The 72089-nt window shown below is 32.0% G+C and overlaps 4 protein-coding genes across 4 annotated transcripts; 2 read left to right on the top strand and 2 right to left on the bottom strand.

Annotated features, from left to right (window-relative positions):
* Window positions 1–5783: 5783 nt before the first annotated feature.
* On the top strand, window positions 5784–13148 carry LOC122579338 (histone-lysine N-methyltransferase ASHR1). The gene is made up of 15 exons (XM_043751496.1): window positions 5784–5895; window positions 6703–6848; window positions 6932–7066; window positions 7215–7269; window positions 7506–7624; window positions 7883–7971; window positions 8051–8132; window positions 8407–8511; window positions 8638–8728; window positions 8814–8933; window positions 9381–9487; window positions 10064–10133; window positions 10290–10353; window positions 10720–10950; window positions 12960–13148. The coding sequence occupies exons 1-14, from the start codon at window positions 5793–5795 to the stop codon at window positions 10880–10882; spliced, it is 1449 nt and encodes a 482-aa protein (XP_043607431.1). The 5' UTR covers window positions 5784–5792; the 3' UTR covers window positions 10883–10950; window positions 12960–13148.
* A 14263-nt stretch (window positions 13149–27411) lies between these two features.
* Window positions 27412–32086, bottom strand: LOC122611187 (amino acid permease 3-like). The gene is made up of 7 exons (XM_043784167.1): window positions 32004–32086; window positions 30175–30283; window positions 29197–29430; window positions 28978–29071; window positions 28636–28850; window positions 28356–28495; window positions 27412–28258 (listed from the first exon to the last, which is right to left on the bottom strand). Exons 1-7 carry the CDS (start codon window positions 32007–32009, stop codon window positions 27599–27601), a joined length of 1458 nt encoding a protein of 485 aa, XP_043640102.1. The 5' UTR covers window positions 32010–32086; the 3' UTR covers window positions 27412–27598.
* Window positions 32087–57913: 25827 nt separating this feature from the next.
* On the top strand, window positions 57914–58783 carry LOC122610569 (pollen-specific leucine-rich repeat extensin-like protein 2). Its single transcript, XM_043783547.1, has 2 exons — window positions 57914–58367; window positions 58443–58783. Exons 1-2 carry the CDS (start codon window positions 57914–57916, stop codon window positions 58781–58783), a joined length of 795 nt encoding a protein of 264 aa, XP_043639482.1.
* A 6716-nt stretch (window positions 58784–65499) lies between these two features.
* LOC122579394 (cyclin-A1-4) lies at window positions 65500–69881 on the bottom strand. Its single transcript, XM_043751563.1, has 10 exons — window positions 69523–69881; window positions 68305–68677; window positions 68086–68216; window positions 67888–67980; window positions 67649–67782; window positions 67489–67564; window positions 67282–67392; window positions 66052–66201; window positions 65830–65964; window positions 65500–65728 (listed from the first exon to the last, which is right to left on the bottom strand). The coding sequence occupies exons 1-10, from the start codon at window positions 69679–69681 to the stop codon at window positions 65654–65656; spliced, it is 1437 nt and encodes a 478-aa protein (XP_043607498.1). The 5' UTR covers window positions 69682–69881; the 3' UTR covers window positions 65500–65653.
* Window positions 69882–72089: the final 2208 nt, after the last annotated feature.

Here is a 72089-nt window from a genome sequence, read left to right as displayed (position 1 = left end):
TTAATTTAGGATTATTTACATAAAACGGAAACGAATTTTGAATGAATTCTCAAACAAACTTTGAATAATAATTAATTTCCTAAATAGAAAGCAACTTTCAATTTTATGAATTATGGAAATCATATACACATGACACATCTACACATCTGAGTGACTTTCAGGGCCACGGTAACAACTTTTCGAGGAAACATATCTTCACGAGGTGTATTTTTCAGGGCCTTTTTAATTTTTTTAGAGGTACTATGTGTATTGTTACAAGAAGGTAATTGGCTTTTGAGTTAAGTGTTGGATGTGACTTGACTAGCAAGAATAATTTTGTAATAACTAAATCATGATGTTATTTTAAGTGATTCAAGGCATTAGTCTAAACGAAGAAACACGGTTGAAGTATTAAAACTGCTTTAGTAAGAACCAACACAGTTTAGATGTCATACAACCATGATTTCTCCGTTTAAACAAATGATATGAACCAAATATCAATCTCTTGTAAAACTTTATATAATAGTAATAGTTTTTTTTGTATAAGCTAATACTAAAGCTAAATCACGGCAACCAGCATGAGCTATGTGAGTGATTCAATCAATCAGTTTAAACAAAGAAACGTTCTCGAAAAGCTTTAAGAAAAAAGTAGTTAAACTCGTTCAGGAACGATTTCTCTATTTAAACAAATGGTATGAATCATATATTTCAACATATATTGTAACTCTAGAAAAAGACATATAGTATAATTCTATAAATTAATAATGTCAGGACCAGAGTTTTTTATAAATTTATCGAAATATTATTATATCGATAAATTAATAAATTATTAATTTAAAGATATTCATATATGACCTTCAAAATTTTCATTTTTAATTTCAATTTTCAATTAATGTTCACACATTAAATCAAATAAACTAGTTAAGTGCATTGTTTTGAATTGAAGGTAGTTCAATATACGAGAAGATAATGTCTCAACTCTTAAATGTGATGAGAAAATTTAAATATGAACTCAATATAGATTCCAAGTTCCAAAAAAAACAAGTGACTATAAATTCATTTTTTACTAAACAATGTTAGAATTTTGAGATATTTAAAAAATTATTAATTTATAATTTTATTGGGACTAGTATATTTACATTATGGTTTTTAAAAAAGTTATTATCTTATTATTTTATTGATTGAGGTCTAATTATGTACTGGTCCTAAGTTGGGACTGGTCAAATTATTAATTTTATCGAGGTTATTAATTTATCGAGTATTAAATTATAGAGGTTATACTGTATGTGGTTGGGAGAAAGGGAGGCATAAGGAATATGAATGGATGTTTGTAGGGTTTGTGATTCATGAAGTTAATTTATATAGGGAAGTTGATGGAGGGCCACCATGTATGTTAGATCGATGTGTTTGGAATCTTGGACATTATTTTCATCCTCAAATTGCTAGCTTTATGTATTTATGAGATATGGAGATGTCTTACAGAAAACGTGATACATAACCTGCAAAAAAGATTTTCCATTAAATAAGTCATCAAGAGAGTTCACATGTTAACTAGATATAGAAAAAGGTTTAATATTCAATAGCTAGGATAGAACAGAAAAAGACATGCCTTTTCTATGACATGTAAAGATGTATAGTACTAAAGAGTAAATGAATACAATGCATACACTCCAATTTTATTGCAGTATCACTCATTTAAGTTGCCAAATAACATTTAAAGAAAGAAAAGAGCTGAGTAATGAACCATAAAAGAAAGAAGAAGAGTTGCCATTTAAGTGATATGTCATTATATTTGAAAATGTGATACATAACCGGCAAAAAGGATTTTCCATTAAATACCTCTTCAAGAGAGTTCAAATGTTAACTAGATATATAAAACGGTTTAATATTTCATCAGAACAGAAGGACATGCCTTTTTTATGATATGTAATAAACATGATGATAGATGTGTACGTACATAAAAGATAAGTAAATGAATACAATGTTTAACGGTTAAGACTCCACGTCTCCACTATTTATTTTTAAAAAATGTTAAATAAATCCCGCTTTACTAAACATACATAAAAAATTTTTATACATTTTCATACTAAAAGTCTACCCCTAAATTTTATACTAGATGTACAATTATTTAATACATCCTAACAAAAACCCTTAAGTCTCTGTTTAACAAAACCCTTTATTTTATACAGACATTTTTGCCATGAGATTTTAATTAAATCATCTCTATCAAAATAGTCATAATAATATTTTTATTTCATACAACTAATAAACTAAAACCTGATTTATTTTCAAAAGATTTACATCAACTTTATAGACATTTAATTAATTTTCTAAAGGTGTTGGCATCCCACTTTCTATCTCTCACTCACCTCCAACCAATCCCTTGTGTCACCTCAACTCTACTACTCGTCGAAATTTTTTGGCAGCTCACCGCTCACCCACCACTCACACCACACTATCCCTAAGAAAAGACAAAAACAAAAAGACAAAAAAACGAAAGAAAAAGACAAAAGTAAAGAAAGGAGAAGACGTACCACTCTTGGTTGGAGTGAGTGGTAGAACCATTCAAACTCACAACCCAATGCGTGAAAAAAGTGATGACGGCGGTGTTCCACGAGTGGTCACCACTCAACACTCACCCACCATCCATACAATGCTAACCTCTTAAATTTTCTCTATATATAGATTCGATAAAAAAGAATACTCTCGCCTTATTTTTAAGATATATTATCGGTTAAGTATGGTCAAACTAAAAGATATTATTCATCTAGTAGTGAGATATAGCAAGGAAATTGGTATCGTCGCAAAAATGTACATATTTCATTTTCAAATTACTTATTTGCCTCGAAATGCAATATATTACTTTTACATAACTGATGAAAATTTATCGCTACTATAATAAGTCTATAAGTGACATTTTGTTAAATTCGAGTTATGCCATGCGAATATGAGGAGTTCGAATGTGTAAACACCGAGGAGATTGAACTTCAAACCTTTTGAAATCGGTTTCTTTTTCATGTCAAGGAAACTTGAAAGATCAATGTGTTATTCCTAGCATGTTTCTAGTAACTTAGCGTTTATTCATTTATTATTGATATCAACTATTAACAATGTTATAACTTGTTACGATATATTCAAAAATAAATAAAAATTACACCATCTAAACATTAAATTTTCAATTTGCAATATATTTTCTCAGGACTAAGTCAATTATTCTATACTTACGAAAATGGTAAATGTACGTTGCGGCGGCCGTGGAGTTAGCGACGGTGAGTTGGTAGGGGTGATAGATCATAGAGTGTGATAGGTCATAGGAGGCGATAGGTCATAGAGTGTGATAGCCAAATGCCTTAGCCCTCGAATTCAAAAATTCTTCGAAAGTATATCGAATGACATCTCTAATGAAAAAGCATGAAATTTTAAGAACACTTATATAATTTTTCTTATTTATCGATATACGGTTTTTGAGATAAAAGATTTTGAATGAATTATAGGAATAAAATGATTGATGGAGGCGAGAGAAAAAAATGAGTGGTTGAGATTTGAGGAGAAAGAGATGAAAATGAAAGTTGAAAGTTGTGGGGCATTAATGTATGGTACATAATGCATTATCATGTGTACATTGTTGAAATTGAAAGTTGAAAGTTGAAATTTTATTTCCTTTATAATATAGTATGAGAGAAAAAATACACACGCGTTGCGGCGGTGAGATGGTGGGGGTTATAGCTCATAGAGTGTAATAGTCAAATGCCTTAGCCGTATGAGTTGTCCTTGGATTTAAAAATTCATCGAAAGTGTATCGAATGACCTATATAATGAAAGAGCATGAAATTTTAAAAATACCCATAATATTTTTTATAATTTATCGATGTACGATTTTTGAGATAAAAGATTTTGAATGAATTAAGGAATAAAATGATTTATTGAGAAAAGAGAAAAAAAATGAGTGGTTGAAATTTGAGGAGAGAGAAGAAAAATGTTGAAAAGTTGAAAAAACTTGACGGAAACAAATGTTTTATAAATTATAATGTAGTAGAGATACATATAGATATAGATTAGGTTGCATTTTTTCACGTTACATAACTTTAACTTTCAAATTCAAATGCAAAAATATAGTTAGGAAAAACTTTAAAAATAAGAAGATGTGGGGATTCAGCCATTCAGGTATGGTTAGGATGGGCCTATGGGCCCAAAAGATAGAAAACGATTGAAGAAATGAAATAGTATTTGGCTTACTTAACTACACCATTACACCCGCAGTTTCTTCTCTCTTTCTCTCTGTTAAATTTTATTTAGAGTTAATTACAATTTTCGTCCCTGTGGTTCACACCAACTTTCATAGACCATCCCTGAGATTACGAAATTACGTGTTTCATCCCTAAGTTTGGAAATCCGTCAACGCTTTTAGTCCACACCACTAACAGACGTTAAATAAGTGGTCATGTGACTTGCACACCGAGGACATAATGGTCATTTCGTTATCATAGGACCAAAAAAATGTAATTAACTCTTATAAAATTATTTTCTTCTAATGAATAATAATAATCATCATCATCAATCCCTATCATCATCTTCGCCAAATATTAGTTTTTTTTCTTCAACCATTATCAAGCTATTACATCTAAAACTAACAAAACTAAACATTTGTTTTACCAATCTTCTAAAGAAATTCAAAAGTGGGACTCTTGTTTTGATGTTGCACTTCACGAAGGCCAAAAACAAAAGCCTTACACATGCACCACCTCTTTAATTCTCCTCCAATTAATTTTTTTTTCTTTCATTTTAAAATCTCGATCAATAGATATCCCATTTATAAATTATCAATACTATTCAAAATCACAAATATATAAAGTCTAAACATATATTTGGAACTGCCACCAAATCTGTACTACCTCATCCAAATTGTACAAACACTTTCTAAAAAAAATGAGGCCTCTGTTCAAAGAAGTATCCTCCCACTGCAAATTCAAAGTCAGCCATCACTATTGCACTCTCACAAAAGAATATAGATATTGATATAGATTTAGATATAGATCTGAATATAAATATAGATATAAATGGTGTGAGGGGGGTGATAGAGATAGGAGCGTTGATTGGGCGACGGGTTCATAGTGGTGATTAGGCGGAGGCGACAGTGGTGTTTTGCTTGCCGGCAGTCAACCATTGCGGAACTTTGTTGGTGTGTCTTTCATTCTTCATGCTATCCGCTCAAATCATCTCACCCATCCCATCGGGGTTCGGATCCTTTTCGGGGCTGTAATTTTTGAATATTGAATAACGAAATTGGTTTATTGTATATTGGGTTATGGGTCATGAACGGGACTTGGATTTGGTTTATTGATGATTATGGAATGTATATAATCTATGGAAATCGATGAATTTTTGATTTTTTATGTATATATATATATTAAGGTTCGAATGAATATATAACAGTTTCAGTTCAAATGTATATGTTTAAAAAGAGATTGGGGTTGGGATGTTTGAAGATCCGGTGTTTATAAGGGTTGATGATGATCATGGATTGATGAATACATAAACCCATGACAAGAATTAATTACATTTTTGGTCCTATGATAAAATGACCATCATACCCTCGGTGTGTAGGTCACATGACCACCTATTTAACGTCTGTTAGAGGCGTGGACTAAAAATGTTGACGAAGTTCCAAACCCAGGGATGAAACACGTAATTTCGTGTTCTCAGGGATGGTTTGTGAAAATTGGTACAAACCACAAGGACGAAAAGTGTAATTAGCTCTTTTATTTATTTTGGCTATTTTCTTTCTAAAGTCTATTTGGGTCAAAAATTAATTAATGGAAGATTTGCAGAGAGTGTTGCAACATGAACATCAAGTATCAGTTTCAACACTTGCAGATAAAGGCCGCTGCCTCTTCACTTCTAGACACTTTTCTCCAGGTATATCTATATAAAAAGTAGGAAAAAAAATAGGTTGTTTTTAAAACTTTGAAAAGTTTTGAAATAGTTTAAAAAAGTGTTAAAATTTCTGGAAAAAAAAAATATAAGCTCCAAAACTCTATAAAACACTGTCATTTTAACTACAACAATCTTTAAAACTTTACCTATATATCCATTTTACAAATCCTTTCAATTATACAAAATTTCATTCATTCAATTATTTTGTTTTTGAGCTATATAGTTTGACCCATTGATTATCTATCTGATATATAATTTGATATAACCCATGTTGATTGTTACATAAAAAAAAAAAGTTGATTTCTAGTCTCTATCCTCATTTTTTTTTACCTATATGGTTGTTATTTGAGTTGTTATAAACTAGAACTTATGTTAATGTGAGTTTGAATTCTGGCTTTAAATGGGTTAACCTGAATGCCCTTTTATAAAATGGGTGTTTCCAGGTTGTGTTAGTGATAAACGGGCTAACCTCGTTGACTCGTTTAACTATGATAGGCTTTTTACCAAAGGGTTAACAATGTAGTATAGTGTATGGTTAACCCGTTTAAATGTCACAAGTTAGAATGTACAACCCATTTGACACGTTTGAACCGTTTTGATAAATGGGTTACACGGATCATTTTCGGGTTGACAGTGTTTAAGGGGGTTTAGGTTTGGGTTGATGGCTCGACGTGACTATTAGGTAGGTCTTGTTTGGGTTTTGTGCGACCACCAATCCGAACAACACACCATTGCCAACCCATGTAGATTAATGTTTGAAAATTCCCCTCCCTGATTTTATCGTTACAGGTGAGGTAATTTTAAGTGAAGAACCGTATGTTTCTGTACCAAACAAAACATCAGTGGAATCACGATGCGAGATGTGTTTTATATCAAGTAATGTGAAGAGGTGTTCGTCTTGTCGTGTTGTATGGTACTGTGGGAGCAAATGCCAGGTATATATTTGGCTTCTTGATTACAAACTTTCACTACCACCCACTAGTCTATTCTGCTGTATAATCATCATATCTCTTCTTAGAAATCCGATTGGAAGCTGCATCGTGTTGAATGTCAACTGCTTTCCCAGTTAGATAAAAATAGAATTAGATCTCTTACACCTTCTATACGTTTGATGGCCAAACTTTATCTCCGGAGGAAGTTGCAGGATGAGAAGGTGATAACCTTGACTCTGCATATTCATTTTTCATAATGGTTTTCTGGTAATGATGCGTTTTCACTACTATAAATCGAATGTGAAGTTGTGAACTATAGTATTACATTGTCGCTCTTTTGTATCTTCATGTGCTTCTTATAATTTCCAGGTTATCCCAACTACTGTGATGGACAACTACAATCTTGTTAAGGATTTAGTATCTCGTATCCTTGCGTATGTGGAGTATCGATGTGTTTTTCTGTCCTTTTCTGTACATCTTATGCTAACATTTAGGGATGGTTTCCAGTATGGAACCCTACCAGAACCGAATTCCAAAACCAATTGAAAACCGTTAGTAACATGTATGATGAACCGTGATTATCTTATAGAATAGGTACTAGTGACTCTATCCCTTAGTTCAATGATTGTGAGTGTTCTACTTGACTATTTTTTCATCAAGATATTTCAGAAGTTGGAGAGACGCAATTGGTGTTGTATGCACAAATGGCAAGCCTTGTTAGCATAATACTCCAGCGGCCTGATCTCAATATTAAAGAAATTGCAGAAAATTTCTCCAAGGTAAAATGTTACGAAACTGGTGTTTGAGTACCTAAACTTCCAATTTGAGTAGTATTTTCCAAGTTTTGTGTCCTTGATCAACTGGCTTAAACCATTATTACCTTGGTGTGTAATGTAACTAGCAACTACGTATTGTTTGCATTAATGCATCACCAAGTGTGAACATGTTAATCTATTACATTGGATTAATTTAATGGATATTTTTGTTTTTAATACATGTGTAAGTTTGTTTAACTTTCCTTTATTTTTAACATGCAGTTTGCATGTAATGCACACACAATTTGTGATAGTGAGCTGAGACCATTGGGCACCGGACTATATTCTGTCATTTCCATCATAAATCACAGGTAGCCCCTTCGATAGAGTGGTATGTAATGCTTTGACTCTCTACTTACATTGACCTATAAATGGGCTTTGATCTTATAGCTGCTCTCCGAATTCAGTTTTGGTATTTGAGGGACGAATGGCAACGATACGTGCTACACAACAAATACCGAAAGGTAGTGAGGTATGCTTCCTTAATGTATTCTAAATAAGATGTGTAATATATCTTATAAGAGTATCATTGTAGATAAATGTTTCCAAAAAGAGGGTAACGTCTATCCTAGTGGTGTACAAATATTTTTTTTAAGAATGTTATGCATGTTACATTTGCGGAAACCGTTGTTCCAGAAGATGTTTAGTTTAATCTTTTAAACAGAGCTTGTTTAATTGCATATTCCAAATTAGAAGCCTTGTATTTTACTCATTATCTCGAGTCAAGTGTTCATCTTGTCCTGTAGGTATTAATAAGCTACATCGAGACAGCAGGAAACACAATGACTCGGCAAAAAGCTCTAAAAGAGCAGTACTTCTTCACTTGCAGCTGTCCCCGTTGCATAAGACTGGTAATTTTAAATACTACTCTTTTAGATATATTTCATGCTTGTCACCAATGTTCTCTATTACAAGTGCTTTAACATTCTTGCTGGTACTAATTTTATTTTCTAAAAATTCCTTGCTGATACTTGAAGGGTCAGCCTGAAGATATTGAAGAGAGTGCGGTTCTTGAAGGTTACAGATGTAAAAATCAGACATGTGATGGTTTCTTGCTTCGCGATCCTGGTAACAGTTGTCTGTTTAGAATGAAATTTAGTGACATTTGATTTAATCAGTTTTTATATATGTATTTTTTGATTTACTTTTGCAGAGAGTGAAGGATTTAGATGCCAACTATGTGGGCTTCTAAGGGACAAAGAAGAAATACTAAAGATTGCTGGTGAAGAAAAAGCAATGTCAGAGAAGGCATGTGTGGCTCTTTCCTCTGGGCGTATCCTTTTTATATACATTATTAATATTATTTGTGTATATTCACTTGTGATATAACTTCGACCATAGATACCAAAGGTGGCAAACTGGGCTTATTGGACGGGTTTTGTAACAAGTTTAATCTGGTTGGATCAGAACAGGTTCGTTTAGGTGCTGGTTGGGTTTACTAAAATTTGGTCTGAAATCTGTACAGAATTAGTGTCAGTTATTAAATTATAAGAACTATCTTGATATTTTGATTTATATTAATTTAAGAGATTTAAATTACTTTAGGTGCTTTAAACCTGTTACCTTATAGTCAAGTTTTTTTGTTCAACCCTTTAGAGATAAAAACATAACTCAAATCAACTCTTACATAGGTACAAGTTTCCAAGTTGCTACGTTTAACAAATGAAAATGTAAGGTGTGATTAGTATATTCCATAAAGACTTCCTTAGTTGGATTTCAGATATCAAGGAAGCCCTCGAAATATACATGATGGTTGAGAAACTTCAAGTGAAGCTTTTTCATCCCTTTTCTATCAATCTGATGCGAACTAGAGAAACTCTCCTAACAGTAAGATTTCAGATAGCACCGAAGCCCTTGACTTAGGGTTTGTACTTTTATGGAAGCGTCGGGTAATGGGTAAAAATGAGCACTCCTGTTTGATAGGTTAAAGTGGTACGAGTTCGGTTGGTGCAATACTTTTTTTTTTTTGTAACTAATCATGTTTTCAAGTTATATGCGTTAAATTAATCCACTTATTATAATCTATTTATGAATGAAATGATTCAGGAAGCTGTATGCATTCAAAATATTTGGGATACTTTCAAGCTGATCTGCTCGTTCTCATAAACTAGGCTTTTCAAAATTACCCATTTGACCCCTTGATAAAACAAGACATAACCCGAATCGACCCATCAATAAGTAAATGAGTAGAAGTTGTCTTCTCTACTTTGGCCACATGACAATGATAGAAAGTGTACATGGAATAGCTCATGTACATTGTACAGCACTTGTGTATATGCCTGTCATGCATTAAGTATCGCTTCCATGTAGTCTGCCCATTAAATTTTAATGCACATTATTACTTCTCTACTCATGAAACACATGCAAGTTCCAGATATGGTAATTAGATCTCATACTTTTCAGAAATTGATGGAGCTGCAAGATTGGAAGCAAGCACTTAAATATTGTAGACTAACCATCCCAGTTTATGAAAGTAATTGATCTTATCAACTACAGTTATTCTTCCGTTGTCATAATTGCAACACTGGATGCATATCCACCTGTTAAAATCATATTGGATTTTGTGCTTTGATACAAGTCCTTTTGCACCGTGTAATACCTGTAACGTAAATATTCTGTTTGGTTACAGGAGTATACCCTAAAGTTCATCCTCTTCGGGGACTGCAATACTATACTTGTGGGAAGCTTGAATGGTTTGTTTATGCCCTATCTTTTGAAGTGAAATTATTCAATGACTCTTGATTTTAAATAAAAGGTCTTTCTGCATGTATAGTTAGTATGTCTCTTTAAATTGAAAACAAACTGCAGAACTGAGGTTTCTCATAGATATTTCATGGGTGTCTTGGAACATTAGTATCAAATACCGCAAGCACATGATCATGGTTCTGTCCAAATGCATAACACCTTTTTCTTTATTGCTGCTTAGAATTCCTATGAAGCAAAAAGGTCTTGATAGTAATAATACCGATTGCATGTTTTACAAGTGCAGATTGACATCAAATCTAGTATTTATCACCAACTTCTTTGGTTATATATCAGATATTATTTTATTGTTCCAGGTTACTTGGGTACACAAAAGAAGCTATTAAATCACTTACACAAGCCGTTGATGTATTGCGAATAACTCATGGGACGACTGCTCCTTTCATGAAGGATCTTATTGCTAAGTTGGAAGAAGCACGAGCAGAAGCTTCTTACAAGCTCCTGTCCATGGATGATTAGAGTTGCTTTGCTGGAGGATCAACATCATTTTGGTGTATATGTGGCCTTCTCTTGCCTCTCCTTGTAAGGTAAAACCTACAGTCGGCTAATTTGGGAGGTTAAGGTTCTGTCAGGTTGTTAGGCGGTCAAAATAAGCGATATCTTTTACAATTTGCGTTGGCTGGACCCGACACTTTTGGCCCAAAAATTCTAAATTTTAAATAATATTTCCTTTTTCCTTCTACCACAACACCATGACACTTTTTACTAATTATTCTCTCTCCTTGTCAAATCTCTTGATTTTGCCATACATATTGATCTTGTTGCTAGTAGGATAAGTAGGCGGATGTTTAAGGAGGATGTATCATTAGTCATGGTTTTTACTCGAAATGCTCTATCGAGTCTTGGATTCTTATTGGGTATTTTGATTTCAATTTTGTTGATAATATACATAACTTATGCTCATAGACAAGTCTCAAGTAGATAACCAGCTTCTTTCGCCTAAAGGGTAAACATGCAATTTCTTTGTTACCAGGAAAAATTAGTTTGAAATAAGTCTCAAACTGCTTATTTAAGAAAAAAAAATTATATCGCCCTAAACTAAGCATATATGCAAGCATATGCACATTTTTTTTTTCTCTAACACACTCAAAAGATAGATGGACATACTTTTGTTTGTTTAGGGCAATTCTTTAGCCTGCGTAGGAATGACCAAAACCAGGTAACAAGGTCTAATGATACATTCCCCTTAATTTCATTTGCTATAAATTTCAGAGTTTTGTTCATAACTACCAGTAGTATAATCTTAAGTTCAAGAGAAATTATCACAAATCGTCCATGTGGTTTGTTCGATTCGCATTTTCATCCCTCTGCTTTTTATTTATCATTAGGTGTCCTTGTACTTTTCATTTTCATTGCCAACCGTCCCTAACACTAACAACCGTTAGTTTTACTCCGTTAAACCCCTCATGTGCAATGCACATGAGGGTATAATCATCACGTTCATAACCACAGGGACTATTTGTAATAAAAACATTGGATAAAAAAAAATCTTTGTATTCCTTCTCCCACACAACTCCGACCACCATTTCTGACCGGCCAGCCACCTTCCACCGTCGGAAAAGTTCACCGGAAACCGAGAACCACCATCCCACTATGGTTATCAAAACATTGGCAAAAGTCGACCATTTCAGTCCCGAAAACATCGACAAAACAGTGATGGTTCACGGTGGTGGTGAAAAGTGGTGGTCTATAACGGTTTGAACCAAAACCGAAGAGAAAAAACATAATAATCGAGCATGCTCAGATCTATAACAACCAGTATTGAAGCTGGAAGGTCTCTTCTTCTTTCTAGACTGTCATTAAGGTGGTGGTAGTTCGGTGGTGCGTAGCTGTGTGAAAGAGAAATAGAAGAAAAAAAAAAGAAGAAAAGATTAGGGTTTTTTAGAGAGAGGGGCGAAATGAGTTTGTTTAGAAGATCGTTACTTACGTTTCATACTTTCCTGTGATGTTATGGTGTCGTGTAGTGGTGGCTGAAAAACGAAACAGCAGCAACAACGACAGTAGAGTGGCAGAGCAGCAGCGACGACGGTTCTGTGGTTGTGATTAAGTAATTATGGCTTAGGGTTAAAGATGAAACCGTAATTGTTGTTGGGGATGATGGTCGGGGTTTTTTATGGTGAAAAAGAGCGGCCACAGGAGGTTGTGAGGGTGACCGGAAGTTTCGCTGGTGGTTGGAGTGAGAGAGGGAGGAAGATGATGAGTTTTTGTCTTTTATTACAAATAGTCCCTCAAAGATGTTTTATCACAAATAGTCCCTATGGTTACAAGCGGGACGAAATGCCCTCATGTGCATTGCACATGAGGGGTTTAACGGATGAAAACTAACGGTTGTTAGTGGCACAGAGATCAAAATGAAAAGTACAGAGACATCTGATGATAAAAAAAGCACAGGGATCAAAATGCGAATCGAACAAACCACAGGGACGATTTGTGACAATTTCCTTAAGTTCAAATTATACTTGTAAAGTCCTGTTTGTTCATTTGCAATTATATTGTAAAAATGCCAAAATCGTTGATCTATAACACTACAATGCAGCTGCAAAGAAGATGAAGAAACATCTACTGAGTGGCATGGCAGAAACCTGATGAGCCACTACTGTTGCAAAACTTTCTATCCATCGAATACTTGAAGTAACAATGTGCATGTTGTGCACGTAGCTTTTGAGTTCAAAATTCCGTAGTTCCTCATGTTACAGGTTTTTGATATGGTTACATATTAATATCCTATCGAAATTGCATCAAACATGCATTTAACTTATTTGTTTTCCAGCATGCCATAGTGTAGGGGTGTTCACGGTTTGGTTTTTACCCGGTTAAACTGTAAACCGAACCGTTTAAAAAACTGAAAAAAACTAAACCGTTTTTGAATTTGGTTTTGGGTTTGGTTTGTAACCGAAACCGAATTATATATTCGGATTTTGGTTTGGTTATGGGTAAAGGATAATGAATTTGGTTAAACTGAAATAACCGAAAAACTTATATTACTATGTATTATTAAAAATATTTAATTCGTATCTCTTTTTATGGACAATTATTAATGCATTTTTACTTTATATGTCTATTTGTTTATCATATTAACTTTTTTATGAAACTAGATTAATTTAATTTTGATGAATAATTTTTAATAAGGATGACAAACAAGAGTTTAGTTGTTTCACTTATATTATTTGTTTATCCACATGGTTTAAATTTACTACTTTGGTGAAAATTGAAATCATGAACCTATTTTGGTTAACCACAACTTAGACAAAAACGAAATGGTAAATTTGTTTTTTTTCATATTTGGTTTTTTCGGTTTTAAACCGAAACCGAACCGAATTCTAATTTGGTTTTCGGTTTGGTTTTTCTATTTCGAATTAGGTTTTGGTTTTGAAAAATAAAAATAAAAAACCGAAAAACCCAAACCATATAGACCAAATAACTGAAAACCAAACCGATGAACACCCCTACCATAGTGTATGGTGTAATAGATATGTTATGGTTAATATGATGTCGCAGGGCTATTATCGAATTATTTTAACATGAGTGACAATAGCAAGGCATGTTCCTCATTATTAAGTTCTGTATTAAACTATTAATATATGCATATCTCCAAGGCTGATAAAGAGCTTGGCTGAGCATGTAGTAGTCGGCTCGGTTAGCTTGAGGTAGTTAGTTTCATGTCTCATATAGAGCTTGAGCTTGGTTTGTGCGTAGTTTCAGAGGCTTCAGGTTGACTTGGAGCTCTCCTCATATATTTTTTAATATTTTTAATATGTATGTTTTTTAAATAATACATATTAAAAAAGTTTTAATATGTATTATAAGTTTTTTAAAAATAATACATATGGGTAAAGAAAAATATTTTTGTAGATAATCGTTAAAACTTTTTTAATATGTATTATTTTTAAAATTTTCAAATATAAATTTTAGAGAAATTAGCACAAATCGTCCCTGTAGTTTGCTTGATTCACATTTTCATCCTTGTGCTTTTTTTTTAATCATTATGTGTATATGTACTTTTCATTTTCATTGTCTGTTGTCCCTGGCACTAACAACCGTTAGTTTTCATTCGTTAAACCCCTCATGTGCACATGAGAGCATTTTCATCCGGTTTGTAACCACAAGGACTATTTGTGATAAAACTAACATCTTTGAGGTTTACACACTGCATCATCTTCCCCCACAATTTCGGCCACCATCCTTGACCGACCGGTCACCGCCTGCCACCGCTGGAAAACTCGTTGAAAGCCAAGAACCACCACTTCACTTCATCCCCCCCCCTCTCTCTCTCCCTCCCTTTCTTTCTCCCTTCTCTCTCCCGTCTCTGATTTCCGGCCACCCTTCTCTTTGACCATTGCTGCCGGAAAGACATCAACGGAAAACTCATTTTCGAGATTTTTCCCGCGATTCTTTGACTTAGAACTCAAGGCTGGTACCAAAACACTCAGACGCAAATTCCCAACAAACCCAACTCAAAAGAAACCTCCTATTGGGAAGTGGTGGGTTGGTGGTGTTCACAGCGATTCAGCCCAGGGCGAAAGAACCCGTTTTAGGGTTTTTAGAGAGAGATCGTGTGAGGTGGAGACGAAAATGGGGATTGTCAGCGTGGGGTGGTGGTTCTCGGCTTTCGGCGATTTTTCCGGCGTTGGTAGGCGGTGACCGGTCGGTTAGAGATAGTGGCGTAAATTGTGGGGGAAGATTATGAAGTGTGTAAACCTGAAAGATGTTAGTTTTATCACAAATAGTCCCTATGGTTACAAACTGGACGAAAATGCCCTACATGAGGGGTTTAACGGATGAAAACTAACGACTGTTAGTGTTAGGGACGATTTCTAATGAAAATGAAAAGTACAAGGACACATAATGATAAAAAAAAAACACAGGGATGAAAATGCGAATCGAACAAACCACAGGGATAATTTGTGATAAAATCTCTAAATTTTATATCGATTTTGTATCTATCAATTTTGTATGTGACAAAGTCGAACTCATGAGAAACTTTGACATATATATGTCCCTAACCATCGCTTAATGGTGAGACATCCTTCTTGATATCCCTACAATGCTACCAAGAGGTCTTTAATTCGAATTTTCTATATGCAGACCACTTTTCGGTGGAAAGGGTTCAAAAACTTTGGCAATTACCTCAAGTTTAAATTAATTTGAAAGGTTGGTGGCTCATTGATAAAGTTATTCATTTTGAAGTAGTTTATGTGAGTTCAAGTTCCATTTTTTATATTTGTGAAAGTGAATTATTGAGGGATTTTGAGAAATACTAGGTTAGACGTCCGTTTAGTTTAAGAATGAGAGTAACATAAAAACCCGTTAAAATAAAAATTATTGTGTATTTATTATTACGAGTACTTTTTAAATTTACACAAATATATATTATAAATGTTACATAAAAAAAGAAGACAATGGCTCACTTTCTAAAACCTAAAGCAATATTGTCTTTTTCCTCTTGCCAAGAAATGAGGAAGCTTTTCAATCCCACCCCCCTAGACCCTTGGAGATTCATCTTTAGTGCTCTAACCATTATTTCTCATCATTAAAGTGAATCCATTGTGCGAAAATAATGCTTAGTGATAATCACCTCGTTACTAATAAAGATGAAGACAAAGCAACTAATAAAGATGAAGACAAAACCAGGAGAAAAAAAAAAAGAAGAAAGTATTTTGATTATTTTGTGTGTGAATATAGTAGCCCTAGTGATCTGGGATGACATATCATTATTGTTTTGCACTATAAAAATTCTTAATCTTCACATATTCAATGCCCTCAATGCGAATTCATTTGAAAAAGCTTCCAATTAGAATTGTTTTTGACTAATTTAAAACAAGTTATAAAATTCATAAAAAGTTCGTATGCTTTCCATATAATACTTTAAGAAATAGACTATTTAAGTCCAAGTTAGACAATCATAGGTCAACAACATATACGAGCATACAACTACATAATCATCAAAATTTTATCGTCTTATGAATGTCACCAAAACAAATCTTACTTATTAATGTGATTATTATGATAAGGAAAATGATAAATTCTTCAAAAGATTAGCTTAAAAATTCTTCTTAAACATTAAAAAGGTGACATGTGGTATCCACTTATTATTTTTCTTAATCTTTTCCCCTCATTTTTTCACATGTTATCATTTCGAAAGATAATTAGGCTATTTAGTTAGGAGGATTGATCATTTCTTTAGAAGTACATTCACCACCGCATATTGCACAATTAAAGAGGATCATAACATCTAACAAACTACTTTCCACAAGATTTGCCATTGACTCGCATGATGGTATCAACCAATTTATAACAAATAACACCTTTTGTTCTACTCCATGTTGATTAGATTTGTCTTTCTTAAAAGCTAACTTAGGACTTTAATTTTTTTCAAAAGTGAATTTCGCTTGAAACTTCGTTTGGTGATTCGATAGCAACAAGTCTAGCATACGTTGTCTTAAACGGGTCCGCGTTAGAGAGCCCCTATTAATCCGGCCAAAGACACGACGATTAATAGGGGTAAACTTGTTTCCTCAGACCTAAACCTAGGTAAAACCCAGGTCAAGCCTTAATAGAATACCTATATCTCTAAGTTAGGTGAAAATGGAGATTCAAATATAAGAACTATAGTGTTTTAATTAACTACTATTAGCAAAAAGATACAAATAGATATATATTAAAGAAAGAAAGAAATTGAAAAAAAAAAAAAAAATCTCATTCTGACCATCTTTTTTTCATATAAAAAGAAGCACAGCATCTTTAATCCTATTATACAATTTATCATTACTTTCAAAGGCACCATATAAGAAATTTCTTAAAGAAAAAGAATAGACTCATTAGCTTCTAACAATTGTCCTATTAACTTTCTAGTTTCTAGTGTACTCAAAAATAATCCAAACAGATTTCCTGGAAACCTCACCACCTACCCACTTCAATTTCTAATTTGGAATTTGGTCATTAATAATCCCCACCACCATAACCACCAACAACGGCCATCCATCCACTGATTGCTTTTCTCACCGCCACCATTAACAAAATCAACCTTTTTTGACCACCAAATCAAAGTTTTGTATTTTTTTTGTCCTATAATAATACCAATTACATGTTCATTGATCATTATATTATATATTAAAGAGTTAATTGCAAAATTGGTTCATATGGTTTACACACTTAGTAATGAAAGTCCTTTTTCAAGTATCGTTGAAATAGGGATTCCTGTTTTGAGAATTTTTTTTGCAAGATTGGTCCCTCTTTGACATAACCGTTGCGAGTGTCGTCAAGTCTTCACGTGACCATCACGTTCAGAGGCAATATCGTCATTTCTTATAACATAGAAGGAACCATCATTGCTAGTAAACTTGAAAGGGGACCCTATTGTTAATATGGGAAAACCATAGGACCAAGGTTTCTTTTTTTTTTCTTCCGTGATTGATTTCAATTATTTCTTGACCACCTCCAAACTATTTGCATGAAACATTCGAACCTACAATATAATTATATAAAGTAACACTAAATATATATTGAGCATTTAGTTTCCAAATTAATCTGACGTATTAGAATGTAAAAAAAGAGATTATATTCCTTGACTCAGCTCGTTTCAATCTCCTTTTTTTTTATAAAAAAAGTAAGTAACTGCTCAGTGTCGCCTTCCGTGGGTTTTGAGCCCCAATACCTCGACAGTGTATGGGGATGTTAAGATGTAGGTAGACCTTACCTCTACCTAAGTAGAGAGACTGCTTCCAGTTTCTACCTAAATGGTAGAAAAAGTCCTTTTTTTTTTTTCTTTTTTTTTTTGTGTAAAAAATTATGTGTAGCGCTAGGCTTGTGCCCGGCCAGTTTCACTTTAGTAATACTAATAGGTATTCTCGATTAAGGCATTTCACTGTGATTGTTCTTTGACTCGTATTATTTGTATCATACTTTGGCCATTTAGAATGTGTAATATATCCAATATTACTTTTATTCAATACTTTTAGATAAATTATCCACGAGTTTTTTATGAAAAAATTCATTTCTTAGAATATTTATATTGCAATAGAAAATTTCAAATGAATAGATGATGAACAATTCATGTGGGTGCCCAATTTGGAACAATCAACAATGATGAAAAAAAGTTCTTAATTATTATCCTTATTTCATGGGTAATTGTCAAAAATGAGTAATTAGTTTATCATTTTCTCATTAAAAGGTAAAATAGATACCATGACTACTTAAAAAAAATATATGTCATCTTAACTCATTAAATCTTTCTAACAATAGGATGATGCTATTTGGAAAGATAGGATAAAGTTATAAAAAAAAAAAAAGTTTTGTTAAGGGCTGTCAGTATTAGTTAATTTAATGCATTAAAATTTGTACTTTGTCTTGCGAAAATTCAGGAGGTGATTATTGATATATAAAGTACTACTTTTTATGCATGTAATAAGCTGTTAATGACAAGTCATTATCATTTTCCTTAAAAAAAAATGAATGGAATTGACATGTCATAATTATAATGTCATAACTATAAGGTTTTAAGAGAACTTTTAGACTAATGTTTAAGTTGATTAATTATTAATTATTTTCCTAAAGAATTACGGAGTATATGTTTCAATTTTGAGTAGTCAGCTAACTTTCGCTATAATGTGACAATTTATGTAAGGCTCGTGCAACGACAACAGCTTCTTTTTCAATAAAGTTTCCGGCAAGAATTAAAGCCAACCTGTGTACCTCCGGGTGAAAATTCCGGCCAAGCGAATCTACATGATAGAATATGAATATAATTTGAGAACTCAAAAGATCTAGTTGGCATTGAACGCATTGGCGTAAATTTTTTCTAAACGTTTGTTGAAAAAGAAGGTAAAATTTTGGAAGTATATATCACATGGACTACCACATAAAAAGTATTGAGTAATCAAGTCACTTTCAATTTCATTGTCATGATGTTTATATTTTTACTCCATTATCAATAAAAGAAATTTTAATTATCTATTTGTCGACGATTATATTTACCCTTTATTGAGAAGAATGTCATGTGATTGAGCACATGATGAGTCAGGGTACTAAAAATTGTTTTCATCATGTTTATGGACAATTATCCTAAAAAAAATTTAGTACTTCGATTCGTCAAGTTTATAATAAATAGAAATAGGTAGCTATCTAGCTACTTGATAGTTTAGCAAAATATTTGGACGTACACATTTTCATAGGGCCGTTATCTACCACTATGATATGATCAATATATATCGGGCGGTAGGTTTCTTTTGTTCGCACCCACCTACAGTTTTTGTGTCCACTAAAGTTTTTTGATCTTTTTTTGATCCGTTTATGTCAATTGCCGTCAAGTGCTATCCCAGACTTCAATAAATGTAGGCTCTCCATCTTTTAATCCCGACCTTCAATTCTCTTTAAAGTTTGGCCAAATATATACATGCATTTAATACGAGTATTAAGAGTTAATTACATAAATAATCCATGTTTTAGATTTCCACTTGCAGCTTTTGTACTCAAGTTTAATAAATTACAGTATTAATCCAAAAATTTTATGTTATATGAATACGAAACATGAGAAATGAGATACGAAAAAAGGTCACGATTTAGCTAATTTTATACCAAACTCACATAAAACATCGATAAAAATCTCCTGACGCACCCCCAAGGACTAGCGGAAGGTGACCCCCGGGTTTGACGAGCATCCATGAACACAATTTCATGGATGCGTGCCAGGCTCGTCAAATAATACAAAACAATTTGATCCACGTTAAGAATTCATAATATGTATGTAACCTCACATTCCATTTATTCCTAGAAAATATCCACGAAATGATCGAGTGTCAAAGTTGAACACCGGGAATAAGGTGAAATTATATAACAGCAGAGCTGCAATATAAGATACAAAACTTAATTCTGAAACAAGGTTTGAAAATTTTTGGATACTACCCAAAAGAAATATATATTTGTTCAGGAAGGGAAAAAATGTCATTTGCTAACATCACAAGACTATCTCCAATGGGGTGTTTTTAGTTGCTTTTAAATGCCCTTAGTTGTTTATGGATACTCTTTCCTATTGAAGCTTGTCTAAAACTAAATTTTTTTTGATGTATGTCCTTACCTAAGGGCGTGTTTTTAGGCTATCTCCAATATCATTTTTTTGTTTGTATATAAATCTAAAGATATGTAAGAATTTTTATATAGTTAAAGGTAAATCTAAAGAATTGTAAGGATGTGTAAAAACTTTAAGGATTTGTAAATATATGATGTGACAGCTTAAAGACGCGTAACTACGTCTTTAGCATTGAAGATAGCCTAAAAACACTTTCAATATCTTTTTCAATACACTTCAATACATATCCAACTCAACATTACATAAGCAAAATCACTTTCCAATGCAAATCAATACAATAGTACCCCTCCAGTAGTCCAACATGCCCAATGTCCAATACATACTAATACATAACTAGTACCTACCATTTGTACATTAAAGGCTGTGAGGGGAGAAAAATATTAAACCAAATCTGCTGTATTCCCTACAACAATTTTTCCAATACAAAGCCCAATACAAAACTCACTCAATGGTGTTCAATTGAATACGAATACTCTCCCAGTACTAGAGCATTGGGAGTGCTCTAAGAAAGAAATACTTCAAAAGGTTCTTATAAAGACAATACAAATATCTATTGTATTACTATATTACATAGTGGTTGTTGGTACTTCATATCATGTCCTTTGTAGTAGTTCCCCTTCAAATCGTAGTACCAACTGAAGTGATCATTTTATTCAAAAGGTTTCAACTTTTTGTGGTCATATATATATATATATATATATATATATATAGGGTGGGTTATTTGTAGTACATATACTTTTTATAGTACATGTGTAACTTAACTTACACACTTCTTCTTCCTTCTTCCTTCCATCTCCGACCACCACCATGATACTCCGGCGACGGCGACTATCTCCGGTGAAACTTACACATGTGTAAATTAACTTTTCGGCGAGAATCAGGTTCGTTTTCAGGTATTTACGGTACGGGCTAGAGGCCCTTATCCGTTCTAAACTTAACCGTCAAGGGACGCATATGGGAATCGTATGGATTTGATGGGCGGTGATCCAAGAGATGGTGTCGGTGTGCTACGGTACGGGCTCCGCCCTTGCTGCCGGCCCAGGCGCCTTCGCTAGGTGGTCGGAGATGATGGTGGCCAGTGGTGGTTGTCTCGCGAAGGAAAAAACCTAGAAATTTTAAACGTTAAAATGCTAAAAAAAAGTTGTACTTACACATGTGTAAGTTAGTTACACATGTGTAAGTCTCGCCGGAGATGGTCGCCGTCACCGGAGGATCATGGTGGTGGTCGAAGATGATCATGGTGGTGGTAGTGGTGGTCGGAGATAGAAGGAAGAAGAAAGAAGAAGTGTGTAAATTAAGTTACACATGTACTATAAAAAGTACATGTACTACAAATAACTTTCCTATATATATATATATATAAGATGGACCATTTTTTTTTCAACTGTCCATAAAGTATACGCTACCACTTAGTAAGTTTTCAAGGTGATCCCATCGATCCATAATCCACCACAAGAAAATTTGACTTAACTTTATAAACGGCTAATGTCAGCGATTGAAACCTAGACTACTACTCAACTAATGTTGGAATGGCAAAATTTTGAATTTATAATAGTAAAAGTTAGTGAAAAAGCCGGGTTTCGGTATTAATTATATATATATATATGGTAAAGTTATTTTGAAAACCCTTTTTTGGCGAGAACCTTTGAGAATTTTGCAAAATCAAGCCCAACCGATAATTGTTCTTTACATGAAAATTGTTTTTTGACTATTTTCTGAATAACTTATGTGTAATTTTGAAGTTTATAATTGTGTGAAGGCATGGATTATCATCCGTTATACAATTATGTGGAGATTTAGATTCTTGATCACATGTGCACAAATATTGCTATGATTACATATGATCGACTTGCATACATGTGATCATAGCAATATTCGTGCACATATGATCAATAATCCAAATCTCCACATAATTGTACAACGGATGATAATCTATGCCTCCACACAATTATAAACTTTAAAATTACACATAAGTTATTCAGAAAATAGTCAAAAAACAATTTTCATGTAAAGAACAATTATCGGTTGGGCTTGATTTTGCAAAATTCTCAAAGGTTCTCGCCAAAAAAGGGTTTTCAAAATAACTTTACCCTATATATATATATATATATATATATATATCGAATGAACATATCTCTTGACAATATGCTATACGTTGTGTGACGATAACACGATATAGTCGAATCTAATCATGTACATTATCAGTAAAATGAATAATCAACATGATTTTAACAATTTTAAGTCTGACTTTAGAGTTATAGTCTTATAGAATAACGAGAATATAATCAAAGACAATAAATGTAAGATGATAATGAATCCTCTTAGGGTTTTTCCTTCTTATTGATATCAATTTATAAAATTACAAATTACATTTGACTATTTTGAATTTATTTCATTTGTCTACCTCGAACTTATGACATATTCTAAACTAATACATATATAATATACATAACAGTCTAAGGCGGAGGATTCCGAAGACTGAGACTGGATCGAAAATCAACGAATAAAACACGCGGTAGCCCTTTGGTAAAATTGTTTGAGAAGTTACGTCGGGACAGAACATGGAGAACACGAACTTGACCACGTTGAACTTTCTCTCGAACAAAGTGAATATCAATCTCGATAAGCTTAGTGTGTTGATACTGGACCGGATTCACAGAAAGATAAATGGCACTAACATTATCAATATACACTAAAGAGGCTCGGCAAAGAGGATAGCCAAGCTCGAGCAATAAATTGCGAATCCAACATAACTCAGAAACAACATTTACAATGCCCCTATATTCCAGCCTCAACACTAGATTGAAAAACAACTAATTGGCGTTTAGAGGACCAAGAAAGAAGATTGTCCCCCAGAAAGACACAATACCCGGATATAGAACGCCTAGTATCAGGGCAACCAGCCCAATCAGCAACAATTGTAGACAAAGAAGATGACCGCATCCATATGCCCATATCAATAGTCCCTTTGACATAACGCAAGATGCGTTTTAATGCAAGAAAGTGATCAGTATGAGGAGCATGCATGTGCATGCACACCTGCTAAAAGGCATACGAAATATCTGGGCAAGTAAATGTCAGATACTGAAGAGCACCGGCCAAACTACGATACAATGTTGGATCATCAAAGGGAGCACCTGCGTGAGCACCAAGTTTGCCCGCAGTGTCAACTGGAGTAGAAACAGGGTTACAATCATGCATCATAGCCCGTTGGAGAATATCAGAGGCATAACGGCTTTGAGACAAGAATAACCCATTAGAAGAGAGGGTGACGGAGATACCCAAAAAATAATTGAGATGACCCATATCCTTCATGGCAAACTCAGTGGATAAATGAGACATAAAATGTTGCATTAGCTGACCTAACGAAGTAACCATAATAATGTCATCAACATAGAACAGAATGTAAGCAATATCGGTACCACGCCTGTAAATAAACAGTGAATGATCACTTGAACTGCGATGAAAACCCAATCGTGTGACATAGTCGGTAAAGCGCTGGTACCAATCCCGTGGGGCCTGTTTAAGGTCGTACAACGATTTATGTAGCCGACAAACATGATCCGGAAATCGAGCATCCTGAAAACCTGGGGGTTAATGCATAAAAACAGTTTCTGACAAGTGCCCATGGAGAAATTAATACGTTCTTAACATCAAGTTGAGTAATATTCCAGCCGCGATTAAGTGCTAACGAAAGAACTGTCCGGATAGTAACCAGTTTGACAACCAGACTAAACGTGTCTGAACAGTCAATGATTGTCAAAAATATGACAATGATTAGATTAGATATTTATACAGTTAAAAATATGATAAGAAGAGAATTGGTGTGGTCACGTGGATATGAGCCCACAATAACATCTAATTGATAAAGAATCCATGGTCCAAGGGCTATCTTAAGCGTTTGGTGGTTGTCAAATTTATGTGCACTTTCGATGGTATTGCATGAATGTCCTACTTCCTTCCATACAACCAAAAATTGAATCTTGATTGAAATATAAAGTTCGAAAAGACATTTCAAATTTAGAAAATCTTAACTTTTTTCTAACTCTAATACTTATAATTTATGTAAAATGTTCATTTGAAACTAAATTTTCTGTGAAAACTAGAAAACTACTAAAATACATTGTGATTTGAATTTAACACAATGTGTTTTAATTGTGTTTTTATAAAACACAATGTGTTTTTATTGTGAATCTAAAATACGTTGTGTTAAGTTTTAAATCACGGTGTATTTTTGATAGCATTGTAAATCATAAAATTGTTCAAACACACTGTGATATGAACTTAACACAATGTGTTTTCGAAAAACATATTAAAAACACATTGTGTTAAATTCAGAACACAATGTGTTTTGACAGTCTTCTAGTTTTCACGAAAAATTTAGTTTTCAAATGATCAAAACCCTATAATTTATTTCATTCATATATCCATACAAGTTGGTACTTTTATTCATTTTGTCCACTTTGAAAACCTAAACAGGCAGCCATTAATTTAGAAAATCACGAGACATGAAATCTAATTAACTAGGAAACCTTGTAGAGTTACGAATTTGAAAAGTATGTTGACCTCTACCTCTATCGTGATCTTACGTTACGTCTCATCTTCTTTGAACCTATTCGGTTAAACGAATATCTATTCACCTCAAACTCTATAGCCCCTCTTTCCACTCAACCAATGATATGTTAAACGTCATTGTCTTTTTTTTTTTTTTTTTTTTTGAACGGCTAAAAAAATCCAAGATGTTGAAATTTGGAACTCCATTTTTTTTTTCACAGAAGGTTTGAACCCCCGACCTCATGGAAAAAACCCAAATGCCTCGCCACTCATTTTTTAGATTATTTGTTGGTCATTAGCTATTTGTTTGAACACACGACCTCATTAGTAAAATTTGGATATCTCTATTTATGGGTTTGAACTGTTATTGGATATAATACAATTGAGTGTCGATCTATGAATCGACCTAACTTTTGGAATGGGAATGTATACAGCCTATAAGGAACTAGTACTACGTACTAGTCTAGTAGCGCCAGGATCGATATGAAAACTTAATGAAGTATTAATTAGGAGGGTTCCCACGAAACCGTGACATATAATTCTTGCTCTTAAGAAGTCTGTGAGTTACTTGGTAGGAAATCGACACCGAAAGGAGACTTGTTCGTTGGCCCTTCTTACAATTTGGTGTTGTTCCATCGTGTACAGTTCATCCTTTATCCATCAAGCACCATAGTAAGAAGAACCAGACCACCTCTAGTCTGGCATGATCGAAATAGATCCTTTAATTAATTAATTTGCTTCATCATATACTTTTACCACGTACTTTTATCTTTTTAGCACTTTTAATGAATTTGTTTCGGTGTTTATGAATCTCTCATTGTCTCTTCATTTTAAATGCACAAGGCAAAATACGTGATTCTTATAAACTTAAATACTGCATATTTTTGTTGCAATTTCGACTTAGCTATCCATCCACATCAGTCAAGTACCTGTTCATATGCTATGTCGTCTCTTATTTATTTCGGCCTAACCTGACCTTCTTTATATTCTAACGTGTTTTTTCTGAACCTCTATTTTTGCGTTCTATTATTCGTTGAGGACTGACAAAATTATGAGCCAAATGCGATGAACTCAAGACCAAAATATATGCTTTAATTTGTTAGTAAAATCAACGTCTTTTTTTTACAATGTTTATCCATAATTGGTTGTAAAAGAATAATAAATCTACGAGACTACGACAATGGACATAGATGGATTTACTGCCATTAATATAAGAAAGGGATACATGTCATCGGTACAAATTTAACCAATCTAGAATTCTTGAAACTTTTTTCATTTCCTAAAACCAATTTTGATATTTTTGATGTACCAAGAATGAAGTAACAATTGACAGAAGAACATGATGATGATTACTACTAAACATCACACTGCGAAGAGAAGATAATTTTTTTACTAATGTAATTTCTGAATATTCACTTAAAAAGCATTTAGCTGTAACTAGTAAAGTAGTAAGATATAAATCTATATTGAAATGGGTTTAAATAACTAGAATAACACCTGATAATTTTATGAGGGATCAATTCTATGAAAAGACTAACAAGGTTACACGATGATAATTTTATGAGGGGTTGTTACCCTTTCTTGTTCACATACAACATGTATATTTACAGACATTAATTGTTTTTGACATTTTAGACTTCTACACTATTTCCATAGACATCATTGATACTACTCGAGATATTTTGATTGGAAAAAATTTGATAAGAATGGATTTGATAAGAAAAGGGAAAAAAAATTATATCAAAAAAAACATTCTTGAGTTTAAAGAAAAATCAATGAAAAGAAAAGAAAGTTGAGAGTTAGATGTATTCTTGAGTTAGAAGTGAAGGAAAAGAAAGGACAAAAAAAATACAATTTTTACATTTATAGCCTTATAGTAATTAAAACCTTTATATAAGTTTGAGGGGTATAATAATAATTTCATCACTTTTCTTTCCAATTCTTGTCAAAAGTGGCTGGAAACTTTTGAGATCAAAACACCATCTTTTTCTCTTTTTTTCCCTTCCTTTTCTTTTAAAACAAAAACTCAAGAATACAAAAACCAAAACTTTCTTACCCTTTCTTTTCTTATCTCTTCGAAATAAAACTCAAGAATAGAGCCTAAGCATAATTTCACAAAAATACATAATTGACCTATTTACTTTCTATTCAAACTTGGTTATTAATTAGTTTAAGGGGAGTGGTTTGCATATGATGATGTCATCTGACATATGGAGTTACCGTGGAAAAATGGTCGGAGTTATGTGGATCGCCTAAAAGCCTAACGCACCCGGGGGTGTTCTCAGCTGCTGGCCGGTAATTAAGCTGTTAGAGGCTGGGCTAATCGCCCCCCTTCCCTTTAGCCTTAGAGTAAGATCAAAAGTTGGATTGTTGAGATTGATTTGATTGAAATACATAAAATACATACATACAATGACCAAAAAAAAAAGTACAAAGGTAGAATGACAACCCCTCTATTTAGGATTGTTTTTATCAAGAACATGAAAAAGTATTGATATCTTCTTGAGTTCCTAAAAATCATCTTGTTTAATCCTCAATCAATACATTGTCTTGAAGGGTTGGTAGATCTTTAGATCAGTAACAACTCCAGCAAACGACCCGGCTGCAGCACATATGGAAATAATGAGACAAGCGACACTTAGTATTTGTAGTGAAATCCATCGCGTACTCCATTTTGGTATCTTCTTTTGAACAATGTACATTTCCACCGGGAAGTAAACAGTTAACGGCCAAAACCCAAATGCCCCAAGGATCCCAACAACGTCGTTGAAGAATGGCATCAACATTGCAACAAGTGTGGTCAAGCACACAAAGATAGTTCTCCACACCAATCGGAACATGTTAAGCTTGTATGGTTTATATCCACCGAATGGGATAGGGATCTCGATATTGTTGTTAATAAACTTGCTTTCAGGGAAGTATCTTGCAGCCGTGTTTTCAACGAAGGCGAATAAGGGTTGGCAGTACACTTGGTAAGCACCAACAAGATGGATCACAATAGCGGCATTGGCTATGTCAAGAAGCCAATATGGGTTGTAGAAACCGAAACCAGTGAGAAGGTTTCCGGGTGAGTCATCTCCAAATGCAGCATAGCCAAAACATCCACAAAACATGTAGAAGACTGTTGTAGTTACTACACTTATCAAAGTTGCTTTTTTCATGGTTTTGTGCTCTGCTGGTGGTGATTTGATTGTATCCTAAACATTATTAACCAAGATTCATTAGAACCTCGATATGTATATTAAAATTTAAAAAAAAAATGTTACAAAATTAATTACTCTATTATTAAGTTACCTGAATTTCAATAAGGATGAGGGAATAAGAATAAGCAAAAGCAATGGCTCCAAGTGCTTGAAAGCTTCTCCATATCTTTTGAGTTTCAGTCACTTTTCCAATTCTAATACCAGTGAGGCTTCCCTTTATTTTTTTATTTTCTGGTCAACAACAAAAAAATTAATAATGTTAACTTTTGTCACTTTAAATAAGTATACTTCATAATACTTTTTTGCCAACTATTTTGGGCCATGATTCAATGGTTTTGACTAAATATACTAGTGAAAAGTAACTTAATTACCAGCAACTTTAGATATTCCAAGACCAAGCCCAATACTAGAATAAGTGAATGACATGACTGCAGCCACCATTGAAAGCCAAGAAATTTGATCAAAATCTGGGATTTGAGAGAACAAGATTTCCACAACACCAAACATAAGCATGTATGGTGTTCCTGATACTCCACATGGGTTGTGATGTCCCTTTTCATGAAAACATTGTGATCTTTTCACTGCTCTGTTTTCACCAAAACCAAAACATATAGTAATATTAGTTGGAAGCCCATTAGCCAATAATTAACTTTCTGTTTCTAGTTAAACACCAAATACAATACTAAAATTAGTAATCTAATAGTAGTACTTACATCATGCTTATAGAAGCTGCAATAGTGTACCCAATTGCTACTCCAACAAGATTGAAATATTGAATAAACCCACAAATTTTCACTTGGAATCCACCTGAAATTTTAGTATTATTACAAAATTAGCCTTATATGTATAGACTAGTAAGTAAAATCACTTACAATATTTAGAATTTTGTATTAGACATGCAATTATGTAAAAAAAAAAAGTTACAAACTTACCAAGATTGTTTTGAACAGCTTCCATATATGTATAGTTTCGTTTGCCTTTGACAGGGTCACCTTGGCGGTAACATGCGGCAAGAAGACACGACGTGTAATATGTCACAAACGAAAATAAGAACAGAACCGTAGGTCCGGCGATCCAGCCGAGTTGTGCTGTAGCCCATGCCAATGACAACACACCGGACCCAATAACCGCAGTTATGATATGTGCACTTGCAGTCCATACGGTCCCTAAATTCCGACACAAAAATGTTGAAGTACCAAAATTAGTCAACAGTCTTAACTATTGTTGTGGGTCAATCATTTTAAAAAAAAGTGTATCAAATCACTACCTAAGTCAATATGGGTGTGTATATATTCTGATATTTACAATTTTAGCCTCTTTAACACATACACTCTTCTATTTTAGTTTTGCATTATTGGTTTCAACTAATAATAATATTAGAGCTTAATTAATGATAATTTAACCTTTTCTTATTAGTAGAAAAAACTATTATTTTTAAGATATGTTAAAATAATACGTAAACCCATACAATTATTCCATATGGAACACTTAACATTATTGTTTGTCCAATATCTTAGGGTGTTCATATTGCCTTTGAAAAACAGGTTTCTAAATGATTTATCAACCTACCTTTCTAAAAATATACACAGTGAGTAGTATATTGTTTAAAACCATAATTATATATCAAACACAATATTCTTAGAATAATTTGTCATATGATAGCTAAGCCAAAGTGTTATAATTTGTCATAATTTAGTTATGGGTAATAGAGCCATATGGTTTATGTTTAACATACATAAATAGTTACAATTTTTTATTATAAAATTCAGTGTTGAACTGTCGATATGAAATATATAATTTTTTATACACGTTAACTATAACTCTTAAGGCTGTAATTAGAATTTTTTGTTACTTATATATAATTTTATATAAGAAACACGGGCCTAGATACAAAAACGAAAAATGATTACCTGTTCTCTTAAGACGTCCATCATCATCAAAACACTTAGAAGGAGCCTGAGGGGCAAAATCCCCGGCGGTAACTTCAAAGCCTTGTTGATGCTTTCCAATATCACCCATCTTTTGTTTTCAAAGAATTTCCAAACAAAATCAATATATGTATATAAATTCCAATAATGAACTCAAAATATATATAATACTCAAAGCTTGGAAATAATTTATGCAGAATTGAATGATAGAAATCAAGTTTACACAATTCCCAACTAAATATATATATATATTTATTTATTTAAGTTGAGATTTATGAAAGTGAGGTGAAAACTTGTAATAAATTCTTCAACTCTGTTTTGAGCTTAAGAATTCAAGATGGTATGAAGGATGTGAAAATATGGATGGAATGAATGGGGTATATATAATATCTGTCTGGTTGTGGCCTTTTCGAATATGACCAACTTTTACTAATAGAAAGTTTTTAAATAAAATGTTAAAAGAAGTAGAACCTAAATGGTATCACGTGTCCATATAGTGTCAAACAAACATTAAAATATGTAAGTGAAAAAGAAAAGAAAAGAGAAATATTAGACTTTAGTCGGCGACTTGTAGTGTGTCTGTCTTTGGATGTTTATAGTATCTTCTTATTCATTTAATTTCTTTTCTTTTCTAGCTTAAATATAGGTTTTCTCTTGTTTGAACAGGTAGAGAATTAATTAATGTAAAAACAGGTAGAAGTAAATATTTGAACAATTTTTGTGCTCAAAAATAGGTTTTTGGGTGTTTGGCATGGCTTTTATAAAGTTAGTTTTGTGTTATAAAATTTACCTTTTCAAAAAAAAAAATTCAGTTATTTAGCTTTTTAAAATATGGTTTTCTCTTTATATAAACACAAAGAATCACTTTTTCTAATAGTATATCTTTGTTGCTAAAATCAAGATTTTTTCTACTATTTTAATTTTATAAAAGCAGCGTATATATAATCAAATAACTTTGTGACAAGGATCCAAATAATATAAACTATGCTTTTTAAGATAGAGTATATTTAACGGATCATTAATAAAAGAATTGATATTTGGGAGATTTGAGATCTTGAGGTCTTTTGTTCAAACAATCAAACCCAGTACTGTAAACAAAATGTTTTATGGGCTAGAAACAAAGGTTTTCTTAAAAATTATTAAACGTCTTTTAGAATTGAAGTTGAAATATGAAAAAAGCCCACATAAATTTTACTGCGACTAGATTTAATGTTTCATAAGGTCATTTTAAATATGGACTTTAACAATTCTTCTACTATTATGTTAATGTTATCATGCTCTCTCGCAATAGACAACGATAGAATGTTCTATAATTCTTTGGCCATTAATTGTGAAATGACTGTTTTACCGACCGTCGATTTTGTATTTGGGCCAATGAGAATGACGTTAGATAAGAGAGATTTTCATTTGTGAATAATCAGCTAGTTATTTATTAAATGTAACGGTGTGGTGGTGGGGACGACTGTTGGTGGTAGAGGCGGCGTCGAGTGGTATAGATGATTAATGAAAATGGTTAATTGAGATATTAAAAAGAAAAATGATTAGTCCTCCTAACAAAATAGCCTAAAAATCATCCTAACTATTAGATGATGACATGTGGAAAAGTCAGGGGGCAAGATTAGGAAAGAGAATTAGTGGATACCACATGTCATCTTTTTAATGCTTTAGGAGGATTATTAGGCTATTTGGTTAGGAGGATTTATCATTTTTCTTATTCTTTTTATAATATACTATATAAAGAGTAAAAATTATTAGTTTGTGCACAAACATAAGACAATCTTAAGCAAAATAACGTTATCATCGAAACATACCTTCATATTAATAGTGGCTATATGCAGGGAAACACAAGGATGGGTGCAAGAGAGTAGAATATTTAAACACGACCCAACACTATATGTGTGTTTCACAAATGTTAACCACAATCAACTTCTATATATACTACTCTTAAGAATCCAATGCAGCATCATATGCAATTTTATAACCAAAATTGGGCTACACTATGATACTTTACAACAATTGGAAATTGCAACATATCTACATTAGTGAAATTATACTTTATTTCTAGCTTTTAGCTTGTAATTACGTGGAATTAATAAGGGCCTTTGTTAATGTATACAAGTGTAATGTAAATAGATTGTATCGATTCCCAATGTGAGTTTGCATAGTTACTTTTGTCATGATTACTTTCTCCATGATCTCATTTTATGGTATATATAGCAAAATCTATGTCAAAAATAAACAAGTTACATTTGCCAAAGGCATAATAGCTTAGCGGCTTGATAGTAAGATAATTAAGGCTCACTAACTATAAGTACTTGATTAGAATATACAAGGAGAATTTTTCATAAATTTGGATTACCTCCTAAATTGGTACCTTACTTTTGATATATAATCGACGGAAAAAAATCAATTTGATGTTGAAATATAATCGAGTGGTACTCTGATAACACAATAATATTCTAAAAGTTTGTCATCATATCGATCCAGATTAACCGTCTAACAATATCATTCTATAAATTATTGTTATTCTCTCATATTTTCGAATTGTTTATGTAAAATTATAACATCATAGAAAGTTGTAAAACTACAACAAAATTAAAATAATGTTTTTTGTCAATCATGAATTAGATGATAATATATATATATTTTGGTTTTATTGAATATTAATATAAAAAAAATGTAACTAATTTGGTAGATATATTAATATGTCTAAAATGTTGACACATGTTAAATCAAATGTTAAAATTGAAGGAAAAAATGAGTGAAATTATGTATCAACCACAATTACTCATTTGCATCTGGGCCACTATGACAAAGCAATAGGATTCTGTACGTATCGAGTTTTAATATATTTTTATATCATATCGTATGCATGTATATTTATTTGTGTCTTTACATGAGAACCTATCAATTTTTTGAAGAACTCTCGTCCATCCTTGTTGATGGAACAGAATCAATTCTTTTATAATATAATGAATTAATAATGGTGCAATTTCAGATCATATCAGCTACTAGTGACACTCTCACATACACTATTTTTTTTAATAACCAATTATATTGACTAATAAATCGGTTGAAAAATATTTCAACCAAAAAAAAAAAAACTGTTATATAACAGGGGTTCTTAAGCCGCACTTTCCTCAAGACAACCTAAACTTCTTACATAATCTGTATGAAAAGCAAGAAAATGAAATACTAAGAACACATGATCAAATGAAATATAAGTATACATCTATCAATATATGTGTGTAATTTCTTTATGGAATAACTATAGAAAATAGAAATAAATTTTACTCAATTTCATGAAATTAGCAATATCTTTTGAAAGTTTTACTTTTTAAAAAGCATTTTTTGTTTATTAGCAGATAAAAGTAACATTTGACCTGGTAACCTACTAACGTGTCAATTTGATTTTTAATTCACAAAATTATAAATGAACTTTGGATGAATTCACAGAATTAGTAATCTTATTAATTAAATTAATTAATAATAAAAGTATGTGTGTTTAAAAGAAAATGATGTGTATGTTTGTTATTTAAGTTTTTAGTTGGGAATATTTATAATTTTGCTTGCATATTTGGAGATATATGTAATTCTCCATATAATAATAATAATAATAATAATAATAATAATAATAATAATAATAATAATAATAATAATAAATATACTCATTATAATAATGATATTTAAATTAAGATCTAAGTAAATTTTAATGTAATTCTGTATGGATATCTAAAGATACCTCAATATCAATGACAATGACTCGCAAGCTTCACTAATCTAATAATTGAGTGAGACGATCCAGATTTCAGTTGAACAAATATTGTAAATATAAATGCAAGAAAAGTAAATGACTGAAATATATAATGCTAAATAGAGTATCAAATATTAATTTATCTATTAGATTTATTTTAAAAATAGAAGGTAATTATTTACTGTATTATTATTATTATTACTACTATTTATAAAAGTGCTTTATTATTATTATTATTATTACTATTACTATTATTATTATTATTAACTAAAATAATAACATTGCTAATTTTGTAAATTCATCTAAAGTTCATTTTTAATTCTGTGAATTAAAAATGAAACTGACATGTCAGCAGGTTACCAGGTCAAATGTTACTTTTTCTGCTAATAAACAAAAGATGTTTTCTAAAAAGTAAAGCTTTAAAAGGATATTGCTAATTTCGTGAAATCGAGTAAAGTTCATCTCTATAATAAGACTAAAACCTATAATAAAATCTAACGTTTTGATTACATGATGAGTTTTTTACTTAATACTCTCTCCGTCTCATATTAGTTGTCATGTTGACTAACTTTGACCGTATATAACTTTGTTTGTACTATATGTTAGTTGATGAAACTTATATGAACGAATAGTACATTAAAAACCCAATCCATTCATATATCTTATATCAAGTGTTACATGTTACAAAAAAAGTTATTTACGGTTAAAGTTAGTCAACATGACAATTAGAATGGGACGGAGGAAGTATATACAAAAGAAAAGTGGACCATCATATATCAACATGTAAGTCAAAACTGCACGATCAATTAGCTACTCAAGTTATTGCTAACTTTACCATGAATCAAACATTTGTCTTTATATATGTATATAGGCCTAGGGGATGCATAAGTTCAACTAATAGTGGTTTGCAAACAAACTAGGCTTAGCTTTATCTACCTTAAATTATAAACTAATTAAAGTCTATGATATTTGTCAAAATTAAAATTATGACTATGCTTGTTACATTAAAACCACATGACTTAATTTAATCATGTCACAAACATACATCCAAAGTAAAGTTATATATATGTATTGCATGATAAATTCAAACAAATTTAATTGATTTATTGTGATAATAAATACACCCTCAATATAATCAAAAGGGTTGACTATAGTTTTGAAGGAGAACCATTGATTTTTAAAATCTTGAAATGGGGTTAGCACTGAAGGTATCATGATTACAATCACAGAAACTTAGAACTTGGATACTATATTTGGTGACAGAGAATTGAATAGCTAGTTTGATTAATTAGACAAGTATCATATTCTTTCTTTTCACATCATATGCTTACCATTTCCTTCCCAAGTATACACAACTGATTTTTTTGGTAGTGGAGAATTTAGGATTTTTGAAAAACATATATAATTTAGGTATGTATACCCAACATAATATATATATGTCATCTAGGTTTGTTGCAATTTTCTGCTTCTCTATTATTGAGAGTTTCAAGGCATCATTTAAGATTGATAGCTCTAGCTACTTGCTTCACCCATGCCTCGGTGTTTAAATGCTTACATATCTCCTTATCGAATTTTTTATATATTCCTCTTTATCTTTCAATTAAATCTATATATTATTAGGATTATCATATCGAAATAGTGGATGCTTAATTAAGATCACACGTATGTATACCATCAAATTGCCAATGTTATCAAGTTTTCTTTTGTTTTGAAAGTTACAAGTATTATTGTTTCCAGGTTTGTTCAAGACCATATATGACGGGTCAATCCGGTCTTGCTAATACGACATACATAACAAATATATATATATGACCATTTAAGTCCTTAAGGAATTATATCATGACCTGAACCTCAGGTTTTCTGAACATATATTGAAAAATTAATTGAGTGAACCACCTTTTTATATATATATATATATAATAATCGTCATCTCCACATTAATTGGATGCATGGCTTTTTTTTTCTTTTTAACGATGAATTTCTCATAACACTTGCATTATTTTTAAATAATCTTAGATATGTTTGTGTCAGGAATTAACCTTTGCTTATACACCAAGACGCATAAGACTACTAGCAGGGATGGAGCCAGAATTTTTTTGTGAGGGGGCAAATTTAAAAATCTCTTATTATATTTATTAGAGTCATCTTTGAGGGAAAAAATTTTTTTAAACAAAAATTAACTCTCACCGGAGAATTATAAAAAATGGACCCTTAAAATAATTTCGTCTGGGTGTCAGTTATGAAAACATCTATCTTTAACTTGAACATTGGTATTTGCAATTTTAGAGCATGTGATATATTTTGATACAATTACTCACACAAATAAAACACTTTCTTCAACTTCTCTTTTTCAACTTCGTTAAAAATCAAAATAACTGAAGATTTTTACTTTACCAATAAAATATTTTATCTCAAAACTAATGCTTCCAACATAAGTAACATACTTCCAAAGAAGAGGCTTATGACAACGATGGTGACATTTGTATGTATAATGTATTTTTTATTATCATTATTTAGGAACAAAACTACAAATATACCTCTAAAAAATTACATTGTACCAAAATTGGAATGGGGGCAGTTGCCCACACTGCCCCTATTGTGGAGCCGTCCCTAACTACTAGGAATTGAGTATTCATAGAATGCCCTTCTCCCACTCTTATTAAGCCACATGGCAGCCAATCATAAGTCCCCATTCCGTGAGGGAATGCCCCTAGAAGGCATTCCTTTTACAAACAAATCAGATACAAACAAAAACAAATGCATGTTAACAATGAAATTGGACGCATTACATACTAGACGGGGCACACATTTTAACGGTGTGGAACGCCCCCGGGACCGATGAGGAGCGTTCCGGGGGAGTTCCCATGATTATAACGCCCATTTAAAAGGATATTTCGTTCAGTCTAAATCTCTACCAACTGGGCTAACTCCACTGCATTAATTGTCTTTCAAATTAAAAAAAAAAAAAAAACCAAAAACAAAAACACTCCACTACATTGGTTGGATAACGTGTCTTATAAATGGGTTTTAATTAATCTTAAGGTCCTGTATAAAAACACCCCAATTGCTAGCAAATACCCACCATACAGGCCTTATGATCGAGTAGTGTAGATGGGTTGTATGGTGTTGTCTGGTGATACTCTTTATGCCAATTTGGTATTTTTTTGACAAATTCAGTCCTATACAACCAGTATACATGATGCTTTGTCTTTTTTGAACAGTGTGAGTAGTAAAAACATATATGGGTTGATTGTGTGGGTGTTTTGTGGAATTGATCCGAACTTTAAACCCCGCCTATGCGATTTGTATATGAGAGCTCCATATATAACACCTTAAGGCTCCCATCAACCATTAAATTCAGCAACACCCCAAAGTATCCAACAATAAGTTATCAAGCTATATATAATAAAAAGTCTTGTAGTGATAAGTACGTTATATATATATGGATGAATGAATTGATTTGTTATGGAACCAATTCATTTGTTGTACATAATTCTAAACCTTTAATCGAAGCACCAAAACATATAACATTCAATTCCTAACAATGTGAAACTGAAAATTTATAATCATCAATGTCACCATGGTGCACGTGCCATCCACAATATGAACATGTGGCAGCTCAAAAAATGTAGGAATCCTAGCTAGCTTATTGTAATGTAATCACTTCGATAAAAAGCAGTCGACTAACAGCACGTGGTGACAACTTCTTCATGCTAGCTAGCACGTTATTATTTAGTATTTACATATTAATGCAAAAGTGAATCCAAACTGATTTTCTTGTTGGGCTTGAGAGTTTCCTTATCATCGACCTTTTTGCGGCAATTTTAGCTGGACCGAAACTCATCAAAATGAACATGCGTACATATATATATATATATATATATATATATATATATTAGTTAAACTATAGGTAGATATATAAGATTTTTCCAAGATACACATATTCCATAGAAGAATAGAACCTCCTTAACCGAACCGGAGTCATAGGCGGAATTACACCCAAGCTAGGGTACGTAGTCCGGGCTACATGTCTAGTAGATCCGTGTAGTATAATTTTTTTTATAAAAACAATGTATTCTTTATTGGTACAACGGGTCAAATAAATATAGGATACCCGTCAATGTAACTGATTCTAAACTTTCGAAATATTATCCAAGCTAATAATAAAACTCATAAAAACGTACTTGTGCAAGTAACAGATATATGAAAACTACCAAAATGCCAAAAACTATTAAAAATATATATAAAAATAGCCAAAAATCTTAAAAAAGAAATTGCTAAAATCGTTACATTATAGTCGATATCGTTATTTTACGTCAATATAAGGACAATGATAAAAAAAAATAAAAAATTGTGTTACCCGTCCCTCTCAATCTCGGTTCCGTCACTGACCGGAGTAGATAATTAACTAGTTAAATGGTGTTTGTCTTAAAATCGCACCAAATTAAGATCTATTCTCCAAATAATACGACACAAAGAAAAATTACAAACATCGTGATGCCTTCAATTCCACAATATCATGCATATGAGCTATGTGATAGTCAAGGTTGGTCATGACAACTCAACCCACAATATTTGAATATTTAGTTTAAAGATATTTGACAATATTTGTATATTTAATTTAAAGCTGAAATCATTCTTTCGCAATACAGATGGCAAATGTGTAATCTAGCTTTGTCCTGTAAGGATATATTTCATTCTTCTCAAAGCAACTTCTCCAATTATATCTATACTTTTGATTTATTCTTTGTGTAGCAATTGTAGGATTTGATTAGTTTGAAATACCCATTAATTTAGAACAATTAGACTTTATTCCAAGAAATTATGTTCGATCGTTTTCATGTATTTTTTGAACCATACCTTTTTAACTACTTTGCATCAAAGTTGTAATGTGGAAGATAGTCCTTTTTCGATGCAACCTTGATTATTCTAGAGAACATTTCTTACGATCGTAAATTTTTAAATAATATTATTTGCACATGCTTTTTTGACCGCTTTATGACGTTGTTTGAAAGAACTTAATAATTTACATATTTTATCTAAAAATTGGCATTTTTTCTTTTTATGGTAAACTGAAAAAGGAAAACCAAAACAATATATTTTCTAAAAGGGGTGTTAATTAAGTGCCCGGAATGGGAGCATTTTTTGACGCAATTAAGATTTCGTCGCAGTTTTTTTTTTCTTGATGAATAGAGGCATAGAGCTGGCAATTTCTGACACGAGCCTGTTCATGACACGACACGACCTGATTTTTTCGTGTTTCATGTTTGGCTTTAACGTGTTTCGTGTCTTAATAGGTCCGGACCTGTTAAAACACGATAAGAAATAATATATATATATATATATATATATATGGACATGTTAAGACACGATAAAGACAAATTAAGGACACGTTAAGACATGGTAAGATACGTTATCAGGTCCCTTAACAGGTCTCTTATCGTGTAACTTTAAACAAGTCCCTTAACATGTCTCTTAATAAGTCTCGATCTTATCGTGTAACCTGTTAAAAATCGTGTTTAAAAAAATTGACACGATTAACTATCGTATCGTTTACGTGTTTAACCTTATTGTGTTCGTGTCTTATCATGTCGCGTCGAACACGATATGCCAGGGAACGAGAGAAGTAAACCTACTTAAAAAGACATTAAGAAGTTTTTTGTTATTCTTAACCCAGTGTTATATTCTAATAGTTAATCCAAAAACCAGCAGTTCCGGTTCATTCAAAAAGTTGTATGTAATTGAATTGGTTAAGCAATTGGGTAGCAGCTAGTAAAGTGACCAATTCAATTCGATAAAATTAATTATGCAACTTTATAAGTCCACATCTATTCGACAGATATATATATATGTTCGAAATTAGGATCCATTCAATTCATAATATTCGGTCATTGTCGCTTGATTGTATTGTTAACTTATGGTAATTTGTATTTTGCAAGCCAAATATGATAGCATTTTGCTTGACCATATATCTTTGTATTAGTTGCCAATTTTGGCACTCCAAGCATTCGAACAAAGATATTCATATTTTTATAAATTAAATGGAAAATAAAAAATAAAACTAAACGCAACTTTTCTAATTTTTCATTTCTATATAACAATTTTGCCATTGTTAAAACGAGAAAAGAGGAGATTAACATGTTTATATTTTGGTTCTAAAATACTCGTAACTATATATCATGGTGGTCGGTATTATACATGGGGAAAAAGTTTTCTATTATAATGTTGATCACTTTAATTAATTGAAGACATAACAAAATTTCTTGAAAGGAAGAAGAAAAAAAAGCCAATCATGAGAATGAAGATGATAATGACTGATTTGGAGCTAAATAACCTGTTTTGACAAATTATTACGAGTACATTAGATGATGGGGAAGGATTGTTAATACTTTAGTGTAATGTTCATTGTTCTATATACTGATATGTGACTGTAGGGATGGCAAAAAAAAAACCCGAAACCTGATGAGAAAACCCGATATCCGAACCCGTTCGGGGCAGGGACTGGGGCATGTCTACCCCGACCTGACCCGATATCAATACATATATCTATATATTTATAAATAATTAGTTTTGAATCTATATTTCACACTAATATCAACAAAATTTATAATCATGTTCAATAACTTACATATCCATTTCTCAAAACATCAAAAATAAGTAGTATCCTTTCTCAAATCATACATGTTTTAGTAAATACTTTTGAAAAATACTATCCTTATCGGGTCAGGTTTTGGGTTTCGAGTTCTGGGCTTGAGTTTATCCCCGATGGGGTCCCTGATAAGGTACCCGATGGGTATCGGGTCGTATATTCTTTATCGGGTTCGGGTTTAGTACCACCCGCCCCGAACCCGACCCATTTGTGTGCCATGCGTCTTTTTTTATTGCGTTTCATGTCGATATCCCTTCCAATGTTAATGAAACTACTAAAGGTCTATCTATATATATGCCACCTCTTTCAGAATCATCATATATTTCGTAAAGTTTGATAAACAGATCAAAATTTCATCGTCTTACCTGTTGATAACTGCAAATAGAATAATATAAATGTTTCCTTACTTGTTGTCATAAAGTCATTTTTGAATTTTATTTGACAAAAATGGGCAACATTTCTTTTTAACTTTCTTGCTTAATTTGTATGTTAATATTTTCTCATTGAGTTCCATAACGGTATTCGAAATGATAAATCGTCTGAAGCTATGCCGCTCGTTAAACTTCGGACTAAGTCCCAAAACCATATCCGTCCTTGCATAACTAGGAAATTCACAACAAAATGTTCATTAAAAGTAACTAGCCCTATATGATGAGAAATGAGACAGAACTTCTTACATTGTAAGCTAATTACTTGTGACATAATTCCTCCGTCTCAACTTTTATATATATATATATTTATTAATATTAATCTAGTTTGATTTTTTTTGTCTTTTTTTTTTTCTCAATATTAACCGTATTATTTGTTTGTATTATATAATACTTGATAAAATTATACCAATTAAAAAAAAAAGTTAACACCTAATTTATTCCCACATTTTATATCAAGTATTATGTAACAAAAAAAAAAAAAGTTTATGGTCAAATTGAAAAAGGAATTCTCAAAAAGTTAAATTAAGAAATCTAATTGAGATGGAACAGTATTATAGATGCTAATAATTAATGACAATTACCACACTTGATCTCAACTAGAAGGAAAATAGGTTTTAGCGACGATATATTTAGTCGCCATATGCCCATATGCCCCTTTTATCGCCGCTAAAGAAACGTAAAGTTGACTTTGAAAGTCAAAAGTAACTTTATGTTCTCATTTAGTGACCTTCTAGCGACAACATATATATATAAAATAAAAAAAAAGTACATCATCTACGAAACTAGTTGTAGTGAAAGTTAGCTCAAATATTATGTAGGCAGTTCATTATCGGTTGTTAAACGGATATATATGAGGAACAATGTCGATCAAATACCTCACCCCTAAAAAGAACAAAATAAAACATATTGAAAATTGTATAATGTGAGAACTGACAACTTGCTAGCTCGATGTACTAACAAAATAAAAGAAAAAAGAATTGAATTATATAAACATGTTAATTTGTATGTAGCCATATAGGTAATGACAGTTATTAAACACTTATAACTTTCCTATTTGATAACGTTCAAAGATATCGGAAAGCAACATAAAGCTAAAAAAGGGTAAGCAAGTAATGGGGTAGGGGGAAGAAGATATGCCAATCTCCAATTGACAAAACTCAAATTATTGTTCACAAGATCGAATCTTGGTCGATTTAATTATTAAATCAAGTATTGCCAACCTCTATTGGTCTTGTTAATTAGATATTTTTTATATCCGTTAGCTGACATGTTTGACATAAAAATATCAATTTCATAACGATAAATGTTAATTGTTAAATAAAATAATACTCAGTTAACTAGAGTTTTTTTTTTTTTTTTTTCAAATTTAAAAACTAGACTACAATGACTTTAAACCTGATACCTTAATTTGCTGCCTCTCGTCTCACCCTTAATTAGATCATCAGATCCCTTTTTACTAAGTTATCTATCTATAACGAACATAGTGCCCGCGCGTTGCAACGGCTAGAAAGTGAGGAAGGCAGGAGGTGGTGGAGATCGCGGGAGGCGGTGGAGAAGGGGGGCGACAACGGAGGATGATAGAAGCTAGGTCGATAAGAGTGTGTAATGATTAGAGGGAATTGGAGAAAGGAGAATATATAAGGGTTTTATGTTTTATGTAGGGGTATTTTGGGAAGAATTTTTTTGCTTAATTTCTTAATCTCAATCCTCTTTATAAGGGATTATAGATATAACTAAAACAGAAGATTGGGGGTACACTTAACACTCCTAGTCTTTCTTTTTGAGTTTAATCATCCCTCCTTATTAATTCTCTATTTTTTTAATATTTAATTTAATTTAATAGATGGCCAACCTTATTATTAGTTAAAAACTTTTTGTATCTTTAAAAATCTCTTAAAAAATTTCAAATTATATACTTTGTTGCAATTTAACTAAATTTGAAGAAAAAAGGTAAACTGGAATCAGTATATATATGTAGTTACTTTTCATATGTTTATTCTTTAGCTTTCATATTGATTAAGTTGTGATACTGGTCATATTGATGGTTGCTCAAATGATATTAGATTTGATTAATATATTTTGAGACTACCTTTCCATTGGACGGGCTTGAGCAATAGTTATAGTATATATAAATAAATACAATAGGTGCTTACAATCTTATCTAATACAAACTAATGTGATTTTTTATAAAATAAACTATATGGATGGTGTTTTAGAAGTTTACCTCAAATGACCGGTTTCATACATATAGTTTAAACTTTTACATTATTTATACATAAATTTGTTTTTTTTCCCACTCGAACCATACCCAAAGATAATATGTGTGTAATTTAATTTAAGAATTATCACTTTTGAAATTTACGACAGTCATACTTAAATATGGTATGAGTTAAAAATGGCAACTCAGGTATGACTGATCCAATTTTCAAATGTTAGATATGACACCAATCACTTAGCTAAACTTTAGGTATCATTTATGTAATTTACTTTTTTTAAATTTTGTTTTATGAGAAGGCATGTGCCCAGTATCACTTTATATGCATGTCACTTCCCCGGTAGTTAATAAAACAGAAATCTAAACAGAAATCGAAGACATATAATGTTTGGCGTCTAAATAGTATGCTGCCTGAAGTGTACATATCGAAGAGAAATATACATTTGACAAAATCAATAGTAACGATTAAAAAAAAGAAAGTATGTAGTATATGTGTCATAAACGAACGTAGTTGGTATACTATGAGACTTATATTTTAGGTTATATATCAGTATATCACTATTCCTCGGTATAATTAATAACTACTTCTGTATTTCACTAATTTTTACTTAAATAGTTAAAACTTGGTATACTTCCACTACTTTTTCACTTTAGCATTCTGATGATATATCGCATGTGCCATACCGAAGCCAAGATCTCCACAATTGGATATTGACATATTGTATATGGTTGGATTATTAGGAGGCAGGGGCAAAGGGTGTGTAAAATGAAATTGAGTCAACGATAATGTGAATGGAACGCGGCGAGGGTGACTCACAGTCGTCAAAGATAATTTTCTGAAACAGGTTTTTCCAATATGGGACCCACTTTAGAATTTAGTCTACTTTGTCTTTGTAGTATGCGTGTTCGAACAAATTTTATAAAGAAAAAAAGTATGCGGATGTATATGGAAAATGGAAAAATTGTAATATCATTAAAGGCGAGCCCAATGAACAGTGTCATGTGGTGTTGTTCTATTGGTCCACTTGTACCTCACGTTTTTTCTTAAATTTTGTCATATCGGATTCTGTTAAGGTTATTTTTTTTTCGGTTTTTCTTGGTTTCCTACATAGTTTTTTTTGCTTTTGTGTTTCCTTTCTATTGGTCCACCTATACCCCGCGTTTTTTCGGATTTTGCCATATCGGATCCCGTTAAGGTTATTTTTCTTTCGGTTTTTCTTGGTTTATTACATAGTTTTTTGCTTTTGTGTTTTCTTTCTATTGGTTCATCGTATACCCCACATCACTATTTAAATTTTGACATTTTGGATCCCGTCGGGGGTTTTCTCTTGATGTTCATCATAGTTTTTGGCTTTTGTGTTCTCAAATAATATATTGGAAACTTTTACTCAACATTTTATTTTTCCTTTGTTATTTCTATTTTTCTTTAAAGTTATTTATCTTTCAGTTTTTCTTGGTTTTTTGATACCTTTTTTTTACTTATATGATCTCTTTTATTGGTTCATCATATACCCCGTATCACCATTTAGATTCTGACATTACAGATCCCGTTTGGAGTTTTTTCTTTCGGTTTTTTTTGGCATGGTTATCAATAGTAACCATGCTTATTAAAACTTGACACGTGGCACCGGTTATAAAGTGACACATCGCACATTTCTTATATATTCCCAATGAACAGTGTCACGTGCCACGTGGCGCTGTTCTATTGGTCCACCTGTACCCCGTGTTTTTTCCTAGATTTTGCCATATCGGATTCTGTTAAAGTTATTTTTCTTTCGGTTTTTCTTTGTTTCTTACATAGTTTTTTTTGCTTTTGTGTTTTCTTTCTATTGGTCCACCTATATCCCGCGTTTTTTCAGATTTTGCTATATCGGATCCCGTTAAGGTTATTTTTCTTTCGGTTTTTGTAGGTTTATTACATAGTTTTTTTGCTTTTGTGTTTCTTTGTATTGGTTCATCGTATACCCCACATCACTATTTAGATTTTGTCATTTTGGATCCCGTCTGGGGTTTTTTCTTGATGTTCATCATAGTTTTTGGCTTTTGTGTTCTCAAATAATATATTGGAAACTTTTACTCAACAATTTGTTTTTCCTTTGTTATTTCTATTTTTCTTTAAAGTTATTTATCTTTCGGTTTTTCTTGGTCTTTTGATACCTTTTTTTTGCTTATATGATCTCTTTTATTGGTTCATCATATACCCCGCATCACTATTTAGATTCTGACATTACGGATCCCGTTTGGAGTTTTTTCTTTCGGTTTTTTTTGGCATGGTTATCAATAGTAACCATGCTTATTAAAACTTGACACGTGGCATCGGTTATAAAGTGACACATCGCACGTTTCTTATAGTTTGGATTTTGCCACATTGCATCCTGTTCGGATTTTGTCACGTCTTTTTCTTTTTTAGTTTTGTTTTTCCTTTTCGGATTTTTTATTACAAGTTACTTCTTTTGTTTTTTTCACACTTTTTATTTGTCATTCAACCTTATTGTGATACACCCCATACCACTACTTGCATTTTGCTATATCGCATCCACTTGATATCTGAATTAATATATTGATATTTTTGTCATATCACATCCCGTTCAGGTTTCTACTGCGGGTTACGTTTTGATTTCTTGCATACTTTTAAACAAACATATTAATGACAAAATTATTTCTAATTAAGCGGTCGAAAATTCACGGCATATATACTAAAATAACGAACCGTTTCAACAAAGGAATTGAGACCCCGCGTTTTTCTAGTTATTTACTATTCATCATGATATCTAATTTATTTTTGTAAAAAAAGAAAAAAAAAAAACTGTTAACACCATATAATTAACAACGACTTAAACAAACTGAATGTATTTATTTGTTTTACTTTGTTTCGATCATTAACGAACCTAAACAAATAAACATGTTTATATAATTAAACGTATTACAATTTTAATTCAAATATTACAAAACGTCTATATCTATCTTGAAATAGTTGGTTGGCATGGCTTCATTGAAATTTTAATTTTTTTTAATAGTGAGTTAATAGTTAGTAGTTAGTATTTGAGACATCATAGTCTACATCCAAATGTGCGTTATACGGAGCTCGAACCACGTTATACAAATATTTCTGTCAAAGTTATATGATCTATAACCCAGCCTGTACTGTTGAGGATCGGGACCAATAATTTCCTGTATCCAAATATGGGGATGGGATATGAGGATATCAACATCAATCATTGTAATGAAAAAGTGTATAGTAGCGGATTGCCGAAGTTGACGAGAACCAGATGGGTTGTGACCCACGCATAATGGTTGACATGTTTATAACCATTAAATATTGATGTAAGATGATCTCGATTACTTCGTATGATAATAACAATTGATTTATTACAAGTTTACAACGTTTCTGTATACAATAGCTAGCCATCCTAGCTAAAAGAACTTTTTCACAATCAGCAATCAATTGAGTTTTAATTTATAAGGATCTTTTTTTGTTGAGTGGCATTTTGTTTCTTGAGTTGATTTAGCAAGCTGCTAATTAAAGTGTATACCTTCCGACAGAGTGGAAATTGGATTACAAGTCTAAACTAATCCAATTAAATTAATACAATTACAATATCTACCATTAATTCAAAGATATGAAAATAGTTTAACATCCTAACGTACGTGGAGGTGCTCTTAGTGAAGGTAAATATCGTTTCTAAAGTCTTGACCTTAAAAGTATGGCTAGTGATAAATCTACAATAAAATTTTACCATCTACAACAAATCTACAAATTTTACTGTGCAGAGTACGACTGTATATTGGATGCATTATTATAGATGGATAATACGGTAATAGGAAGCCCAATATAATTTGCCACCACATACTTCTAGATAACAAATTTTATGATACATATCTATTGTAGTCTATACTACCTTATAGAAAAAATAACTAATTTACGTTTTAAATCTTTATCTTAATTACTAATCAACATCCTAAACTCTTATCTTTTAAAGTATTTTAACTATCACTTTTATATTAATTACCTTTAGAGCAACCTAAATCATTTGACGTTGCCCTCACCACCAATAATTGTCGCCATTGCTACTAGTCGCCGCCACGGTGCCACCACCACACCGTTACCGCTGTTGTATTTGCGCGGATAACATGCTAATATAATAAGTCATTTAATTACATAATTGTGTTACGTTTTGTGGTAGTTATATCACCTCTATGCTCATCTATTAGTTACATATCAAATAAATGGGTAAATTCTCATGGGATATTGAAGAGTAAATTAGTAACTTCAATTAGCAAACAAAACATGAGAACTTGACAAATCTTAGAACTTTAGTTTTATCATGACATTTTTAAATGCGAACATTTAGAGAAAGACGATGACATGAATAGATTAAAAGGGGGGTTAAAATTGCAGTGACAAATGATTTGTTTATTCCGTTTGAGATGTTCAATGACTCGAATAAACAAAAATAAGAGTTCCGTTAAAAATGTCTTGTTTTAAATTTTCAAAGTTTTTTTTTTCAATTTTAATAACAAAAATGTATAAGGTCAAATTTCAAAATTTAAAATAAAACATTTATAGTGAGACATTGAGAGTAAAATTAAGTACGTGTCTAATTTCTTTTTCTCCTGCTAATAAGCAGTGGGTAGGAAATTAAATTAAAAAAGGGAAAAAAAAAAAGTTAAACAATTTTATGAAATTCAGTTGTTTGAGTTTGACCTACAAATGCTATAACGTGACATCATTTGTTATTAAACTCAACTTGGGCTTTTTAAGTCAAATTTGGCTTAATAAAGTGGTACTCGTAAGTCCAGTGAATAGGACATCAAGAGAACAAGATGTCCATTTTATTGACTAAGAGGAATGTAATAATTATAATCACCAATCTCATACATACAGAGTATTAAACTCAGAAAATTTTGAAATTGGAATGTATTTCTTTTTCTTTGGTTCAGCGATTTCATTATATTTGGTACAATAGCACTCTAGAAACAAAGCATTATAATGACGTCAATGGATTGACAAAGCGAATTAAGCAAACCAACTAATCTTTTGTTTTCAAGTTTCCCATTGGAAATTCGGAAACCGTTTTTTTATGTTTCCATGTTTTCGAATGAAACAAAAACGAAAAACGTACAAATGATATTTTCCGCAACCAAGATGCTTAATAATATAAAATGCAGTAAAAGCTATATAAATTAATAATGTCGGGGTCATGGTATTTTATCAATTTAGCAAGATATTATTATATCAATAAATTAATAAATTATCAATTTAAAGAATTTCATGTATGACGAGCTTGAGGATGATTCGATGGCTTTGAACCAATCACTTGAAAAGAAACACTGCAAGCAACAACAACACTTCGCAACTTTTGGTTGCAATATGTCCTTGGGATTTAGCCCAATTGGACATTTAATGCCCCTTATGTCTTTCAGTCAAATGTTGGTCACGGATTCAAAACCTTTGAAAGCTATATTGAGAAGTTTTTACTAATGAGGTGGAGCATGGGGGTTTTCACTAGCATTAGACAGTTTCTTCTAGAACGGTAGTGGGACTTCCACCGCCAGTCATTCCCTCGGATTGACTGTGCTGGTGACGTGGTCGATCTCTACTGAACGATGAAGAGGCATGTCGCTGAGTCCAATCACCACTGTTGTTCAAAAAAAATAATAAAAAAAAAAATAACACCTCAAGTCTTAAGTGAAATATGGAGATTTAAAAAAAAACTCATTATAGATTTAAAGTTAAAAAAGAAAAATAAATGACTACAATTTATTCTTACTGGATACTTTTAAAATTTTAGAATATTTTAGGAATTATTAATTTATAATTTCGCTGGGACCAATATATTTACACCAAGATTTCAAAAAAATTATCTTATTTTTTTTTATACTGGTCTCAAGTTAGGACCAGACAAATTATTAATTTTATCGACGTTATTAATTTGTCGAGTATTATTTTATAGAGGTTATATTATATATTGCTTACTATATAAACGAAATTTCAAGGCATTTTAAGATTTAGATCAAAATGTAGTCTAAACTTAAACCATTGTATGTGTCATGTAGTAAAAGAAGTTTTATTTACCTTGACATGGCCAAAAGATAGCAAATGTTGTTGACTTTATTAACTTATTGCAGAAAGTCTTCATTTCACTTTTTGGTTGTTTTATGGTCATGCTGACTTTAGACTCGGAGTTTACTCCCTGTCGTCCCTACACACATGTGCACTGTGAGCCCCAAGGAATCGTTTTTGGCAGCATATATCTTGTCAAGAAGTGAACTAAGAAGGTACCAATGCTACTCGTCCTTTCACTCTTCCATTACCTTTTATCTACTAGTACGAGTCTACACTATTGGGTATATCGTCCTTTGATTCATTTTTAGGGATTAGTCCTTCTAAATACGAGTTGAATATTAAGGGTGTGTATAATGTTTAAGGGATTAATGGTATAAAAGGTGGATTCAAGATTAGTCTTTTGCATTGAGGATGTTTTGAGGGGATTACTGGGTTAGTCTTTATAATGTGTTTTGCTGATGTAACATTGACTGGAACTAGTCCTTCTAGGGATGAAATCTGATATTGGATAGCCCCTAATAGAGTCTCAATTTTTATTTCAGGTCCGGTCCAACCATTAATTACATCATCTCCACCTTCATCCCCCATCTGCGCAACCAACTATCATATTAATAACAGGTTCATCACGACATATCTAGGATCGTTGCATTTTGTGAATATCCTTTCCTACGTGTGTGTATATATGAACAGTGTCTTTAAAGGAACATACAATAAAGTATAATCTTATGTTTCTCTAGACAAGGCGAAGAGTCATTCAACTCTTGCGGCAACCCTATGGTCTTTGTATTTGACCTTTCATGTAAGCTTTCTTTGCTGCCTTCACTATCACCATATCAATCAATTTGAAAACACAAATATTATATACCATTTGCATACTGCGACGTTTTACCACATATTTATATATCCGTTGTTTTCAAACACCACAAGTCCACAAAGTGACATTTCCCCGTACAATCAACTACTTTGGCTGCCTTACCTCAATTAAAAAATAATGTTGACAACAAATCCTAAGAAAAAGTACGGATTTATTATATAGAACGAGTTAATTTTTTATATATACTCTTAAAATTTCTTCTTAAGTTAAGTGATAACTACAATTAAGGGTTTTGAGTAGGGTTGTAAATGAACTGAACAGTTTATGAACCGTTCAGCGGGAAGTTCGTTCGTGTTCGTTCGTTTAGTTAAATGAACGAACATGAACACAAAAATTTGTTCGTTTAGTTAAACAAACGAACATGAACACAACTCCCGTTCGTTCACTTATGTTCGTGAATGTTCGATAATATGTTCGTGAACGATGTTCGTGAACATCCGTTCATTTATGTTCATGAACATCCATTCGTTTATGTTCGTGAACATTGCATTTTGCTATATATATGTACATGGTAAAGTTATTTTGAGAACCCTTTTTTTGCGAGAACCTTTGAGAACTTTTCAAATCAAGCCCAACCGATGATTGTTCTTTACATGAAAATTGTTTTTTGATTGTTTTCTGAATAACTTATGTGTAATTTTAAAGTTTATAAATGTGTGGAGGCATTGATTATCATCCGTTATACATATATGTGGAGATTTGAATTCTTGATCACATGTGCACGTATATTGCTATGATCACATGTATGCAAGTCGATCACATGTAATCATAGCAATATTCGTGCATATATGATCAAGAATCCAAATCTCCATATAATTGTATAACGGATGATAATCTATGCCTCCACACAATTATAAACTTTAAAATTACACATAAGTTATTCAGAAAACAATCAAAAAACAATTTTCATGTAAACAATAATCATCGGTTGGGCTTGATTTGAAAAATTCTCAAAGATTCTCGCAAAAAAAGGGTTCTCAAAATAACCTTTTACTATATATATATATATAATATATATATATTAACGTTAATATCTAATCCTTTATATACTTAAAAAGAAAATTAAATAGAAATTATAAAGATAAATTCTCATTTTATATCAAACTGTAAGATATTTTCACTATTTAAAATATGAAAGTTTTGTAAAAATTTGAGCCGATCAATAATTTGTAACCTTTAATATTGTTTGTAAATATTGTTAGTTATATGTTTGTTCATTGGTGTTTGTTTGTGTTCGTTCGTTCATTAGTTCGTGAACACAACATTATGTTCGTTTATCCGTTCGTGAACCGTTCGTTAAGTTAAACGAACGAACACGAACAAGCTCCCGTTTGTGTTCGTTCGGTTCGTTTACAGCCCTAGTTTTGAGTTTCAGCCGAATGGCTTGAGTAGAATAACCCCCATGCAAGCCTCATATATAGGGATGGCAAAAGAACACCTGCCCGACGGGGGAACCCGATACTGGATTAAAGTACCTGTTACTCGAACCTATTCGAGGCAGCGACTAATGTCTACCACGACCCGATATCAATATTTATATCAATATAATTATAAGTGACTAGTTTTGAATTTATATTCCAAGTCTGTAAACACAATGTTGCTAATGCCAACTAATTTTGTATCTATATTTTCCATTTTCTCAAAGCATCAAGAGCAAGTACGTAGTATCATTTATCAAATCATACCAATCTTGATAGTTATTTTTGAAAAATAGTTACCCTTATCGGGTCGAGTTTCGGATTTTGGGCATAATTTTATCCTCGGTCCCCGATAATGTACCTAATGGTTATCGAGTCAGGTTCGGGCAGTATATTTTCTATCGAGTTTGGGTTTGGCAGTACCTACCCCGACCCCGATCAACTGTCATTCCTACTCATATATAACTATATAAGAATACATGCACATACTCGCAAATAATAAAAAAAAACTAGTTTTTTTAGCTCAACTGGGTGCCAAAACTAGTTAAAGCTCGTTAAAGCGAGTAGTTAAACCAGGTTGATTAATTAACCTGTATTTTCTTGAAAATGCTACATAAAAGTATAAGTTTTAAATATTACAAATAACCCAAAGTAAGTTTAGAGTATAAGATTTGAAAGATTATAAGTGAGCAATAATAATATACTTAAAGTCTTTACCATTTAATTAAACAAAATCAAAATTAATAATAAACTTAATTTTTTTGAAAAAAGAGAAAAAGAAAATAACATATCGGTTTTCTACAAATCAATGAATTATCCATCGGTCCATGTTATGCTAATATCAACAATGCACACACTATATAGTCATGGTGTTTTAAGAAAACCAAAAGCCTGATTTTATTATTATCGCGATTAGATTGTGTATATAAGCTAGCTATACAATAACATCGCTTAAAACGTATCTTGCTTTTTTTAATATTTCTTTTATACTAGCATGTGAAAGTTGTGAAAGATAATTCAAATCTATACAAGTTGCAAAATAAAGGCTTCACATGAGTAGTACAAGTGGGGAAGGAGGCTGGGACCTATAAAGATAGAGGATGAAGAAGAATATAACGCACTGTTGGATACAAAATTCTCAAGCAAAAGTTCATCATTTGAGGTTGCCAATCAACATGTAAAAAGCACTCTTCGTATCCATATAAACATTCTTGATCTATATAAACGAACTCTAGAGCCCGCCCCAATGAAATTGCATTATGAAATATATATTCTATAAAATGAATCATGTATAAGACATATTCGAAGTTCTTTATGATATAAAGCTATCGTACATCGTACGGGTATTAGAATTAGTATCCTATGTATAAAAAAAAACTCACTACAAAAGATTTGTCGTTTGTATGCACCACTTTTTAAAAAGGAAAATGATTAATCATCCTAAATATTAGTCTAAAATTCCTCCTAAAACTATATAATTGTGACATGTGGATTCTACTAATTTTCTTTCCTAATCTCACCCCCTTATTTTTCACATGTCACTATCCTATGAATTGGGAGGATTTTTAGGCTAATAAGTTAAGAGGATTAATCATTTCCCTTTTAAAAATACGAAAAAATTTATCAAGTTATTCGCACTTAAAAATGTGTACAAATAGTCTACACTAAAAAGTGTGAAAAAAGTTCCAAGTTTCACATTTAAAGGTGCGAAGAAAATTTTTACACATTAATAAGTGTGTACAATATTAGATTTGTACGCGTTTTTAAATGTAAAGATCATTTTTTCGCGGGTGATTTCTACGCATTATAATTATCATTTCTTCGTGAGTGATTTTTACACAATGCATAGAAATCAACCGTGAAGAAATGATCTTCACACTTATAAGTGCATAAAATATAAAATTTATACACACTTATTAGTGTGAACATTTTTTTCCACACTTTTAAATGTGAAACTTTTAAGTTTGGACGCATTTATTGATATAGACATTTTGTACACATTTATAAGTGTGAACGATTCAATAATATTTTACGCGCTTTTCAAAATTGCGTAGAATAAAGTATGTAAAATTGACTAATTTGTTGTAGTGAAATTAAATAAATAGAATTTCTCACATATTCACATGTCCGATTATCATTGAAACTATCCTATTTTCAAAAACGCATGTCAAACATCCCCTACACCATGAAACCCTAAAAGACTAAAACTCTAACGCTGCATTCTTGAGTTATTTTTTCAAAAGAAAAGAAAAGGAAAGATAAGAAATCTAACCTTTTTGCATTCTTGAGTTTTTCATCCAAAAGAAAAGAAAGTATATGAAAGGAAAAGTTTTGGTTTTTTCATCAAAAAACTTTCAGGCCAAAAATGGCCTGATTTGGATGGAAAAGTGTGCGTGTATGATTGTCTCCTCACTCTCTACTCCTTTGATCTTAATCATCGGGTTAGGGTTTGTTGATATGAGATGAGCTAACGGTGAAATGGGTCTGAAATTACCATCGCCGCCGGCGGCAGAGGTGATGGTGGTGGGTTTGTGAAAAAAAACAGAAATTGAAAGGGGTTTTGTGGATACTAGTGATTGTGTGTGTATAGATATATTGTTTTGTGTAATGGAGGTTCCTTTGGTTGAGAAAGCAGATGGTGTGGGAAGAAGAAGAACAAGAGAGAGGTTGGGGAAGAAGATGTGGATATTGGGGATGAAGTGCTGGCAGGTTATCATATTTAACTATTGTTTTCTTGTAATTTCCTTTCGACTCGAGAATGACTTTTTATACTCTAATTTTCTATCATTTCCTCTACTATCCAATCTTTCCCTTTCATTTCTTTTAAAAAAAACTCGAGAATACGTAAAAGGTTCAAGCTGTGGAAATATTCTCACTGTGCCTTGTACCAATGTACCCATAACTCATAAGGCCTAGCATCTGGGCTTGGCCCAGAATACTTCGGCTTAAAAAAAAAAAAGATGTCCCTTGTGGGAAGATTCATTAGTCTTGATTTGTATAGGTTGTAGACTACAATGGAATAACTAAGAAAATGTTTATAAACAATAACAATAATAAAAATTTTGGGGGTAGGTCATGAAGCTAGAAACCACCTATGATAATATGTTACGATTATATTCCATTTTTGTAAGAAAAAGAAAATAATAACGTTAGATAGCTTAAGGATCGGATAAATGCTCTAGAAATGCATGTGGTATTTTATCGAGTGACTTTTTATTTGATTTTATCTTTGCAAAAGCTTTTTTTAACTTAATTATATGATAACATTACTTTAAATTCGTCATTGCACTTTTACCACTTGCGATTACAAAAGTTCGCCTATATATATATATTGTGATATGCATGTATCCATTATCAAATTATATTTTCATGTAAATGACATATCCCAAACTATCCATTCCCGTTTCCAAAGGGCCCCAAATACAAATATCGTGAAGATATTTTTTCCTTTGTAATAATCGAATTGAATAGAACAGAAGTAATTAAAGAGGAATTTTAGGTGTATAATTTTTTTACAAACAAATTTTATAAACACAACTTTTACAAATAAATCATTAACGCGGTGTTTAATGAATCCCTCCCGTCGGCGTCAAAGGTCATTGAGGAGATTAAATCGTTGGGCTTCTTATGGGTCAAGCACCGATCTAAAGATGCAAATTTAACTTGGTCACGGTGGAAAAATTTCAATTTAATGTAGTTACTTTAGTGTTTATGTATTTTCTCTATGCTTTTATTGTGATTCAAAATAAATAAATAAATAAAATAAAATAAAAGCATTTTAATGTATTCTCTCTGTTTACGCTTCTGAACTACCTCACACTTATAAAACTAAACTTCACACTTATAAGTCTATAGAAATAAATGAATGTTATGAAACTAAAAGTAAAAGTATTTTGTTACACATATATATTGACACAACAGAAATTTTATTAAGATACTCTTCGCGAAGATACCGAAAAAGTAAAAAAAAAAAGTGTTACATCAGATACGAAGAACTAGATTGCCATGAGGGCCACGACAAACTAAACTTTTCACAACGAGACGAAAGCCATAAAAAAGAAATAGAAACGGTAGAGTTAAATATGATCTTGCTAGAGTCATATTTCGAGTGAAATACCGCCTAATTCCAATTTTTCTATAAGAGCCACGACCAACTCGATAGAATGCCAAGAATAATCTGCTTATACGAAGGAGAGCAATCCTTTAAATTTTTAATCCAAATGCGCATATCCGTAGGGTTGCCTTCTAGAATTGTAAGATGAAGGCATCTAGAGAGTAAAGTTCTAGTTGTTGTATAAACTATTTCTTCCTATAAACTTCTCAGTTATAAATTTATATAGATAGTAATATTTATGCAACTTGAAAATCCATATTATGTCTGGAATTTTTTAAACAAACTTTAAAATGAAGTTTTGAAAATGGGAATTAAAATTTAAGCAAAATTGCTCAACTCTTAAATATGGAGTTTTTATTTATTTGTATAATGTTTTAGGTGTGAAATCTTATAATTAATTTGTTAGATCATTTTTTTTAACACATGTTTTTAGTTCAACACATATATAAATGTGGAGATATATTATGTGTGTACATGTGACGCATTTTTAACTACTTAACACTAATTCTTTGGGAATAATAATACTTTGTAACTCTTGTTATTTGGGAATCTTAGCCTACTTTTTAACTACGTAACACTCATCTTTTAGATTATATATCCTAATACATATATACCGAAAGTATTTGCGGGAAAAAAAAAAATAATCACGGGAAGATTAACGTAATTTTTCATTTGTATATGGTTGCCCATTATACTTTTTTATCCATGAGTTTCACCCACAAACTTTTTTCAAGGGGTGTAGCCCATAAGCTATAGACGAAGCCTCTCAGTCTATGGCGGAGCCATGATAACTAAGGGCGAAGCTCGTTTGGTAGATTACCCCATCACCGATCACCCCCTATGATCTATTACCCTCTATGACCTATCACTCCCACCAGCTACCTTTTATTAATATCCTTAAGGGAGAAGCCCGTACCGTACCCTTACATGTATAACTCACTAACTCGGGTTAGAAATTTATTTTTTTTTTAATTTTTAAATTTATTTTTTATGAACTAAGTTAATTAAAAAAAGAATAAAAAAAAAGTCAAAAAAAATTTAAAAAACAAGCTAAAAAAATAAAAAAACGGACCTTCCCTCCCTTCTCTCCTTAAGAACATTATCTCTGGATCTCTACCCTATACATATATATAGGGTAAAGTTATTTTGAGAACCCTTTTTTTTGCGAGAACCTTTGAGAACTTTTCAAATCAAGCCCAACCAATGATTGTTCTTTACATGAAAATTGTTTTTTTGATTATTTTCTGAATAACTTATGTGTAATTCTAAAGTTTATAATTGTGTGGAAGCATTGATTATCATCCGTTATACAATTATTTGGAGATTTGGATTCTTGATCACATGTGCACGAATATTGCTATGATCACATGTATGTAAGTCGATCACATGTAATTATAGCAATATTCTTGCACATGTGATCAAGAATCTAAATCTCCACATAATTGTATAACGGATGATAATTCATGCCTCCACACCATTATAAACTTTAAAATTACACATAAGTTATTTAGAAAACAATCAAAAAACAATTTTCATGTAAAGAATAATCATCAGTTGGGCTTGATTTGAAAAGTTCTCAAGAGTTCTCGCAAAAAAAAAGATTTCTCAAAATAACATTTCACTATATATATATATCTATAGAAAGTTAAGCGTATTCTTAAACTTGAGAATGTTTAAGTGTTTTTTGATGGTTTGTATTAGTTTGATAATCAAAAAATATATATATATATATATATAACACTATAAAAAAGCATATTTTGATATGAACTCAGGAAGTAATAGTTTGAAAAAAAAGCCCAGATTTTGATGGTTTGTAATAGCTTGGAAAATGGATGATGATGATGATAATTGATATGAACTCAGGAGGAGAGGAGCGGCAAACGGCATGGTGGCGGGTTGGCCATGCCGCCGAGGGAACATCGCTGCCATCGAAACGGCATGAAGACGACATGGAGCTCAACGGGATTAAAGCCTGCATGGGTTGAGAAGAAAAGAGACGTTAGGGAGGTGGGCCATGCGAGTTTTAAACGTTGCAGACTAAAAAAAAATTTCAAACCCCCTTTCACTATTTTGTAGTCGTTAGGAGCTAAAAACAAAAACAAAAAACAACCATTTTATCTATAAATACATCTTCCTTTTCTCAAACAAACACAAAAAAAAAAAATATACCCCTTTTCTCATACAAACACAAAATCATCCATGGATCCAATCAGGGGGAAACATGTTAGAGGTCCACCGACACCGACACGAGGCAACTTTCGTGTACCACGAAGAGTAGACACACAACAATACTATATTCCTGACCCACCACCGACTACTCAACCTCAACAAGTCGATCGCTCACAATACTATATTCCCGACCCAACACCGACTACTCAACCTCAATATCATTACGCCTCACAATCTCATACGTCGTATTTTCCTCCTCCCACTCGCGCAATGCATCCTCCTCCCCCGCGCGCAATGATTCCTCCTCCAAGTACCCGCGTCCAAGATTACGAGTGGTACCAAACGGCCGAGATTGATTTGGAGTCGTTCGATCCATTTGATCGCACAACGAATCCTCCTCCCCCTACCCGCTCGCGTCCACCGACTCCCCTCCCCACCGATGATGAGGATGAGGCCATTCCCGATACACAAGAAGTTCAAATAGGTATTAAACTATGTTTCTAAACCTTTTATATATATATATATATATATTTAATAAATACGGTTAATATTCAAATAGGTAGTAACAACGACGATGCCACTGTGTTGCCGGATTTGAATGAGTCAAGCACTCCTAGTAGTCGGCCAAGAAAGGGCCGAAAGATTGTGGGGTCGTCATCGTCAAAGGGGGGGAGGTTTTTTCCAGCTTTTACGGAGGAGTACACGGAGAAGAAGAAGCAAAATATGGAGGAAGCGAATATGAAGAAGCAAACATTGTTGGACTTACAACTCGAGCATCAAAGCAACAAGACTAAGAGGAGTGACTACAAGTTTTTCAACACCCCACACGCGAATTCCGATCCAAAAAGCAGAGAATGGGCGATTGAGCAAAAGCGGGAGATTGCGGCAAAGTATGGATGAGAGTTTAATGAGTGATTTTTATGTTATTAATCTATCGTTTGTTTTTACGTGTCGAACATTTTAATTTTTATTTGTCTAAGTGTGTAATGAACTTTGTTTAATTTGAATATGTATGGTTTATGTTTTAATTTTAATAAAATATTTAAGTTTTTATTAAAAAGAAAGTGTTTGATTAAATTAAATGAAAAAAATTTTTTTTGGGAGAGATGGGAAAGTCATGAATGTCATAAAAAATGATTGGGATGGATGGTTGAGAGGGTTGAAAAGAAAAATTGAGTTAGAGGTATTTGATTGGTGAAATTTGGGAGGGATGGAAATTGGGAGGCATGACTCCTCTCCCCTTCAGGAAGGAATGATTTGATGATTTACTCTGAAATTTTTTATTTTTATTTTTTTGAGTGTTGAAGACTTGAAGATCTGGGCTTTCTCTTGTAGAGAGAAGCAAATATGAATAAATATAGATGAGAGAGAATCAGGGATGAAGATAATGGTCAACCGTGTACAATAAAAAAAAGTTTGTGGATGAAACTCATGGATAAAAAAGTATAATGGACAACCGTGTACAAATGAAAAATTACGTTAGTCTACTCGTGATTAATCCCCAAAAAATATATATGTCTATTCAAGTGGGTATTTAATTGTTTACCCATTTCTATTGGATAGTGCTCACTTTTTACCTACACTATCTACTTAAATCCTTTTCGTATCAATCTCTTAAATGGTGCCTTTCAAAAAATAAAAATCTTGGTTTTAATGTTAATATAACTTATCTTTCACTTTAAAGTTATAAATTAAGGTTACTTTTTTTTTTTACCATGTAAATTAAATATGCCAATAGAATCATATTATCACCGTTCGCACCAATAATTTATAATTTATAGTCATATATGATCACAATTCACTAAGTTACATCGTTTTTCTTTTTTTATTTTATTCAAATTGATAGTTTGACAAGTCAGTTTAAGATGCAGCAAATCGATACTATGGACGAAAAGGATAGCCGACATGGAGTATGGTGCACAATTCAATTAGCAACTTATATGTTATTGGTAGTTTGTTTTACTAATGTGTGTAACTCACAAGATATGCTAAAATATGTTAGTGGCGAACTAATAAAGTGTTAGATTGTTCCATTCTTTGAATTTAGCTAAGATATTTCAAAAATCAAGCACGTTTAAGTAATTATTAAGTTTATAAACATATTCCATTTTTCATTTTTCAATTTCAGGTTTTTATGTTACATGTTTTTCTTTAAAACAACATCACAAATTCACATAGAAAAGTGGAGAGAGTATATCTAGATATCTACGAGTAATATTTATGTACAATAATCTAAAAAGAAAAAACTACAAAGTATTTGTTAATTGGGTTATACTTATACGTTGACCGGACACATCTATAGGCAATTGCAAAAGTTAAAAAGTCTAAAATGTTTTTCACATCTTCGTGTTTTTTGGGTATGGCCGGTCTTCATTTGTTTGGACTGGACTTGACCAAGATGAAAAGACAAAAGACGAGTTATCGGAGACCAGAAAGCATGTGGCCAGGCTAAGCCAAGGGTTTTTCGGGTTAAGGGGTAGAAAGCTGACTCCTAATCTCATGATGACTAAAACACCTCAGCGTATATATTTGAATAAAGTCACTACAACTAATATATCATTTACTCACACTTGTTTTTCCATAATTTTAAAAAGTGTGAAAATTTTTGTTATTTGTCACACTCCACCTTAAGCGGAATCGTAGGATATGACAAAAAAACATAACATAGCACATGAGATTTATAATAGAGTAATACTAAATGAAATCCAAATAAAACTAATTTCCACAAGCGGAAAGTCTAGGCAACACGCCTCAAAATAGCAAAGAAGTAGCAATTGCAAATAGTGTTCAATGTTTAAAATGCAATCTAGGAGTCCATGAAGGATCTCTTTATTAGTCTTCCTAAGGTCCATATGCTCACTCTCCTTAAGCATTATTATTACCTGAAAATGAATGCTCGAAAATGTCAACATAACGTTGGTGAGTTCGTAGGTTTAAAGGAATACAAATGAGTTTGTTGTGCATGATATATAAGGTTTGGACAATAGTGTAAATATAAACATGTAGTAGCATGTATGCATACCAAATACTGATCATTGACATCATAATTATCCAACAGCATAAACTCACCACTGCTTTCCAACAACTCAATCACATCACTTGCCAACAACTCAATCACACATTGTTATACCAACAAACTACCGGCTGGAGTATAAAGTTGGTTATTTGTTATCATTGTTATCCATTGCCATAAATTGTCTTCAATAGATATCGACAGACATCTATTGCATCATGAAATCAACGCAAACAAGCTAACATACACATTTCATAAGTACACGTATATGTCCAATAAAGCAAACTAGTATTCGCACAACTAGTAAAGAAATAAAAATGTTTTGAGCATCATTTTCCCCCAAAGAAATAATATAAAAAGGGGCCACGAAACTCACCTCAATCAGCAAGCAGTTGTGCAAAGTCCAAAAGATCACTAAAATCTACACAACATATACATGTACAAGTTACAATTATGGACATGGTCAATAACCGTCCATTGTAACCCGCATTTGATGATATACATATATGGCTACTTTCAAAATATTCACAACTGATTTGTCATGTATTATTAAGTTACAAGTCACATAACTTAATATAGTGCATTTGTTTTAATGATATACCATTGGTTTCTACAAGTTCATATTCACTGAAATTTTTGATAACTTTATCTATTTTTTTATTAGGATGAAAAGAACAATTCAAGCTTTCAAATCTTAACCACTGTAACCTTAGAGTGTTATATACATACATAAATTTTTGCTTAATTTATTTCGCACGTTAACTATTTTTAAAAATTCCATAATCACAGACTAGTCAGAAAATTCACTGTTTGCGCGCAGAAAAGTTTTATAAAAGTTAAGGGTCTTCGAAGCTTAAAAAAAATCCAAATTTTTACTGTACACTCTTAACATCCTAATAATGTTTCTGAAAAAAAATTAATCTTACAGTTCATAAAATCGACCAAGATATGACTATTTGAAGTCGACCTAAATCTGTTCCGAAAACTCAGCTTTGAGCAGTTTTGTTATAAAATTCGGTTGACAAACTTAAACTTCATATTTTGACACAAAACCACTTCCACCAGAAAGTAGACTGCCAGAACTTAATTTTAGACACCAAAAACATGATTTAACCATCTTTCATGACCAAGATACAACCTTTCAAAGTTAACAAACCGAATCTGTCCAGATTCTGAAGTAATTCCAACTTACTGTTTTAAAGACTACTACAACTAAATATTTATATATAAACTTTTAAATCTTTCCAACACCTATTTACATCTGTTATTATGATTTCCATGCCTTTATACTTGGATTTCTTTAATTACATTAATTATTATGCTACATTAAATATTTAAACTTTTAACATTAATATGATTTATATTTCAAGCTTTTGACTTAACCCTAAAAAAATAACCACCTTTCATTCATTATTATATATTTTGCCATAGTAAATATATTCATCAAATAGGTTACTTAAAATAAAAGATCAATAAATATAAAGATAAATTTATATATATGAAAAGAAAAGATAAGTAATTTACCCCAAGTGATGATCACTCTTTAGATACCTTAACAAAATAGAATAAATATAATTTATAAGAATTTTTCACATAGGTTTTATATGATGAAAATTCCTTTAAAAATAAAACATAATAAAAATTATATTACTTACCAAATCCAAGTAATCTTTAGAATGAATGCTTTGAAATAAAGTTTATAAAAACATGGCTCAATGATGATTTTAATTTGCTCTTTGTGGTGTGGTTTGGTTCGACGGCAAGAGAAAAAGAACAAGAATGGGCTATAATTTTGTTTAGGTATTTATTTATATTTATTATAAGGATAAGTGTTTTAGAGTTTGAATGTAATTAGGATATATTAATATATAATTTAACAAGAGTTCTAATAGAAATACAATTTCTCTTTTATTTTTTTTCTTTTGGTCGTCCCCCTCTCCCCTAAATGTTATACCCCACCATTTTTGATGTATAATCTTATTATTATTACTATTTTACTACTTGTATTGATTATAAAAATTACTTTGATAATTATTGATTTTATTTACCAAAAATCCACACTTGTTATACTATATAGGCACATTGACTAGTCAAGAAATTTGAAATTTAAGTTAGAGACTATAATAAAGTACCGGTTTGGTGACGGATGTCACATTATTTAATCACATTTAAAAGTGTATAAAAATAATTTTACATTTAAAAGTGTGAAGAGATTTTAAAAATCACAATATCTACACACTTATACATGTAGAAAAGAAAACTTAACACTTTCAAGTGTGTAAAGTGATATCAATAGTGTGAAAGTTAATTTGTAACACATGATTTTTCTCCCACTCTCCATGTGTAAACAAATCATGTGTTACAAATTAAGTTTCACACTTTTAATTGTGAAAATACTTGACATTTGTTTACACTTTTAAGTGTTAACATTTTGTTTACACATTTATAGGTGTGAAAAATTTATAACTTTTAAAATTTATTTACACTTTTAAATGTATTTTTTTTTCTACACGTTTTTATATGTGATTTAATTCATAAATTTTTTCACACTTTTTATAACAAAATGTGAACAAATGGACTTTTTTTTAGTGAATATTTTATCCTTAATTTTTAAAAATATTGTTAGACTTTGATCGTTAATATTTTTAATTTATTTACAAAGGATAAAGCGACACTAGAAATGTTATCATGGGTAACAGATTAACCAATAATATTGCATACCGAAACAGAAACCACACTCAAATTATTATATCTTAAAAATCTATATACGTGATATGGATAAATCTATTTTGTGACCAATGACATTAAAAGCGATTCCACAATAAGCCATCATGACTTATGTTTATGATGACATGGTTTTAGAAGAGCTCGTCTTTATGAACATTTTCATAACTTTTTCATTCATATATATAATTTATAATGTTTATAGATAAACCTTGGGTTGTCAATTGCCTATTAATTTACATTTACATGATTAATATGTTATTATGTTACTCTATGACTCAGGTTGAGCTGATACGGACACAGTATCTGTGTGCAACAAGAAGTATATCGATTGTTGATTCTGAAATCGAGTGTAGGCCTAACGATAATGTTATGTGTTTAAGTAAAAATCTGTAACAACTTATTAGACATAGTTAAAAGAATGATAGATTTAAACAACATATATAAGCCTTAAGTTACTCGGTGGTTAGTTATAGCTTCTACTTGGATTTTGAACCTACACCCAACATTTCCTAGTCTCGGCTAAGACTTTAAAATTGGGTAATCAGCAGTGGAAAAGCAGTGATAGTGCACCCCTCAAAGACAAGTAGCTTACATAAATTCATACTATGAAATTCATTTCTTAGAATAAATAATGTTGACAAGAAGCTCATGTCAATCGACCTCATGACGATATTGAAAAACTATGAAGTAGCAAGACAAACTGCATGTCAATGACCCCTCAAAGATTAAATTTCTGCTTTATAGATATGTAGTTAGGAACATTTGTGGTCAAACTTTGGAGATACTTTGTCTAACATCATTGGGCTTAAGCTTTAAACTTATGTGACATGACGGTACCATGGATAAGAGCATGGGTTCACAAAAAAAAACTTGTCAAATACAGTGGACTTTCCACTTTTGACTTTTCGTGGTCAAGTAATAATCAAGCTTCAGACGACCCTGATTGACGAGTTTCGTAATTTGACCATTACCTGTTTCTTAATTACTTGACCTTTTTTTTCCGCCACATGGCTTATCACTAATTTACCAAAATATATATTAACTGGGTTCATTTTTTGGAAAGTAGTATGTCATATAGTTATTTTTACCGAGTTGCTGGTTGCTCGTCCACTAAACCTAACTAGTCCATTCGAAGAAAGTATAACTTCTAGGTTGGGACAGGGACAATATGATTAACAATGTACAGCACCAACCTAAGTACGTTTATGCTATATATGTCGACGTAAGCCCATCTTAGAACCTGGGAAATACTATGACAGGTTTGAAGTTTTTGTTACCTTGATGCGGATAGTTTCTTTTGACCTGGGACTGCAGACACTATAAAATGCCATTTACACGCGGAAAATTCAAAAGTAAAGCATAACTTTAACCTATTGTAAGTTTCTACATTTATATTTTTCTGATGCATTGTTAAAAGTTTAAGAATGACAATTTCTGCGGTAGGGTGGATTAGATGTTGTGGTTGTGAATGGGACTCTAACTGGAATACAGCAGAGAAACTGAGAAACTTTGGGTTTCATTGCAAACCACTAAGTTCTTTGCAGAAATCATGATAAAATTTTAAGTACTCAAATACCATGGTAAATTTTTTTTACATGTAACCTGTACGGCAGAGATGTTACAGCTTATGCCTGACATTGTGACAAATAAAGACAATCCTCAGAAACCATATGTGAGACCCAAAGGGGGGAAATGAAAGGAAAAAAGAGCCTGTTTCAACACTTCTGATTTCTGCAAGCTGATGACTTTCTTTTCATCTTAACAGTACCTGAATTCGGTTTCCGGTTCATCTATTCATGTTCGGAATTAGGCAATTAGCCATATATTCAAATAAGAAACTATAGACACATGAAAGAAACACAAACCCAAAAGAAGATGAAAAAAAAATGAATCTATTCATTGCACTAGAAACATGGTTCTATCTATTCATAGCATTAGGACAGTAATAGAACAGCAGTAACATACTTCAACGAGAAGAAAAAATATGCATCTCTCTACCACCATTTCACGAAAACAAGTCCTAATGTCTATTAGGAGCTGCTACTGTTCTCGAAATACTCCATTGGCATCAATGCAGGACAGTACTTCTTTGCTACAAATTTGTACTGTTTCAAATAAATGTAATTGAGTTAGAATGAGATCCATGTAAGTTAGATTGAGATCCAAGTGCACAATAAAAGTAACTAGAAGCGGCTAATGTTCTCACCTTATGTTGACTGTACTTTTCTCTGATTGCTGGCAAACTTGAATTCGGGCATTCACAAACAAGAGCGTGCAGGGCCTTGACACATTCATGTAAATCTGATGGCTGGTATTGAGTATAATGCCTCAATGTCGAATTCTGTAGAATTTATAATATTTCAAAGTTTAGCATCACAATAATCATGGCAAATAGTAGCAATAATCAAAGTAAAAGAATAGAGCATACCCATGGTTTCTGTGATGGAGAAAGCACAAATCTTGCTAAGAAAATAGCTGACGCAGCGATGAGGGAAGGAGCATAACACAGCATATTATACTCGAGAAGAGACAACTCAGATATGTAGCTTGCCAAATACTCTAATTGCATTGAAGGAGCCTATTTACATCACATTAATAAGATCAGTATTCCGTTTGAGACAGTGTTAAAAGAGACAACTCAGATTTAAAACTTTGCGCAAATCAGATAGTTGATGCTTTGCGCAACTTGTCCATAATGTGATTCAAGCCATCAGTAATAGGTCTAGTTCACGTCAAATGGGTCAAGCAAATGCAAATCAAGCAGGTCAAGTAAGTTGAAAGTCCTCCAGAGCTAACTAAATGCATATACCATCATTCTATTTAAAGCAGTTTTGACTAATTATGTAGTAATAATAACATTGTTTTGCAATCATATCTGAAGCATTATTCATTTTTAACTGGAGGGTACAGTTTAAAACTGCTTGCGTGCCAGTCCAGCCTAACTACTGTATTAGAGCTTACCCGTCTTGACATTCTACTTAAACTTGTTACCCTCACCCCCCATATTGCCACACTTCCTTTCAAAGATCATTAAGTTGTCCATACTTACGTACAATACATACTGAGTAGTTGGTATCGTAATTTCCTTGAAATAACTTCTGAGTGTGTAGAGTGTGAGCAGAATGCATAAAAGTAATGCATACTTAAAAAAGTATATGGGAGCTATTAAATTTCACCCCGTAATAACGTTGACAATTTTGTGTACATATACTTATTGCCAATTTCTTCTCATATAAAAAGTTCATGAAAGACATATGTATCTGGTCCATTTCTGTTCTGAGGAATGTACTTTAAAAGTTACCCTTTACGAACCTATGTTATAAACCAATGATTGAATAATGTTACTAGGTCCTTAACCAACTAACCGTTGATTTTAGCACTATGCAAAAACAATATAGACTTAAATTCTGTTATTGTTATGAATATATATGCCAAGATCAATAAATTTGGATATTGTTGGTTTGAGATGAAAGTGTGATAGCCCTGGCATATGACTGCCTACATCTAAGATATCTAGGTCTCTATTATTGTCAGAATATCACAGATCGGGCTCAGTTTTTTAATTGACACGTTTGAGGTCAAAGTGTCAAACACAAAGCAATTAACAGGTTGAAATTGCAACTTCTACAAATGAGATTAAGGGGGCAGTATATTATACCTCATTTGCTCCTTGAGCAGCACGGACAAATCGCCTTAAGAAACATCTTACAGTTGGGGCAGTCATCTCAAACTTCAAGAAATTTAGAACAGTGGATTCCATTTGCAATACCTACAATAGTCATAGTGATATTCAGATCTGTAAAGTAAATCTTGGTAGGTCTCTAAATAAAAGTTTATGCTAATTTATAACGAGCAGAGCACACACCTCATCTTTGAAGTATGTGTTATCAGTTATGTAGCAGAACTCTTCCACCTGCGGTGCACATATCTCCTCATACTTTCTGAAAATTTGTTAAATTCCGTCAGAATTTTTAAAACAAAATATGCATATAGGCCATTAAAGAGATGTATAAAAGACATCTTACGAAGCAATCATCATGCAAGCAACACCAAGCAACTGCAATCTTTGCCTATCCATCAGATTACCCGACAGGTATCGGTCAATGTAGTTGATAGTCAAATACAATGTATCAGGCACAAGCCTATACTCTTCAGCAACCTATTGTTGTAGCATTTAATATCAGTAAAATATAACTAGTATGAAGAAATGACCACAAAAATTACATATATCATTAAATGTATTCATGTAAGTCCTGTTTTTTACCTCAACAAGCCAGTCAATTAGGATTGCACGCATGCTCGGATTAATGTCTTTCTGAACCGTCTCCATGAAATCAACTGCAGGCCTTTTCTTTGCCTGAATATCAACAAAAACTGATTAAAACCCAAAAAAAAGTATCACTCAAGTACAAACTCGATACTAAAACACGCAAGTAATGAAATACACAAGCAAAAGACGCACCTCAGACGCTCTAAGGTGCTGATAAATGTCACATGCCATAGTTGCACACAACTGTGGGTCCATGAAATCGACATCAAGATCAACAATCTCCTCATCAGTCTCCATAAGTATCTCCCTCTTGCATACATTTCCTATAAACATTTCAAAATTTTATTTCCAACATATAAACAAATTGCTAAAAACACACAAATTATATACTCATATATCATCAAAATCAACCTGTTGTTAGACTAGTTTCCACATGATCTGAAATATTGAGTTTGCTATACGTTTTCCTTTCAATCGACTCCATTGCTGCAATGTCATTGTTGTCGATATACTCAACATCTGGACTATTCAAAGAATCACATGTAGACATTGTCTCATCCATTGAGACCGATAACCCATCAGATTTAGAAGGTGACAGATCCATTTTAGTATGAACAGGAGGAACGAAAATTCTTGAAACAGTTGCATCTTTTCTTCCTATGGTTGAATTTTTTATCAAAGCAGCAGTAGACTTTAAGGGAACTGTCGACGAAAGGATCCCATTGTTACTAGCATTTGAAGACACTTTCTTTGGGTCACTGATTTTCGACACAGATGGTACAGTCTGAAAAAAATGCAGATTGTTATATAGTTATATAGATATAGATACATACAGTTTTCATTTTAACATAAATCTTAAACATGTCCATGTTTCTTTCTATTTGACCTGAGATTTGATTTTAATATTTGTCCCTTTTCAAGACAATATACATACAACATGTCAACATCAAAGTTTCTATATAGACAAAAATAATATGATAATAATAAGGTCAAGGTTTAAATTTGAATATATTTGGCTCATAATCAAAAACTAAAATCAAAAGCACATCACACTTTTTATAAAGATTTATATAACAGAGATAAATAATAAAAAATTAATAAAAATGAATTAAATTTCATATCTGAATAAGGAAGTATTAAAATCATATTAACCATTAACACATCATCAACATTTTAACAATATATGGAGAAAACAACAGATAAAATTATAAATAACACCACTAATTGTTAAAAATTATAACACCATAATTTTTATAAGATTTATTAATCAGACCAAAATAAAATAATCAAGAAAATAATATACGAAAGGAATATTATCACCAGTAATTGTTAAAATATAACACCATAATTTTTATAAAAAGATTTAATAATTAGACCAAAAAATAATAATCAAAAAAATAATACATGAAAGGAATGTGATCATCACTCATTGTTATAAAATTAACACCATAATTTGTATTAAAAAAAAAACGAAAATAATCAAGAAAATAATATATAAATCATTACAAAGAAAAACCCATAAAGAAATTCACAAAAACTATGACTAATAAATCAAGAAACAGATCTAATCAATAATCATCAAAACTCTATATATTTCAAGAAACCCATAAATAAAGATTTAGGTTATACCGAATTTAATGGATTTCGCGGTCTCTGGTTCGTAATGTTGGACAGAGCAGGGCGTTTCTTGGCCATACGAGGCGGCAATACCGACGATTTCCCCACATTCTCCGACGCCTGTCGTTTCGTCAACGACGACATTTTCCGGTTCTGGGTTACACTCGACATCACTCCAATTACAAAACCCAGAAATATTATCCCCCCCAAAAAAAAAAGAAATCAAGAAATTAAACCGTACAAGTAGAACAAAACCCTAATTATCAAATTTTGGGGGTATTTTATTGAGAAAAAATTGAAGAAATTCAATGAAGACCCAATTGAATTCAATCAATTTTGAATGAAAGTATCCGTTTTAATGTGTCAGAAATGAAAAGGGGTTTGAAATAAAAGCAGAGAGAGTGAAGAATATATAGATACACACATATAGAGATAGAATAAAGAAATAGTAATTGTACTTTTGAAAGGGGGGAAAAAATATTGATTTGAAATTAGGAATTTAATCCTGGCCGTTGGATTAATCACATGTATTCAGCCAGGAGCGGACATGGAAATTGGGCCCAACTCTTTGTCTGTTTTATGACATTGGGTTTTGGGTTATGGGTGAGTTTCGATATTTTGAAAAAGATTAGGGGGTGAAAGTGTAAACATTTATTACGTATCTTTATTTTTCCTGGTTTATTAGGGCGCATTTGGTTCACAAATTCTGATAAATCTTATGGAATTGTATTTGAATTCCATTTCGTAAAATGTTTGGTTGTCAAAAGATGATGGAATTTCATTCAATTGGAATTTCATTTGATAAAATATTCATTCCTTGGGGTTAGTGAATGAAATTTCATTTCTTCCTTCTTTTGAAGTTTAAGAAAACAAAAAACATTTTATCAAATTCAATTCATTCATAATCGAATTCCTTTGACATATTTTATTTCTTATAAAAACATTCCCGTGAATCAAACGCGGCCTTATTTATTTTTTATGGTTAATTGGTCAAACATTTCAAAGAATTTCATAATTTAAACTAAGAGTAAGACTGGATTAGAAGTTGTGTAGTAAGAAAATTATAGATATAGATTAAAAAAATAATAAACAAACACAATGGGTAAATTTAAAATGACTAGATAAGATGTCAAAAGTTAATTTCATGAATAAGGAAGACATAATTTTAGTAAAGATAATAGATACCAGATATAGTTATTTATGTACGAATATAATACTCGCATGTGGAGGCGGTGAATATATCATAGTTTCATGACTAAAAGCGATGATTTCGATAATGATATAAAATACTTTATGCAAATCAAAATCACGTTCAATTTTCTTTTTTTTTGTCTGCTGTCGTTTTTCGGCGTACCAATACGTATATATGAACTAAAACACTTTGAAAATATAAATAGTTTAATTCACTAACGACATTTTTAAGCACATTATGACATTCTTATTCTTATTTAATTTATATTATAAAAATATAGCTTCTTTGTTAAAAGTTAAATGGGGGAATTATCCGAAATGTCGTTAACGATTAAATTACATTATCAGTCTTTTATCTTTTAAAATATCTACATCAACCTTTTACATCAATTATTTACACCACTCGACACCGCCTCTATCACCAACAGCCGCCCCCACCATTGCCGCCATAATCACTGCCGCATTGCGTGGGTACCGTGCTAGTTCTTATATAATATAAAACCAAAAATGATTTTAAATTTTATTTTAAAAAAATAATAGATTTGATCTAAATTATAAAATGATAAACAAGTAATCACTTTAAAACTGTGATATTCAGAAAAATTAAATTTGTTTTGGTACAATTGAAAATTTCGTTGGAAAATTATTTTAAAGATTCTAATTGATGGAAAGACTTTCCATATAAGTTGAAGAAATATGGTTATACGGTAATACGGTTCAGTAATTGAGAATCATACTCCATAAAGCCATATTAAGGAAAGGTGAGGGAGTAAAAATGTAAGTTTGTTTTACATTGGGTTTCACCACAGTTTTCTATTTTGAATATTTGGATATTGGATATTGGGCTTATTTTCTGTTGGTTGTCTTCTTTTTGCCATGTGGGTTTTTGAATTCGAATTTGAACGTTGGTGATTGTCAAACATTATTTTATAGGATGGATTTTGTTTGCTTCTACTGTACTTAATTTGAGTGTCATGATATTATATAATTTATACTTTTATAACATAAGTAATAATTATACTTTTATATTATAATATAGAGTAAATAGTTGTATTCTACAGTACTACTCTACTAGTCCTGATGTCTTCAAGTTAATCTGATTTGTTCAAGAATAATAAAAGTTCATGTCTAGGATAGAAAAGTTTTTGTAATTGACTAGTGTAACTGTGTCATGCATTTGTTTGATTATACGACAGAAATTCAAAAATTCTTGTGATATAAATGAAATTGTTATAAACACACATTTGATGGTTTATTGTGATATAAGATTTGCAAGGATACAAAAGGAATGCTTTGTTTTACTCTCCTTTTCTGTCAGCTAGTTTCAATTACCAAAAGGAAAGAACATATTACGGAGGAGGGAGCTGAAGGCCTGAAGCTATCAACCC

This window comes from Erigeron canadensis, chromosome 8 (assembly GCF_010389155.1).
Source record: "Erigeron canadensis isolate Cc75 chromosome 8, C_canadensis_v1, whole genome shotgun sequence".
Taxonomy (NCBI): domain Eukaryota; kingdom Viridiplantae; phylum Streptophyta; class Magnoliopsida; order Asterales; family Asteraceae; genus Erigeron; species Erigeron canadensis.
Note: the sequence above shows the minus strand (reverse complement) of the source record. Positions and strands in the feature narration are given on the sequence as shown.

Coding starts and splice junctions, on each gene's coding strand:
- LOC122579338 (XM_043751496.1), top strand. CDS start 5,793: ATGGAAGATTTGCAGAGAGTGTTGCAACATGAACATCAAGTATCAGTT. Junction 7,270..7,505: donor TGTTAAGGATTTAGTATCTC/GTATCCTTGCGT, acceptor TTTTTCATCAAG/ATATTTCAGAAGTTGGAGAG. Junction 10,134..10,289: donor AACCATCCCAGTTTATGAAA/GTAATTGATCTT, acceptor GTTTGGTTACAG/GAGTATACCCTAAAGTTCAT.
- LOC122611187 (XM_043784167.1), bottom strand. Junction 29,072..29,196: donor AGCTGTTCAAAACAATCTTG/GTAAGTTTGTAA, acceptor CTAAAATTTCAG/GTGGATTCCAAGTGAAAATT. Junction 28,259..28,355: donor TCATCCTTATTGAAATTCAG/GTAACTTAATAA, acceptor AATAATGTTTAG/GATACAATCAAATCACCACC.
- LOC122610569 (XM_043783547.1), top strand. CDS start 57,914: ATGGATCCAATCAGGGGGAAACATGTTAGAGGTCCACCGACACCGACA. Junction 58,368..58,442: donor TACACAAGAAGTTCAAATAG/GTATTAAACTAT, acceptor ATATTCAAATAG/GTAGTAACAACGACGATGCC.
- LOC122579394 (XM_043751563.1), bottom strand. CDS start 69,681: ATGTCGAGTGTAACCCAGAACCGGAAAATGTCGTCGTTGACGAAACGA. Junction 67,393..67,488: donor ACACATACTTCAAAGATGAG/GTGTGTGCTCTG, acceptor TGACTATTGTAG/GTATTGCAAATGGAATCCAC. Junction 65,729..65,829: donor AAAAGTACAGTCAACATAAG/GTGAGAACATTA, acceptor TATTTGAAACAG/TACAAATTTGTAGCAAAGAA.